Source organism: Alligator mississippiensis, chromosome 1 (assembly GCF_030867095.1).
Source record: "Alligator mississippiensis isolate rAllMis1 chromosome 1, rAllMis1, whole genome shotgun sequence".
Taxonomy (NCBI): Eukaryota; Metazoa; Chordata; order Crocodylia; family Alligatoridae; genus Alligator; species Alligator mississippiensis.
The window spans coordinates 1,939,245-2,007,860 of NC_081824.1; positions in this window are offsets into that span (position 1 = coordinate 1,939,245).

The window sequence follows — 68,616 nt, forward strand, 5'->3', positions numbered from 1 at the left end:
GCTGGATGGCGACTTTTGCGGATATCTTTCCGCGCGCGGCATTTGTTCAGCGATCGCAACAAGGGCCGTCCGGATCCGGCGCCGCCGGGAGCCCAGTCCCGAGCGCAAGCTGTGTGTGTGTGTGTGTGTGTGTGTGTGTGTGTGTGTATCTCCGAGATGCCGGCTCCCGACACGGCGCTCCTGCCCCGGCCCCGGGCTCAGCTCCCGGCGTCGCCGGAGCGGGATGGTGACATTTGCGGCTATCGTTCCGCGCGCGGCATTTGTTCAGCGATCGCAACAAGGGCCGTCCTGATCCGGCGCCGCCGGGAGCCCAGTCCCGAGCGCGAGCTGTGTGTGTGTGTGTGTGTGTGTGTGTGTATCTCCGAGATGCCGGCTCCCGACACGGCGCTCCTGCCCCGGCCCCGGGCTCAGCTCCCGGCGTCGCCGGAGCGGGATGGCGAATTTGCGGATATCTTTCCGCACGCGGCATTTGTTCAGCGATCGCAACAAGGGCCGTCCTGATCCGGCGCCGCCGGGAGCCCAGTCCCGAGCGCAAGCTGTGTGTGTGTGTGTGTGTGTGTATGTGTGTATCTCCGAGATGCCGGCTCCCGACACGGCGCTCCTGCCCCGGCCCCGGGCTCAGGTCCCGGCGTCGCCGGAGCGGGATGGCGACATTTGCGGATATCTTTCCGCGCGCGGCATTTGTTCAGCGATCGCAAGAAGGGCCGTCCTGATCTGGCGCCGCCGGGAGCCCAGTCCCGAGCGCAAGCTGTGTGTGTGTGTGTGTGTGTGTGTGTATCTCCGAGATACCGGCTCCCGACACGGCGCTCCTGCCCCGGCCCCGTGCTCAGCTCCCGGCGTCGCCGGAGCGGGATGGCGACTTTTGCGGATATCTTTCCGCGCGCGGCATTTGTTCAGCGATCGCAACAAGGGCCGTCCTGATCCGGCGCCGCCGGGAGCCCAGTCCCGAGCGCAAGCTGTGTGTGTGTGTGTGTGTGTGTGTGTATCTTCGAGATGCCGGCTCCCGACACGGCGCTCCTGCCCCGGCCCCGGGCTCAGCTACCGGCGTCGCCGGAGCGGGATGGCGACTTTTGCGGATATCTTTCCGCGCGCGGCATTTGTTCAGCGATCGCAACAAGGGCCGTCCTGATCCGGCGCCGCCGGGAGCCCAGTCCCGAGCGCAAGCTGTGTGTGTGTGTGTGTGTGTGTGTGTGTGTATCTCCGAGATGCCGGCTCCCGACACGGTGCTCCTGCTCCGGCCCCGGGCTCAGCTCCCGGCGTCGCCGGAGCGGGATGGCGACATTTGCGGATATCTTTCCGCGCGCGGCATTTGTTCAGCGATCGCAACAAGGGCCGTCCTGATCCGGCGCCGCCGGGAGCCCAGTTCCGAGCGCAAGCTGTGTGTGTGTGTGTGTGTGTGTGTGTATCTCCGAGATGCCGGCTCCCGACACGGCGCTCCTGCCCCGGCCCCGGGCTCAGCTCCCGGCGTCGCCGGAGCGGGATGGCGACTTTTGCGGATATCTTTCCGCGCGCGGCATTTGTTCAGCGATCGCAAAAAGGGCCGTCCTGATCCGGCGCCGCCGGGAGCCCAGTCCCGAGCGCAAGCTGTGTGTGTGTGTGTGTGTGTGTATCTCCGAGATGCCGGCTCCCGACACGGCGCTCCTGCCCCGGCCCCGGGCTCAGCTCCCGGCGTCGCCGGAGCGGGATGGCGACATTTGCGGATATCTTTCCGCGCGCGGCATTTGTTCAGCGATCGCAACAAGGGCCGTCCTGATCCGGCGCCGCCGGGAGCCCAGTCCCGAGCGCAAGCTGTGTGTGTGTGTGTGTGTGTGTGTGTATCTCCGAGATGCCGGCTCCCGACACGGCGCACCTGCCCCGGCCCCGGGCTCAGCTCCCGGCGTCGCCAGAGCGGGATGGCAACTTTTGCGGATATCTTTCCGCGCGCGGCATTTGTTCAGCGATCGCAACAAGGGCAGTCCTGATCCGGCGCCGCCGGGAGCCCAGTCCCGAGCGCAAGCTGTGTGTGTGTGTGTGTGTGTGTGTGTGTGTGTGTGTGTGTGTGTGTATCTCTGAGATGCCGGCTCCCGACACGGTGCTCCTGCTCCGGCCCCGGGCTCAGCTCCCGGCGTCGCCGGAGCGGGATGGCGACATTTGCGGATATCTTTCCGCGCGCGGCATTTGTTCAGCGATCGCAACAAGGGCCGTCCTGATCCGGCGCCGCCGGGAGCCCAGTTCCGAGCGCAAGCTGTGTGTGTGTGTGTGTGTATCTCCGAGATGCCGGCTCCCGACACGGCGCTCCTGCCCCGGCCCCGGGCTCAGCTCCCGGAGTCGCCGGAGCGGGATGGCGACTTTTGCGGATATCTTTCCGCGCGCGGCATTTGTTCAGCGATCGCAAAAAGGGCCGTCCTGATCCGGCGCCGCCGGGAGCCCAGTCCCGAGCGCAAGCTGTGTGTGTGTGTGTGTGTGTGTGTATCTCCGAGATGCCGGCTCCCGACACGGCGCTCCTGCCCCGGCCCCGGGCTCAGCTCCCGGCGTCGCCGGAGCGGGATGGCGACATTTGCGGATATCTTTCCGCGCGCGGCATTTGTTCAGCGATCGCAACAAGGGCCGTCCTGATCCGGCGCCGCCGGGAGCCCAGTCCCGAGCGCAAGCTGTGTGTGTGTGTGTGTGTGTGTGTGTGTGTGTATCTCCGAGATGCCGGCTCCCGACACGGCGCACCTGCCCCGGCCCCGGGCTCAGCTCCCGGCGTCGCCAGAGCGGGATGGCAACTTTTGCGGATATCTTTCCGCGCGCGGCATTTGTTCACCGATCGCAACAAGGGCAGTCCTGATCCGGCGCCGCCGGGAGCCCAGTCCCGAGCGCAAGCTGTGTGTGTGTGTGTGTGTGTGTGTGTGTGTATCTCCGAGATGCCGGCTCCCGACACGGCGCTCCTGCCCCGGCCCCGGGCTCAGCTCCCGGCGTCGCCGGAGCGGGATGGCGACATTTGCGGATATCTTTCCGCGCGCGGCATTTGTTCAGCGATCGCAAGAAGGGCCGTCCTGATCCGGCACCGCCGGGAGCCCAGTCCCGAGCGCAAGCTGTGTGTGTGTGTGTGTAAGTGTGTGTGTATCTCCGAGATGCTGCCTCCCGACACGGCGCTCCTGCCCCGGCCCCAGGCTCAGCTCCCGGCGTCGCCGGAGCGGGATGGCGACTTTTGCGGATATCTTTCCGCGCGCGGCATTTGTTCAGCGATCGCAACAAGGGCCGTCCTGATCCGGCGCCGCCGGGAGCCCAGTCCCGAGCGCAAGCTGTGTGTGTGTGTGTGTGTGTGTGTGTGTGTATCTCCGAGATGCCGGCTCCCGACACGTCGCTCCTGCCCCGGCCCCGGGCTCAGCTCCCGGCGTCGCCGGAGCGGGATGGCGACATTTGCGGATATCTTTCCGCGCGCGGCATTTGTTCAGCGATCGCAACAAGGGCCGTCCTGATCCGGCGCCGCCGGGAGCCCAGTCCCGAGCGCAAGCTGTGTGTGTGTGTGTGTGTGTGTATCTCCGAGATGCCGGCTCCCGACACGGCGCTCCTGCCCCGGCCCCGGGCTCAGCTCCCGGCGTCGCCGGAGCGGGATGGCGACATTTGCGGATATATTTCCGCGCGCGGCATTTGTTCAGCGATCGCAACAAGGGCCGTCCTGATCCGGCGCCGCCGGGAGCCCAGTCCCGAGCGCAAGCTGTGTGTGTGTGTGTGTGTGTGTGTGTATCTCCGAGATGCCGGCTCCCGACACGGCGCACCTGCCCCGGCCCCGGGCTCAGCTCCCGGCGTCGCCAGAGCGGGATGGCAACTTTTGCGGATATCTTTCCGCGCGCGGCATTTGTTCAGCGATCGCAACAAGGGCAGTCCTGATCCGGCGCCGCCGGGAGCCCAGTCCCGAGCGCAAGCTGTGTGTGTGTGTGTGTGTGTGTGTGTGTGTGTATCTCCGAGATGCCGGCTCCCGACACGACGCACCTGCCCCGGCCCCGGGCTCAGCTCCCGGCGTCGCCAGAGCGGGATGGCGACATTTGCGGATATCTTTCCGCGCGCGGCATTTGTTCAGCGATCGCAACAAGGGCCGTCCTGATCCAGCGCCGCCTGGAGCCCAGTCCCGAGGGCAAGCTGTGTGTGTGTGTGTGTATCTCCGAGATGCCGGCTCCCGACACGGCGCTACTGCCCCGGCCCCGGGCTCAGCTCCCGGCGTCGCCGGAGCGGGATGGCGACTTTTGCGGATATCTTTCCGCGCGCGGCATTTGTTCAGCGATCGCAACAAGGGCCGTCCTGATCCGGCGCCGCCGGGAGCTCAGTCCCGAGCGCAAGCTGTGTGTGTGTGTGTGTGTGTGTGTGTGTGTATCTCCGAGATGCCGGCTCCCGACACGGCGCTCCTGCCCCGGTCCCGGGCTCAGCTCCCGGCGTCGCCGGAGCGGGATGGCAACATTTGCGGATATCTTTCCGCGCGCGGCATTTGTTCAGCGATCGCAACAAGGGCCGTCCTGATCCGGCGCCGCCGGGAGCCCAGTCCGGAGCGCAAGCTGTGTGTGTGTGTGTGTGTGTGTGTGTATCTCCGAGATGCCGGCTCCCGACACGGCGCTCCTGCCCCGGCCGCGGGCTCAGCTCCCGGCGTCGCCGGAGCGGGATGGCGACATTTGCGGATATCTTTCCGCGCGCGGCATTTGTTCAGCGATCGCAACAAGGGCCGTCCTGATCCGGCGCCGCCGGGAGCCCACTCCCGAGCGCAAGCTGTGTGTGTGTGTGTGTGTGTGTGTGTGTATCTTCGAGATGCCGGCTCCCGACACGGCGCTCCTGCCCCGGCCCCGGGCTCAGCTACCGGCGTTGCCGGAGCGGGATGGCGACTTTTGCGGATATCTTTCCGCGCGCGGCATTTGTTCAGCGATCGGAACAAGGGCCGTCCTGATCCGGCGCCGCCGGGAGCCCAGTCCCGAGCGCAAGCTGTGTGTGTGTGTGTGTGTGTGTGTGTGTGTATCTCCGAGATGCCGGCTCCCGACACGGTGCTCCTGCTCCGGCCCCGGGCTCAGCTCCCGGCGTCGCCGGAGCGGGATGGCGACATTTGCGGATACCTTTCCGCGCGCGGCATTTGTTCAGCGATCGCAACAAGGGCCGTCCTGATCCGGCGCCGCCGGGAGCCCAGTTCCGAGCGCAAGCTGTGTGTGTGTGTGTGTGTGTGTGTGTATCTCCGAGATGCCGGCTCCCGACACGGCGCTCCTGCCCCGGCCCCGGGCTCAGCTCCCGGCGTCGCCGGAGCGGGATGGCGACTTTTGCGGATATCTTTCCGCGCGCGGCATTTGTTCAGCGATCGCAAAAAGGGCCGTCCTGATCCGGCGCCGCCAGGAGCCCAGTCCCGAGCGCAAGCTGTGTGTGTGTGTGTGTGTGTGTATCTCCGAGATGCCGGCTCCCGACACGGCGCTCCTGCCCCGGCCCCGGGCTCAGCTCCCGGCGTCGCCGGAGCGGGATGGCGACATTTGCGGATATCTTTCCGCGCGCGGCATTTGTTCAGCGATCGCAACAAGGGCCGTCCTGATCCGGCGCCGCCGGGAGCCCAGTCCCGAGCGCAAGCTGTGTGTGTGTGTGTGTGTGTGTGTGTGTGTGTATCTCCGAGATGCCGGCTCCCGACACGGCGCACCTGCCCCGGCCCCGGGCTCAGCTCCCGGCGTCGCCAGAGCGGGATGGCAACTTTTGCGGATATCTTTCCGCGCGCGGCATTTGTTCAGCGATCGCAACAAGGGCAGTCCTGATCCGGCGCCGCCGGGAGCCCAGTCCCGAGCGCAAGCTGTGTGTGTGTGTGTGTGTGTGTGTGTGTGGAAAACTCCGAGATGCCGGCTCCCGACACGACGCTCCTGTCCCGGCCCCGGGCTCAGCTCCCGGCGTCGCCGGAGCGGGATGGCGACATTTGCGGATATCTTTCCGCGCGCGGCATTTGTTCAGCGATCGCAACAAGGGCCGTCCTGATCCGGCGCCGCCGGGAGCCCAGTCCCGAGCGCAAGCTGTGTGTTTGTGTGTGTGTGTGTGTGTGTGGGTGTGTGTGTGTGTGTGTGTGTATCTCCGAGATGCCGGCTCCTGACACGGAGCTCCTGCCCCGGCCCCGGGCTCAGCTCCCGGCGTCGCCGGAGCGGGATGGCGACTTTTGCGGATATCTTTCCGCGCGCGGCATTTGTTCAGCGATCGCAACAAGGGCCGTCCTGATCCGGCGCCGCCGGGAGCCCAGTCCCGAGCGCAAGCTGTGTGTGTGTGTGTGTGTGTGTGTGTGTGTGTGTGTGTGTATCTCCGAGATGCCGGCTCCCGACACGGCGCTCCTGCCCCGGCCCCGGGCTCAGCTCCCGGTGTCCCCGGAGCGGGATGGCGACATTTGCGGATATCTTTCCGCGCGCGGCATTTGTTCAGCGATCGCAACAAGGGCCGTCCTGATCCGGCACCGCCGGGAGCCCAGTCCCGAGCGCAAGCTGTGTGTGTGTGTGTGTGTGTGTGTGTGTGTATCTCCGAGATGCCGGCTCCCGACACGGCGCTCCTGCCCCGGCCCCGGGCTCAGCTCCCGGCGTCGCCGGAGCGGGATGGCGACATTTGCGGATATCTTTCCGCGCGCGGCATTTGTTCAGCGATCGCAAGAAGGGCCGTCCTGATCCGGCACCGCCGGGAGCCCAGTCCCGAGCGCAAGCTGTGTGTGTGTGTGTGTAAGTGTGTGTGTATCTCCGAGATGCTGCCTCCCGACACGGCGCTCCTGCCCCGGCCCCAGGCTCAGCTCCCGGCGTCGCCGGAGCGGGATGGCGACATTTGCGGATATCTTTCCGCGCGCGGCATTTGTTCAGCGATCGCAACAAGGGCCGTCCTGATCCGGCGCCGCCGGGAGCCCAGTCCCGAGCGCAAGCTGTGTGTGTGTGTGTGTGTGTGTATCTCCGAGATGCCGGCTCCCGACACGGCGCTCCTGCCCCGGCCCCGGGCTCAGCTCCCGGCGTCGCCGGAGCGGGATGGCGACATTTGCGGATATCTTTCCGCGCGCGGCATTTGTTCAGCGATCGCAACAAGGGCCGTCCTGATCCGGCGCCGCCGGGAGCCCAGTCCCGAGCGCAAGCTGTGTGTGTGTGTGTGTGTGTGTGTGTATCTCCGAGATGCCGGCTCCCGACACGGCGCACCTGCCCCGGCCCCGGGCTCAGCTCCCGGCGTCGCCAGAGCGGGATGGCAACTTTTGCGGATATCTTTCCGCGCGCGGCATTTGTTCAGCGATCGCAACAAGGGCAGTCCTGATCCGGCGCCGCCGGGAGCCCAGTCCCGAGCGCAAGCTGTGTGTGTGTGTGTGTGTGTGTGTGTGTGTGTATCTCCGAGATGCCGGCTCCCGACACGACGCACCTGCCCCGGCCCCGGGCTCAGCTCCCGGCGTCGCCAGAGCGGGATGGCGACTTTTGCGGATATCTTTCCGCGCGCGGCATTTGTTCAGCGATCGCAACAAGGGCCGTCCTGATCCAGCGCCGCCTGGAGCCCAGTCCCGAGGGCAAGCTGTGTGTGTGTGTGTGTATCTCCGAGATGCCGGCTCCCGACACGGCGCTACTGCCCCGGCCCCGGGCTCAGCTCCCGGCGTCGCCGGAGCGGGATGGCGACTTTTGCGGATATCTTTCCGCGCGCGGCATTTGTTCAGCGATCGCAACAAGGGCCGTCCTGATCCGGCGCCGCCGGGAGCTCAGTCCCGAGCGCAAGCTGTGTGTGTGTGTGTGTGTGTGTGTGTGTGTATCTCCGAGATGCCGGCTCCCGACACGGCGCTCCTGCCCCGGTCCCGGGCTCAGCTCCCGGCGTCGCCGGAGCGGGATGGCAACATTTGCGGATATCTTTCCGCGCGCGGCATTTGTTCAGCGATCGCAACAAGGGCCGTCCTGATCCGGCGCCGCCGGGAGCCCAGTCCGGAGCGCAAGCTGTGTGTGTGTGTGTGTGTGTGTGTGTATCTCCGAGATGCCGGCTCCCGACACGGCGCTCCTGCCCCGGCCGCGGGCTCAGCTCCCGGCGTCGCCGGAGCGGGATGGCGACATTTGCGGATATCTTTCCGCGCGCGGCATTTGTTCAGCGATCGCAACAAGGGCCGTCCTGATCCGGCGCCGCCGGGAGCCCACTCCCGAGCGCAAGCTGTGTGTGTGTGTGTGTGTGTGTGTGTGTATCTTCGAGATGCCGGCTCCCGACACGGCGCTCCTGCCCCGGCCCCGGGCTCAGCTACCGGCGTTGCCGGAGCGGGATGGCGACTTTTGCGGATATCTTTCCGCGCGCGGCATTTGTTCAGCGATCGGAACAAGGGCCGTCCTGATCCGGCGCCGCCGGGAGCCCAGTCCCGAGCGCAAGCTGTGTGTGTGTGTGTGTGTGTGTGTGTGTGTATCTCCGAGATGCCGGCTCCCGACACGGTGCTCCTGCTCCGGCCCCGGGCTCAGCTCCCGGCGTCGCCGGAGCGGGATGGCGACATTTGCGGATACTTTTCCGCGCGCGGCATTTGTTCAGCGATCGCAACAAGGGCCGTCCTGATCCGGCGCCGCCGGGAGCCCAGTTCCGAGCGCAAGCTGTGTGTGTGTGTGTGTGTGTGTGTGTATCTCCGAGATGCCGGCTCCCGACACGGCGCTCCTGCCCCGGCCCCGGGCTCAGCTCCCGGCGTCGCCGGAGCGGGATGGCGACTTTTGCGGATATCTTTCCGCGCGCGGCATTTGTTCAGCGATCGCAAAAAGGGCCGTCCTGATCCGGCGCCGCCAGGAGCCCAGTCCCGAGCGCAAGCTGTGTGTGTGTGTGTGTGTGTGTATCTCCGAGATGCCGGCTCCCGACACGGCGCTCCTGCCCCGGCCCCGGGCTCAGCTCCCGGCGTCGCCGGAGCGGGATGGCGACATTTGCGGATATCTTTCCGCGCGCGGCATTTGTTCAGCGATCGCAACAAGGGCCGTCCTGATCCGGCGCCGCCGGGAGCCCAGTCCCGAGCGCAAGCTGTGTGTGTGTGTGTGTGTGTGTGTGTGTGTGTATCTCCGAGATGCCGGCTCCCGACACGGCGCACCTGCCCCGGCCCCGGGCTCAGCTCCCGGCGTCGCCAGAGCGGGATGGCAACTTTTGCGGATATCTTTCCGCGCGCGGCATTTGTTCAGCGATCGCAACAAGGGCAGTCCTGATCCGGCGCCGCCGGGAGCCCAGTCCCGAGCGCAAGCTGTGTGTGTGTGTGTGTGTGTGTGTGTGTGTGGAAAACTCCGAGATGCCGGCTCCCGACACGACGCTCCTGTCCCGGCCCCGGGCTCAGCTCCCGGCGTCGCCGGAGCGGGATGGCGACATTTGCGGATATCTTTCCGCGCGCGGCATTTGTTCAGCGATCGCAACAAGGGCCGTCCTGATCCGGCGCCGCCGGGAGCCCAGTCCCGAGCGCAAGCTGTGTGTTTGTGTGTGTGTGTGTGTGTGTGTGTGTGTGTGTGTGTGTGTGTGTATCTCCGAGATGCCGGCTCCTGACACGGAGCTCCTGCCCCGGCCCCGGGCTCAGCTCCCGGCGTCGCCGGAGCGGGATGGCGACTTTTGCGGATATCTTTCCGCGCGCGGCATTTGTTCAGCGATCGCAACAAGGGCCGTCCTGATCCGGCGCCGCCGGGAGCCCAGTCCCGAGCGCAAGCTGTGTGTGTGTGTGTGTGTGTGTGTGTGTGTGTGTGTGTGTGTATCTCCGAGATGCCGGCTCCCGACACGGCGCTCCTGCCCCGGCCCCGGGCTCAGCTCCCGGTGTCCCCGGAGCGGGATGGCGACATTTGCGGATATCTTTCCGCGCGCGGCATTTGTTCAGCGATCGCAACAAGGGCCGTCCTGATCCGGCGCCACCGGGAGCCCAGTCCCGAGCGCAAGCTGTGTGTGTGTGTGTGTGTGTGTGTGTGTGTATCTCCGAGATGCCGGCTCCCGACACGACGCTCCTGCCCCGGCCCCGGGCTCTGCTCCCGGCGTCGCCGGAGCGGGATGGCGATTTTTGCGGATATCTTTCCAAGCGCGGCAAATCTTCAGCGATCGCAACAAGGGCCGTCCTGATCCGGAGCCGCCGGGAGCCCAGTCCCGAGCGCAAGCTGTGTGTGTGTGTGTGTGTGTGTGTGTGTGTGTGTGTGTGTGTATCTCCGAGATGCCGGCTCCCGACACGGCGCTCCTGCCCTGGCCCCGGGCTCAGCTCCCGGCATCGCCGGAGCGGGATGGCGATATTTGCGGATATGTTTCCGCGCGCGGCATTTGTTCAGCGATCGCAACAAGGGCCGTCCTGATCCGGCGCCGCCGGGAGCCCAGTCCCGAGCGCAAGCTGTGTGTGTGTGTGTGTGTGTGTGTGTGTATCTCCGAGATGCCGGCTCCCGACACGGCGCTCCTGCCCCGGCCCCGGGCTCAGCTCGCGGCGTTGCCGGAGCGGGATGGAGACATTTGCGGATATCTTTCCGCGCGCGGCATTTGTTCAGCGATCGCAACAAGGGCCGTCCTGATCCGGCGCCGCCGGGAGCCCAGTCCCGAGCGCAAGCTGTGTGTGTGTGTGTGTGTGTGTGTGTGTGTATCTCCGAGATGCCGGCTCCCGACACGGCGCTCCTGCCCCGGCCCCGGGCTCAGCTCCCGGCGTCGCCGGAGCGGGATGGCGACTTTGCGGATATCTTTCCGCGCGCGGCATTTCTTCAGCGATCGCAACAAGGGCCGTCCTGATCCGGCGCCGCCGGGAGCCCAGTCCCGAGCGCAAGCTGTGTGTTTGTGTGTGTGTGTGTGTGTGTGTGTGTGTGTGTGTATCTCCGAGATGCCGGCTCCCGACACGGCGCTCCTGCCCCGGCCCCGGGCTCAGCTCCCGGCGCCGCCGGAGCGGGATGGCGACATTTGCGGATATCTTTCCGCACGCGGCATTTGTTCATTGATCGCAACAAGGGCCGTCCTGATCCGGCGCCGCCGGGAGCCCAGTCCCGAGCGCAAGCTGTGTGTGTGTGTGTGTGTGTGTGTGTATCTCCGAGATGCCGGCTCCCGACACGGCGCTCCTGCCCCGGCCCCGGGCTCAGCTCCCGGCGTCGCCGGAGCGGGATGGCGACATTTGCGGATATCTTTCCGCGCGCGGCATTTGTTCAGCGATCGCAACAAGGGCCGTCCTGATCCGGCGCCGCCGGGAGCCCAGTCCCGAGCGCAAGCTGTGTGTGTGTGTGTGTGTGTGTGTGTGTATCTCCGAGATGCCGGCTCCCGACACGGCGCTCCTGCCCCGGCCCCGGGCTCAGCTCCCGGCGTTGCCGGAGCGGGATGGCGACTTTTGCGGATATCTTTCCGCGCGCGGCATTTGTTCAGCGATCGCAACAAGGGCCGTCCTGATCCGGCGCCGCCGGGAGCCCAGTCCCGAGCGCAAGCTGTGTGTGTGTGTGTGTGTGTGTGTGTGTGTGTGTGTGTGTGTGTGTGTGTATCTCCGAGATGCCAGCTCCCGACACGGCGCTCCTGCCCCGGCCCCGGGCTCAGCTCCCGGCGTCGCCGGAGCGGGATGGCGACTTTTGCGGATATCTTTCCGCGCGCGGCAAATCTTCAGCGATCGCAACAAGGGCCGTCCTGATCCGGAGCCGCCGGGAGCCCAGTCCCGAGCGCAAGCTGTGTGTGTGTGTGTGTGTGTGTGTGTGTGTATCTCCGAGATGCCGGCTCCCGACACGGCGCTCCTGCCCCGGCCCCGGGCTCAGCTCCCGGCGTCGCCGGAGGGGGATGGCGTTATTTGCGGATATCTTTCCGCGCGCGGCATTTGTTCAGCGATCGCAACAAGGGCCGTCCTGATCCGGCGCCGCCGGGAGCCCAGTCCCGAGCGCAAGCTGTGTGTGTGTGTGTGTGTGTGTGTGTGTGTATCTCCGAGATGCCGGCTCCCGACACGACGCTCCTGCCCCGGCCCCGGGCTCAGCTCCCGGCGTCGCCGGAGCGGGATGGCGACATTTGCGGATATCTTTCCGCGCGCGGCATTTGTTCAGCGATCGCAACAAGGGCCGTCCTGATCCGGCGCCGTCGGGAGCCCAGTCCCGAGCGCAAGCTGTGTGTGTGTGTGTGTGTGTGTGTATCTCCGAGATGCCGGCTCCCGACACGGCGCTCCTGCCCCGGCCCCGGGCTCAGCTCCCGGCATCGCCGGAGCGGGATGGCGACATTTGCGGATATGTTTCCGCGCGCGGCATTTGTTCAGCGATCGCAACAAGGGCCGTCCTGATCCGGCTCCGCCGGGAGCCCAGTCCCGAGCGCAAGCTGTGTGTGTGTGTGTGTGTGTGTGTGTGTGTATCTCCGAGATGCCGGCTCCCGACACGGCGCTCCTGCCCCGGCCCCGGGCTCAGCTCCCGGCGTCGCCGGAGCGGGATGGCGACATTTGCGGATATCTTTCCGCGCGCGGCATTTGTTCAGCGATCGCAACAAGGGCCGTCCTGATCCGGCGCCGCCGGGAGCCCAGTCCCGAGCGCAAGCTGTGTGTGTGTGTGTGTGTGTGTGTGTGTGTATCTCCGAGATGCCGGCTCCCGACACGGCGCTCCTGCCCCGGCCCCGGGCTCAGCTCCCGGCGTCGCCGGAGCGGGATGGCGACATTTGCGGATATCTTTCCGCGCGCGGCATTTGTTCATTGATCGCAACAAGGGCCGTCCTGATCCGGCGCCGCCGGGAGCCCAGTCCCGAGCGCAAGCTGTGTGTGTGTGTGTGTGTGTGTGTGTGTGTGTGTGTGTATCTCCGAGATGCCGGCTCCCGACACGGCGCTCCTGCCCCGGCCCCGGGCTCAGCTCCCGGCGTTGCCGGAGCGGGATGGCGACATTTGCGGATATGTTTCCGCGCGCGGCATTTGTTCAGCGATCACAACAAGGGCCGTCCTGATCCGGCGCCGCCGGGAGCCCAGTCCCGAGCGCAAGCTGTGTGTGTGTGTGTGTGTGTGTATCTCCGAGATGCCGGCTCCCGACACGGCGCTCCTGCTCCGGCCCCGGGCTCAGCTCCCGGCGTTGCCGGAGCGGGATGGCGACATTTGCGGATATCTTTCCGCGCGCGGCATTTGTTCAGCGATCGCAACAAGGGCCGTCCTGATCCGGCGCCGCCGGGAGCCCAGTCCCGAGCGCAAGCTGTGTGTGTGTGTGTGTGTGTGTGTGTGTGTGTGTGTATCTCCGAGATGCCGGCTCCCGACACGGCGCTCCTGCCCCGGCCCCGGGCTCAGCTCGCGGCGTTGCCGGAGCGGGATGGCGACATTTGCGGATATCTTTCCGCGCGCGGCATTTGTTCAGCGATCGCAACAAGGGCCGTCCTGATCCGGCGCCGCCGCGAGCCCAGTCCCGAGCGCAAGCTGTGTGTGTGTGTGTGTGTGTGTGTGTGTATCTCCGAGATGCCGGCTCCCGACACGGCGCTCCTGCCCCGGCCCCGGGCTCAGCTCCCGGCGTCGCCTGAGCGGGATGGCGACATTTGCGGATATCTTTCCGCGCGCGGCATTTGTTCAGCGATCGCAACAAGGGCCGTCCTGATCCGGCGCCGCCGGGAGCCCAGTCCCGAGCGCAAGCTGTGTGTGTGTGTGTGTGTGTGTGTGTGTGTGTGTGTGTATCTCCGAGATGCCGGCTCCCGACACGGCGCTCCTGTCCCGGCCCCGGGCTCAGCTCCCGGTGTCCCCGGAGCGGGATGGCGACATTTGCGGATATCTTTCCGCGCGCGGCATTTGTTTAGCGATCGCAACAAGGGCCGTCCTGATCCGGCGCCGCCGGGAGCCCAGTCCCGAGCGCAAGCTGTGTGTGTGTGTGTGTGTGTGTGTGTGTGTGTGTATCTCCGAGATGCCGGCTCCCGACACGGCGCTCCTGCCCCGGCCCCGGGCTCAGCTCCCGGCGTCGCCGGAGCGGGATGGCGACATTTGCGGATATCTTTCCGCGCGCGGCATTTGTTCAGCGATCGCAACAAGGGCCGTCCTGATCCGGCGCCGCTGGGAGCCCAGTCCCGAGCGCAAGCTGTGTGTGTGTGTGTGTGTGTGTGTGTGTGTGTGTATCTCCGAGATGCCGGCTCCCGACACGGCGCTCCTGCCCCGGCCCCGGGCTCAGCTCCCGGCGTCGCCGGAGCGGGATGGCGACATTTGCGGATATCTTTCCGCGCGCGGCATTTGTTCAGCGATCGCAACAAGGGCCGTCCTGATCCGGCGCCGCCGGGAGCCAAGTCCCGAGCGCAAGCTGTGTGTGTGTGTGTGTGTGTGTGTATCTCCGAGATGCCGGCTCCCGACACGGCGCTCCTGCCCAGGCCCCGGGCTCAGCTCCCTGCGTCGCCGGAGCGGGATGGCGAATTTGCGGATATCTTTCCGCGCGCGGCATTTGTTCAGCGATCGCAACAAGGGCCGTCCTGATCCGACGCCGCCGGGAGCCCAGTCCCGAGCGCAAGCTGTGTGTGTGTGTGTGTGTGTGTGTGTATCTCCGAGATGCCGGCTCCCGACACGGCGCTCCTGCCCCGGCCCCAGGCACAGCTCCCGGCGTCGCCGGAGCGGGATGGCGACATTTGCGGATATCTTTCCGCGCGCGGCATTTGTTCAGCGATCGCAACAAGGGCCGTCCTGATCCGGCGCCGCCGGGAGCCCAGTCCCGAGCGCAAGCTGTGTGTGTGTGTGTGTGTGTGTGTGTATCTCCGAGATGCCGGCTCCCGACACGGCGCTCCTGCCCCGGCCCCGGGCTCAGCTCCCGGCGTCGCCGGAGCGGGATGGCGACATTTGCGGATATCTTTCCGCGCGCGGCATTTGTTCAGCGATCGCAACAAGGGCCGTCCTGATCCGGCGCCGCCGGGAGCCCAGTCCCGAGCGCAAGCTGTGTGTGTGTGTGTGTGTGTGTGTGTGTGTGTGTGTGTATCTCCGGGATGCCGGCTCCCGACACGGCGCTCCTGCCCCGGCACCGGACTCAGCTCCCGGGGTCGCCGGAGCGGGATGGCGACATTTGCGGATATCTTTCCGCGCGCGGCATTTGTTCAGCGATCGCAACAAGGGCCGTCCTGATCCGGTGCCGCCGGGAGCCCAGTCCCGAGCGCAAGCTGTGTGTGTGTGTGTGTGTGTGTGTGTGTGAGTGTGTGTGTGTGTGTGTATCTCCGAGATGCCGGCTCCCGACACGGCGCTCCTGCCCCGGCCCCGGGCTCAGCTCCCGGCGTCGCCGTAGCAGGATGGCGACATTTGCGGATATCTTTCCGCGCGCGGCATTTGTTCAGCGATCGCAACAAGGGCCGTTCTGATCCGGCGCCGCCGGGAGCCCAGTCCCGAGCGCAAGCTGTGTGTGTGTGTGTGTGTGTGTGTGTATCTCCTAGATGCCGGCTCCCGACACGGCGCTCCTGCCCCGGCGCCTGGCTCAGCTCCCGGCGTCGCCGGAGCGGGATGGCGACTTTTGCGGATATCTTTCCGCGCGCGGCATTTGTTCAGCGATCGCAACAAGGGCCGTCCTGATCCAGCGCCGCCGGGAGCCCAGTCCCGAGCGCAAGCTGTGTGTGTGTGTGTGTGTGTGTGTGTGTGTGTGTATCTCCGGGATGCCGGCTCCCGACACGGCGCTCCTGCCCCGGCCCCGGGCTCAGCTCCCGGCGTCGCCGGAGCGGGATGGCGACATTTGCGGATATCTTTCCGCGCGCGGCATTTGTTCAGCGATCGCAACAAGGGCCGTTCTGATCCGGCGCCGCCGGGAGCCCAGTCCCGAGCGCAAGCTGTTTGTGTGTGTGTGTGTGTGTGTATCTCCGAGATGCCGGATCCCGACACGGCGCTCCTGCCCCGGCCCCGGGCTCAGCTCCCGGCGTCGCCGGAGCGGGATGGCGATACTTGCGGATATCTTTCCGCGCGCGGCATTTGTTCAGCGATCGCAACAAGGGCCGTCCTGATCCGGCGCCGCCGGGAGCCCAGTCCCGAGCGCAAGCTGTGTGTGTGTGTGTGTGTGTGTGTGTGTGTGTGTGTGTGTGTGTGTGTGTATCTCCGAGATGCCGGCTCCCGACACGGCGCTCCTGCCCCGGCCCCGGGCTCAGCTCCCGGCGTCGCCGGAGCGGGATGGCGACATTTGCGGATATCTTTCCGCGCGCGGCATTTGTTCAGCGATCGCAACAAGGGCCGTCCTGATCCGGCGCCGCCGGGAGCCCAGTCCCGAGCGCAAGCTGTGTGTGTGTGTGTGTGTGTGTGTGTGTGTGTATCTCCGAGATGCCGGCTCCCGACACGGCGCTCCTGCTCCGGCCCCGGGCTCATTTCCCGGCGTCGCCGGAGCGAGATGCCGACATATGCGGATATCTTTCCGCGCGCGTCATTTGTTCAGCGATCGCAACAAGGGCCGTCCTGATCCGGCGCCGCCGGGAGCCCAGTCCCGAGCGCAAGCTGTGTGTGTGTGTGTGTGTGTGTGTGTGTGTATCTCCGAGATGCCGGTTCCCGACACGGCGCTCCTGCCCCGGCCCCGGGCTCAGCTCCCGGCGTCGCCGGAGCGGGATGGCGACTTTTGCGGATATCTTTCCGCGCGCGGCATTTGTTCAGCGATCGCAACAAGGGCCGTCCTGATCCGGCGCCGCCGGGAGCCCAGTCCCGAGCGCAAGCTGTGTGTGTGTGTGTGTGTGTGTGTGTGTGTATCTCCGAGATGCCGGCTCCCGACACGGCGCTCCTGCCCCGGCCCCGGGCTCATTTCCCGGCGTCGCCGGAGCGGGATGGCGACATTTGCGGATATCTTTCCGCGCGCGGCATTTGTTCAGCGATCGCAACAAGGGCCGTCCTGATCCGGCGCCGCCGGGAGCCCAGTCCTGAGCGCAAGCTGTGTGTGTGTGTGTGTGTGTGTGTGTGTGTATCTCCGAGATGCCGGCTCCCGACACGGAGCTCCTGCCCCGGCCCCGGGCTCAGCTCCCGGCGTCGCCGGAGCGGGATGGCGACATTTGCGGATATCTTTCCGCGCGCGGCATTTGTTCAGCGATCGCAACAAGGCCCGTCCTGATCCGGCGCCGCCGGGAGCCCAGTCCCGAGTGCAAGCTGTGTGTGTGTGTGTGTGTGTGTGTGTGTGTGTATCTCCGAGATGCCGGCTCCCGACACGGCGCTCCTGCCCCGGACCCGGGATCAGCTCCCGGCGTTGCCGGAGCTGGATGGCGACTTTTGCGGATATCTTTCCGCGCGCGGCATTTGTTCAGCGATCGCAACAAGGGCCGTCCGGATCCGGCGCCGCCGGGAGCCCAGTCCCGAGCGCAAGCTGTGTGTGTGTGTGTGTGTGTGTGTGTGTGTGTGTGTATCTCCGAGATGCCGGCTCCCGACACGGCGCTCCTGCCCCGGCCCCGGGCTCAGCTCCCGGCGTCGCCGGAGCGGGATGGTGACATTTGCGGCTATCGTTCCGCGCGCGGCATTTGTTCAGCGATCGCAACAAGGGCCGTCCTGATCCGGCGCCGCCGGGAGCCCAGTCCCGAGCGCGAGCTGTGTGTGTGTGTGTGTGTGTGTGTGTGTATCTCCGAGATGCCGGCTCCCGACACGGCGCTCCTGCCCCGGCCCCGGGCTCAGCTCCCGGCGTCGCCGGAGCGGGATGGCGAATTTGCGGATATCTTTCCGCGCGCGGCATTTGTTCAGCGATCGCAACAAGGGCCGTCCTGATCCGGCGCCGCCGGGAGCCCAGTCCCGAGCGCAAGCTGTGTGTGTGTGTGTGTGTGTGTATGTGTGTATCTCCGAGATGCCGGCTCCCGACACGGCGCTCCTGCCCCGGCCCCGGGCTCAGGTCCCGGCGTCGCCGGAGCGGGATGGCGACATTTGCGGATATCTTTCCGCGCGCGGCATTTGTTCAGCGATCGCAACAAGGGCCGTCCTGATCTGGCGCCGCCGGGAGCCCAGTCCCGAGCGCAAGCTGTGTGTGTGTGTGTGTGTGTGTGTGTATCTCCGAGATACCGGCTCCCGACACGGCGCTCCTGCCCCGGCCCCGTGCTCAGCTCCCGGCGTCGCCGGAGCGGGATGGCGACTTTTGCGGATATCTTTCCGCGCGAGGCATTTGTTCAGCGATCGCAACAAGGGCCGTCCTGATCCGGCGCCGCCGGGAGCCCAGTCCCGAGCGCAAGCTGTGTGTGTGTGTGTGTGTGTGTGTGTGTGTATCTCCGAGATGCCGGCTCCCGACACGGTGCTCCTGCTCCGGCCCCGGGCTCAGCTCCCGGCGTCGCCGGAGCGGGATGGCGACATTTGCGGATATCTTTCCGCGCGCGGCATTTGTTCAGCGATCGCAACAAGGGCCGTCCTGATCCGGCGCCGCCGGGAGCCCAGTCCCGAGCGCAAGCTGTGTGTGTGTGTGTGTGTGTGTATCTCCGAGATGCCGGCTCCCGACACGGCGCTCCTGCCCCGGCCCCGGGCTCAGCTCCCGGCGTCGCCGGAGCGGGATGGCGACATTTGCGGATATCTTTCCGCGCGCGGCATTTGTTCAGCGATCGCAACAAGGGCCGTCCTGATCCGGCGCCGCCGGGAGCCCAGTCCCGAGCGCAAGCTGTGTGTTTGTGTGTGTGTGTGTGTGTGTGTGTGTGTGTGTGTGTGTGTATCTCCGAGATGCCGGCTCCTGACACGGAGCTCCTGCCCCGGCCCCGGGCTCAGCTCCCGGCGTCGCCGGAGCGGGATGGCGACTTTTGCGGATATCTTTCCGCGCGCGGCATTTGTTCAGCGATCGCAACAAGGGCCGTCCTGATCCGGCGCCGCCGGGAGCCCAGTCCCGAGCGCAAGCTGTGTGTGTGTGTGTGTGTGTGTGTGTGTGTGTGTGTGTGTGTGTGTGTGTGTATCTCCGAGATGCCGGCTCCCGACACGGCGCTCCTGCCCCGGCCCCGGGCTCAGCTCCCGGTGTCCCCGGAGCGGGATGGCGACATTTGCGGATATCTTTCCGCGCGCGGCATTTGTTCAGCGATCGCAACAAGGGCCGTCCTGATCCGGCGCCACCGGGAGCCCAGTCCCGAGCGCAAGCTGTGTGTGTGTGTGTGTGTGTGTGTGTGTGTATCTCCGAGACGCCGGCTCCCGACACGACGCTCCTGCCCCGGCCCCGGGCTCTGCTCCCGGCGTCGCCGGAGCGGGATGGCGATTTTTGCGGATATCTTTCCGCGCGCGGCAAATCTTCAGCGATCGCAACAAGGGCCGTCCTGATCCGGAGCCGCCGGGAGCCCAGTCCCGAGCGCAAGCTGTGTGTGTGTGTGTGTGTGTGTGTGTGTGTGTGTGTGTATCTCCGAGATGCCGGCTCCCGACACGGCGCTCCTGCCCTGGCCCCGGGCTCAGCTCCCGGCATCGCCGGAGCGGGATGGCGACATTTGCGGATATGTTTCCGCGCGCGGCATTTGTTCAGCGATCGCAACAAGGGCCGTCCTGATCCGGCGCCGCCGGGAGCCCAGTCCCGAGCGCAAGCTGTGTGTGTGTGTGTGTGTGTGTGTGTGTATCTCCGAGATGCCGGCTCCCGACACGGCGCTCCTGCCCCGGCCCCGGGCTCAGCTCGCGGCGTTGCCGGAGCGGGATGGAGACATTTGCGGATATCTTTCCGCGCGCGGCATTTGTTCAGCGATCGCAACAAGGGCCGTCCTGATCCGGCGCCGCCGGGAGCCCAGTCCCGAGCGCAAGCTGTGTGTGTGTGTGTGTGTGTGTGTGTGTGTATCTCCGAGATGCCGGCTCCCGACACGGCGCTCCTGCCCCGGCCCCGGGCTCAGCTCCCGGCGTCGCCGGAGCGGGATGGCGACTTTGCGGATATCTTTCCGCGCGCAGCATTTCTTCAGCGATCGCAACAAGGGCCGTCCTGATCCGGCGCCGCCGGGAGCCCAGTCCCGAGCGCAAGCTGTGTGTTTGTGTGTGTGTGTGTGTGTGTGTGTGTGTGTGTGTGTGTATCTCCGAGATGCCGGCTCCCGACACGGCGCTCCTGCCCCGGCCCCGGGCTCAGCTCCCGGCGTCGCCGGAGCGGGATGGCGAAATTTGCGGATATCTTTCCGCGCGCGGCATTTGTTCATTGATCGCAACAAGGGCCGTCCTGATCCGGCGCCGCCGGGAGCCCAGTCCCGAGCGCAAGCTGTGTGTGTGTGTGTGTGTGTGTGTGTATCTCCGAGATGCCGGCTCCCGACACGGCGCTCCTGCCCCGGCCCCGGGCTCAGCTCCCGGCGTCGCCGGAGCGGGATGGCGACATTTGCGGATATCTTTCCGCGCGCGGCATTTGTTCAGCGATCGCAACAAGGGCCGTCCTGATCCGGCGCCGCCGGGAGCCCAGTCCCGAGCGCAAGCTGTGTGTGTGTGTGTGTGTGTGTGTGTGTGTGTGTGTGTGTGTATCTCCGAGATGCCGGCTCCCGACACGGCGCTCCTGCCCCGGCCCCGGGCTCAGCTCCCGGTGTCCCCGGAGCGGGATGGCGACATTTGCGGATATCTTTCCGCGCGCGAAATTTGTTTAGCGATCGCAACAAGGGCCGTCCTGATCCGGCGCCGCCGGGAGCCCAGTCCCGAGCGCAAGCTGTGTGTGTGTGTGTGTGTGTGTGTGTGTGTGTGTGTGTGTGTGTATCTCCGAGATGCCGGCTCCCGACACGGCGCTCCTGCCCCGGCCCCGGGCTCAGCTCCCGGCGTCGCCGGAGCGGGATGGCGACATTTGCGGATATCTTTCCGCGCGCGGCATTTGTTCAGCGATCGCAACAAGGGCCGTCCTGATCCGGCGCCGCCGGGAGCCCAGTCCCGAGCGCAAGCTGTGTGTGTGTGTGTGTGTGTGTGTGTATCTCCGAGATGCCGGCTCCCGACACGGCGCTCCTGCCCCGGCCCCGGGCTCAGCTCCCGGCGTTGCCGGAGCGGGATGGCGACTTTTGCGGATATCTTTCCGCGCGCGGCATTTGTTCAGCGATCGCAACAAGGGCCGTCCTGATCCGGCGCCGCCGGGAGCCCAGTCCCGAGCGCAAGCTGTGTGTGTGTGTGTGTGTGTGTGTGTGTGTATCTCCGAGATGCCGGCTCCCGACACGGCGCTCCTGCCCCGGCCCCGGGCTCAGCTCCCGGCGTCGCCGGAGCGGGATGGCGACATTTGCGGATATCTTTCCGCGCGCGGCATTTGTTCATTGATCGCAACAAGGGCCGTCCTGATCCGGCGCCGCCGGGAGCCCAGTCCCGAGCGCAAGCTGTGTGTGTGTGTGTGTGTGTGTGTGTGTGTGTGTGTATCTCCGAGATGCCGGCTCCCGACACGGCGCTCCTGCCCCGGCCCCGGGCTCAGCTCCCGGCGTTGCCGGAGCGGGATGGCGACATTTGCGGATATGTTTCCGCGCGCGGCATTTGTTCAGCGATCGCAACAAGGGCCGTCCTGATCCGGCGCCGCCGGGAGCCCAGTCCCGAGCGCAAGCTGTGTGTGTGTGTGTGTGTGTGTGTGTGTATCTCCGAGATGCCGGCTCCCGACACGGCGCTCCTGCCCCGGCCCCGGGCTCAGCTCCCGGCGTCGCCTGAGCGGGATGGCGACATTTGCGGATATCTTTCCGCGCGCGGCATTTGTTCAGCGATCGCAACAAGGGCCGTCCTGATCCGGTGCCGCCGGGAGCCCAGTCCCGAGCGCAAGCTGTGTGTGTGTGTGTGTGTGTGTGTGTGTGTGTGTGTGTATCTCCGAGATGCCGGCTCCCGACACGGCGCTCCTGTCCCGGCCCCGGGCTCAGCTCCCGGTGTCCCCGGAGCGGGATGGCGACATTTGCGGATATCTTTCCGCGCGCGGCATTTGTTTAGCGATCGCAACAAGGGCCGTCCTGATCCGGCGCCGCCGGGAGCCCAGTCCCGAGCGCAAGCTGTGTGTGTGTGTGTGTGTGTGTGTGTGTGTGTGTATCTCCGAGATGCCGGCTCCCGACACGGCGCTCCTGCCCCGGCCCCGGGCTCAGCTCCCGGCGTCGCCGGAGCGGGATGGCGACATTTGCGGATATCTTTCCGCGCGCGGCATTTGTTCAGCGATCGCAACAAGGGCCGTCCTGATCCGTCGCCGCCGGGAGCCCAGTCCCGAGCGCAAGCTTTGTGTGTGTGTGTGTGTGTGTGTGTGTGTGTGTGTATCTCCGAGATGCCGGCTCCCGACACGGCGCTCCTGCCCCGGCCCCGGGCTCAGCTCCCGGCGTCGCCGGAGCGGGATGGCGACATTTGCGGATATCTTTCCTCGCGCGGCATTTGTTCAGCGATCGCAACAAGGGCCGTCCTGATCCGGCGCCGCCGGGAGCCCAGTCCCGAGCGCAAGCTGTGTGTGTGTGTGTGTGTGTGTGTGTGTGTGTGTGTGTGTGTATCTCCGAGATGCCAGCTCCCGACACGGCGCTCCTGCCCCGGCCCCGGGCTCAGCTCCCGGCGTCGCCGGAGCGGGATGGCGACATTTGCGGATATCTTTCCGCGCGCGGCAAATCTTCAGCGATCGCAACAAGGGCCGTCCTGATCCGGAGCCGCCGGGAGCCCAGTCCCGAGCGCAAGCTGTGTGTGTGTGTGTGTGTGTGTGTGTGTGTATCTCCGAGATGCCGGCTCCCGACACGGCGCTCCTGCCCCGGCCCCGGGCTCAGCTCCCGGCGTCGCCGGAGGGGGATGGCGACATTTGCGGATATCTTTCCGCGCGCGGCATTTGTTCAGCGATCGCAACAAGGGCCGTCCTGATCCGGCGCCGCCGGGAGCCCAGTCCCGAGCGCAAGCTGTGTGTGTGTGTGTGTGTGTATCTCCGAGATGCCGGCTCCCGACACGGCGCTCCTGCCCCGGCCCCGGGCTCAGCTCCCGGCGTCGCCGGAGCGGGATGGCGACATTTGCGGATATCTTTCCGCGCGCGGCATTTGTTCAGCGATCGCAACAAGGGCCGTCCTGATCCGGCGCCGCCGGGAGCCCACTCCCGAGCGCAAGCTGTGTGTGTGTGTGTGTGTGTGTGTGTGTGTATCTCCGAGATGCCGGCTCCCGACACGGCGCTCCTGCCCCGGCCCCGGGCTCATCTCCCGGCGTCGCCGGCGCGGGATGGCGACTTTTGCGGATAAATTTCCGCGCGCGGCATTTGTTCAGCGATAGCAACAAGGGCCGTCCTGATCCGTCGCCGCTGGGAGCCCAGTCCCGAGCGCAAGCTGTGTGTGTGTGTGTGTGTGTGTGTGTGTGTGTGTATCTCCGAGATGCCGGCTCCCGACACGGCGCTCCTGCCCCGGCCCCGGGCTCAGCTCCCGGCGTCGCCGGAGCGGGATGGCGAATTTGCGGATATCTTTCCGCGCGCGGCATTTCTTCAGCGATCGCAACAAGGGCCGTCCTGATCCGGCGCCGCCGGGAGCCCAGTCCCGAGCGCAAGCTGTGTGTGTGTGTGTGTGTGTGTGTGTGTGTGTGTGTGTGTATCTCCGAGATGCCAGCTCCCGACACGGCGCTCCTGCCCCGGCCCCGGGCTCAGCTCCCGGCGTCGCCGGAGCGGGATGGCGACATTTGCGGATATCTTTCCGCGCGCGGCAAATCTTCAGCGATCGCAACAAGGGCCGTCCTGATCCGGAGCCGCCGGGAGCCCAGTCCCGAGCGCAAGCTGTGTGTGTGTGTGTGTGTGTGTGTGTGTGTATCTCCGAGATGCCGGCTCCCGACACGGCGCTCCTGCCCCGGCCCCGGGCTCAGCTCCCGGCGTTGCCGGAGCGGGATGGCGACTTTTGCGGATATCTTTCCGCGCGCGGCATTTGTTCAGCGATCGCAACAAGGGCCGTCCTGATCCGGCGCCGCCGGGAGCCCAGTCCCGAGCGCAAGCTGTGTGTGTGTGTGTGTGTGTGTGTGTGTGTGTGTGTGTGTGTATCTCCGAGATGCCAGCTCCCGACACGGCGCTCCGGCCCCGTTCCCGGGCTCAGCTCCCGGCGTCGCCGGAGCGGGATGGCGACATTTGCGGATATCTTTCCGCGCGCGGCAAATCTTCAGCGATCGCAACAAGGGCCGTCCTGATCCGGAGCCGCCGGGAGCCCAGTCCCGAGCGCAAGCTGTGTGTGTGTGTGTGTGTGTGTGTGTGTGTATCTCCGAGATGCCGGCTCCCGACACGGCGCTCCTGCCCCGGCCCCGGGCTCAGCTCCCGGCGTCGCCGGAGCGGGATGGCGACATTTGCGGATATCTTTCCGCGCGCGGCATTTGTTCAGCGATCGCAACAAGGGCCGTCCTGATCCGGCGCCGCCGGGAGCCCAGTCCCGAGCGCAAGCTGTGTGTGTGTGTGTGTGTGTGTGTGTGTGTATCTCCGAGATGCCGGCTCCCGACATGACGCTCCTGCCCCGGCCCCGGGCTCAGCTCCCGGCGTCGCCGGAGCGGGATGGCGACATTTGCGGATATCTTTCCGCGCGCGGCATTTGTTCAGCGATTGCAACAAGGGCCGTCCTGATCCGGCGCCGTCGGGAGCCCAGTCCCGAGCGCAAGCTGTGTGTGTGTGTGTGTGTGTGTGTGTGTGTGTGTGTGTGTGTATCTCCGAGATGCCAGCTCCCGACACGGCGCTCCGGCCCCGTTCCCGGGCTCAGCTCCCGGCGTCGCCGGAGCGGGATGGCGACATTTGCGGATATCTTTCCGCGCGCGGCATTTGTTCAGCGATTGCAACAAGGGCCGTCCTGATCCGGCGCCGTCGGGAGCCCAGTCCCGAGCGCAAGCTGTGTGTGTGTGTGTGTGTGTGTGTATCTCCGAGATGCCGGCTCCCGACACGGCGCTCCTGCCCCGGCCCCGGGCTCAGCTACCGGCGTTGCCGGAGCGGGATGGCGACTTTTGCGGATATCTTTCCGCGCGCGGCATTTGTTCAGCGATCGGAACAAGGGCCGTCCTGATCCGGCGCCGCCGGGAGCCCAGTCCCGAGCGCAAGCTGTGTGTGTGTGTGTGTGTGTGTGTGTGTGTATCTCCGAGATGCCGGCTCCCGACACGGTGCTCCTGCTCCGGCCCCGGGCTCAGCTCCCGGCGTCGCCGGAGCGGGATGGCGACATTTGCGGATACCTTTCCGCGCGCGGCATTTGTTCAGCGATCGCAACAAGGGCCGTCCTGATCCGGCGCCGCCGGGAGCCCAGTTCCGAGCGCAAGCTGTGTGTGTGTGTGTGTGTGTGTGTGTATCTCCGAGATGCCGGCTCCCGACACGGCGCTCCTGCCCCGGCCCCGGGCTCAGCTCCCGGCGTCGCCGGAGCGGGATGGCGACTTTTGCGGATATCTTTCCGCGCGCGGCATTTGTTCAGCGATCGCAAAAAGGGCCGTCCTGATCCGGCGCCGCCAGGAGCCCAGTCCCGAGCGCAAGCTGTGTGTGTGTGTGTGTGTGTGTATCTCCGAGATGCCGGCTCCCGACACGGCGCTCCTGCCCCGGCCCCGGGCTCAGCTCCCGGCGTCGCCGGAGCGGGATGGCGACATTTGCGGATATCTTTCCGCGCGCGGCATTTGTTCAGCGATCGCAACAAGGGCCGTCCTGATCCGGCGCCGCCGGGAGCCCAGTCCCGAGCGCAAGCTGTGTGTGTGTGTGTGTGTGTGTGTGTGTGTGTATCTCCGAGATGCCGGCTCCCGACACGGCGCACCTGCCCCGGCCCCGGGCTCAGCTCCCGGCGTCGCCAGAGCGGGATGGCAACTTTTGCGGATATCTTTCCGCGCGCGGCATTTGTTCAGCGATCGCAACAAGGGCAGTCCTGATCCGGCGCCGCCGGGAGCCGAGTCCCGAGCGCAAGCTGTGTGTGTGTGTGTGTGTGTGTGTGTGTGGAAAACTCCGAGATGCCGGCTCCCGACACGACGCTCCTGTCCCGGCCCCGGGCTCAGCTCCCGGCGTCGCCGGAGCGGGATGGCGACATTTGCGGATATCTTTCCGCGCGCGGCATTTGTTCAGCGATCGCAACAAGGGCCGTCCTGATCCGGCGCCGCCGGGAGCCCAGTCCCGAGCGCAAGCTGTGTGTTTGTGTGTGTGTGTGTGTGTGTGTGTGTGTGTGTGTGTGTGTGTATCTCCGAGATGCCGGCTCCTGACACGGAGCTCCTGCCCCGGCCCCGGGCTCAGCTCCCGGCGTCGCCGGAGCGGGATGGCGACTTTTGCGGATATCTTTCCGCGCGCGGCATTTGTTCAGCGATCGCAACAAGGGCCGTCCTGATCCGGCGCCGCCGGGAGCCCAGTCCCGAGCGCAAGCTGTGTGTGTGTGTGTGTGTGTGTGTGTGTGTGTGTGTGTGTGTGTGTGTGTATCTCCGAGATGCCGGCTCCCGACACGGCGCTCCTGCCCCGGCCCCGGGCTCAGCTCCCGGTGTCCCCGGAGCGGGATGGCGACATTTGCGGATATCTTTCCGCGCGCGGCATTTGTTCAGCGATCGCAACAAGGGCCGTCCTGATCCGGCGCCACCGGGAGCCCAGTCCCGAGCGCAAGCTGTGTGTGTGTGTGTGTGTGTGTGTGTGTGTATCTCCGAGACGCCGGCTCCCGACACGACGCTCCTGCCCCGGCCCCGGGCTCTGCTCCCGGCGTCGCCGGAGCGGGATGGCGATTTTTGCGGATATCTTTCCGCGCGCGGCAAATCTTCAGCGATCGCAACAAGGGCCGTCCTGATCCGGAGCCGCCGGGAGCCCAGTCCCGAGCGCAAGCTGTGTGTGTGTGTGTGTGTGTGTGTGTGTGTGTGTGTGTGTATCTCCGAGATGCCGGCTCCCGACACGGCGCTCCTGCCCTGGCCCCGGGCTCAGCTCCCGGCATCGCCGGAGCGGGATGGCGACATTTGCGGATATGTTTCCGCGCGCGGCATTTGTTCAGCGATCGCAACAAGGGCCGTCCTGATCCGGCGCCGCCGGGAGCCCAGTCCCGAGCGCAAGCTGTGTGTGTGTGTGTGTGTGTGTGTGTGTATCTCCGAGATGCCGGCTCCCGACACGGCGCTCCTGCCCCGGCCCCGGGCTCAGCTCGCGGCGTTGCCGGAGCGGGATGGAGACATTTGCGGATATCTTTCCGCGCGCGGCATTTGTTCAGCGATCGCAACAAGGGCCGTCCTGATCCGGCGCCGCCGGGAGCCCAGTCCCGAGCGCAAGCTGTGTGTGTGTGTGTGTGTGTGTGTGTGTGTATCTCCGAGATGCCGGCTCCCGACACGGCGCTCCTGCCCCGGCCCCGGGCTCAGCTCCCGGCGTCGCCGGAGCGGGATGGCGACTTTGCGGATATCTTTCCGCGCGCGGCATTTCTTCAGCGATCGCAACAAGGGCCGTCCTGATCCGGCGCCGCCGGGAGCCCAGTCCCGAGCGCAAGCTGTGTGTTTGTGTGTGTGTGTGTGTGTGTGTGTGTGTGTGTGTGTGTATCTCCGAGATGCCGGCTCCCGACACGGCGCTCCTGCCCCGGCCCCGGGCTCAGCTCCCGGCGTCGCCGGAGCGGGATGGCGAAATTTGCGGATATCTTTCCGCGCGCGGCATTTGTTCATTGATCGCAACAAGGGCCGTCCTGATCCGGCGCCGCCGGGAGCCCAGTCCCGAGCGCAAGCTGTGTGTGTGTGTGTGTGTGTGTGTGTATCTCCGAGATGCCGGCTCCCGACACGGCGCTCCTGCCCCGGCCCCGGGCTCAGCTCCCGGCGTCGCCGGAGCGGGATGGCGACATTTGCGGATATCTTTCCGCGCGCGGCATTTGTTCAGCGATCGCAACAAGGGCCGTCCTGATCCGGCGCCGCCGGGAGCCCAGTCCCGAGCGCAAGCTGTGTGTGTGTGTGTGTGTGTGTGTGTGTGTGTGTGTGTGTATCTCCGAGATGCCGGCTCCCGACACGGCGCTCCTGCCCCGGCCCCGGGCTCAGCTCCCGGTGTCCCCGGAGCGGGATGGCGACATTTGCGGATATCTTTCCGCGCGCGAAATTTGTTTAGCGATCGCAACAAGGGCCGTCCTGATCCGGCGCCGCCGGGAGCCCAGTCCCGAGCGCAAGCTGTGTGTGTGTGTGTGTGTGTGTGTGTGTGTGTGTGTGTGTGTGTATCTCCGAGATGCCGGCTCCCGACACGGCGCTCCTGCCCCGGCCCCGGGCTCAGCTCCCGGCGTCGCCGGAGCGGGATGGCGACATTTGCGGATATCTTTCCGCGCGCGGCATTTGTTCAGCGATCGCAACAAGGGCCGTCCTGATCCGGCGCCGCCGGGAGCCCAGTCCCGAGCGCAAGCTGTGTGTGTGTGTGTGTGTGTGTGTGTATCTCCGAGATGCCGGCTCCCGACACGGCGCTCCTGCCCCGGCCCCGGGCTCAGCTCCCGGCGTTGCCGGAGCGGGATGGCGACTTTGCGGATATCTTTCCGCGCGCGGCATTTGTTCAGCGATCGCAACAAGGGCCGTCCTGATCCGGCGCCGCCGGGAGCCCAGTCCCGAGCGCAAGCTGTGTGTGTGTGTGTGTGTGTGTGTGTGTGTATCTCCGAGATGCCGGCTCCCGACACGGCGCTCCTGCCCCGGCCCCGGGCTCAGCTCCCGGCGTCGCCGGAGCGGGATGGCGACATTTGCGGATATCTTTCCGCGCGCGGCATTTGTTCATTGATCGCAACAAGGGCCGTCCTGATCCGGCGCCGCCGGGAGCCCAGTCCCGAGCGCAAGCTGTGTGTGTGTGTGTGTGTGTGTGTGTGTGTGTGTGTGTATCTCCGAGATGCCGGCTCCCGACACGGCGCTCCTGCCCCGGCCCCGGGCTCAGCTCCCGGCGTTGCCGGAGCGGGATGGCGACATTTGCGGATATGTTTCCGCGCGCGGCATTTGTTCAGCGATCGCAACAAGGGCCGTCCTGATCCGGCGCCGCCGGGAGCCCAGTCCCGAGCGCAAGCTGTGTGTGTGTGTGTGTGTGTGTGTGTGTATCTCCGAGATGCCGGCTCCCGACACGGCGCTCCTGCCCCGGCCCCGGGCTCAGCTCCCGGCGTCGCCTGAGCGGGATGGCGACATTTGCGGATATCTTTCCGCGCGCGGCATTTGTTCAGCGATCGCAACAAGGGCCGTCCTGATCCGGTGCCGCCGGGAGCCCAGTCCCGAGCGCAAGCTGTGTGTGTGTGTGTGTGTGTGTGTGTGTGTGTGTGTGTATCTCCGAGATGCCGGCTCCCGACACGGCGCTCCTGTCCCGGCCCCGGGCTCAGCTCCCGGTGTCCCCGGAGCGGGATGGCGACATTTGCGGATATCTTTCCGCGCGCGGCATTTGTTTAGCGATCGCAACAAGGGCCGTCCTGATCCGGCGCCGCCGGGAGCCCAGTCCCGAGCGCAAGCTGTGTGTGTGTGTGTGTGTGTGTGTGTGTGTGTGTATCTCCGAGATGCCGGCTCCCGACACGGCGCTCCTGCCCCGGCCCCGGGCTCAGCTCCCGGCGTCGCCGGAGCGGGATGGCGACATTTGCGGATATCTTTCCGCGCGCGGCATTTGTTCAGCGATCGCAACAAGGGCCGTCCTGATCCGTCGCCGCCGGGAGCCCAGTCCCGAGCGCAAGCTTTGTGTGTGTGTGTGTGTGTGTGTGTGTGTGTGTGTATCTCCGAGATGCCGGCTCCCGACACGGCGCTCCTGCCCCGGCCCCGGGCTCAGCTCCCGGCGTCGCCGGAGCGGGATGGCGACATTTGCGGATATCTTTCCTCGCGCGGCATTTGTTCAGCGATCGCAACAAGGGCCGTCCTGATCCGGCGCCGCCGGGAGCCCAGTCCCGAGCGCAAGCTGTGTGTGTGTGTGTGTGTGTGTGTGTGTGTGTGTGTGTGTGTATCTCCGAGATGCCAGCTCCCGACACGGCGCTCCTGCCCCGGCCCCGGGCTCAGCTCCCGGCGTCGCCGGAGCGGGATGGCGACATTTGCGGATATCTTTCCGCGCGCGGCAAATCTTCAGCGATCGCAACAAGGGCCGTCCTGATCCGGAGCCGCCGGGAGCCCAGTCCCGAGCGCAAGCTGTGTGTGTGTGTGTGTGTGTGTGTGTGTGTATCTCCGAGATGCCGGCTCCCGACACGGCGCTCCTGCCCCGGCCCCGGGCTCAGCTCCCGGCGTCGCCGGAGGGGGATGGCGACATTTGCGGATATCTTTCCGCGCGCGGCATTTGTTCAGCGATCGCAACAAGGGCCGTCCTGATCCGGCGCCGCCGGGAGCCCAGTCCCGAGCGCAAGCTGTGTGTGTGTGTGTGTGTGTATCTCCGAGATGCCGGCTCCCGACACGGCGCTCCTGCCCCGGCCCCGGGCTCAGCTCCCGGCGTCGCCGGAGCGGGATGGCGACATTTGCGGATATCTTTCCGCGCGCGGCATTTGTTCAGCGATCGCAACAAGGGCCGTCCTGATCCGGCGCCGCCGGGAGCCCACTCCCGAGCGCAAGCTGTGTGTGTGTGTGTGTGTGTGTGTGTGTGTATCTCCGAGATGCCGGCTCCCGACACGGCGCTCCTGCCCCGGCCCCGGGCTCATCTCCCGGCGTCGCCGGCGCGGGATGGCGACTTTTGCGGATAAATTTCCGCGCGCGGCATTTGTTCAGCGATAGCAACAAGGGCCGTCCTGATCCGTCGCCGCTGGGAGCCCAGTCCCGAGCGCAAGCTGTGTGTGTGTGTGTGTGTGTGTGTGTGTGTGTGTATCTCCGAGATGCCGGCTCCCGACACGGCGCTCCTGCCCCGGCCCCGGGCTCAGCTCCCGGCGTCGCCGGAGCGGGATGGCGAATTTGCGGATATCTTTCCGCGCGCGGCATTTCTTCAGCGATCGCAACAAGGGCCGTCCTGATCCGGCGCCGCCGGGAGCCCAGTCCCGAGCGCAAGCTGTGTGTGTGTGTGTGTGTGTGTGTGTGTGTGTGTGTGTGTATCTCCGAGATGCCAGCTCCCGACACGGCGCTCCTGCCCCGGCCCCGGGCTCAGCTCCCGGCGTCGCCGGAGCGGGATGGCGACATTTGCGGATATCTTTCCGCGCGCGGCAAATCTTCAGCGATCGCAACAAGGGCCGTCCTGATCCGGAGCCGCCGGGAGCCCAGTCCCGAGCGCAAGCTGTGTGTGTGTGTGTGTGTGTGTGTGTGTGTATCTCCGAGATGCCGGCTCCCGACACGGCGCTCCTGCCCCGGCCCCGGGCTCAGCTCCCGGCGTTGCCGGAGCGGGATGGCGACTTTTGCGGATATCTTTCCGCGCGCGGCATTTGTTCAGCGATCGCAACAAGGGCCGTCCTGATCCGGCGCCGCCGGGAGCCCAGTCCCGAGCGCAAGCTGTGTGTGTGTGTGTGTGTGTGTGTGTGTGTGTGTGTGTGTGTATCTCCGAGATGCCAGCTCCCGACACGGCGCTCCGGCCCCGTTCCCGGGCTCAGCTCCCGGCGTCGCCGGAGCGGGATGGCGACATTTGCGGATATCTTTCCGCGCGCGGCAAATCTTCAGCGATCGCAACAAGGGCCGTCCTGATCCGGAGCCGCCGGGAGCCCAGTCCCGAGCGCAAGCTGTGTGTGTGTGTGTGTGTGTGTGTGTGTGTATCTCCGAGATGCCGGCTCCCGACACGGCGCTCCTGCCCCGGCCCCGGGCTCAGCTCCCGGCGTCGCCGGAGCGGGATGGCGACATTTGCGGATATCTTTCCGCGCGCGGCATTTGTTCAGCGATCGCAACAAGGGCCGTCCTGATCCGGCGCCGCCGGGAGCCCAGTCCCGAGCGCAAGCTGTGTGTGTGTGTGTGTGTGTGTGTGTGTATCTCCGAGATGCCGGCTCCCGACATGACGCTCCTGCCCCGGCCCCGGGCTCAGCTCCCGGCGTCGCCGGAGCGGGATGGCGACATTTGCGGATATCTTTCCGCGCGCGGCATTTGTTCAGCGATTGCAACAAGGGCCGTCCTGATCCGGCGCCGTCGGGAGCCCAGTCCCGAGCGCAAGCTGTGTGTGTGTGTGTGTGTGTGTGTATCTCCGAGATGCCGGCTCCCGACACGGCGCTCCTGTCCCGGCCCCGGGCTCAGCTCCCGGCATCGCCGGAGCGGGATGGCGACATTTGCGGATATGTTTCCGCGCGCGGCATTTGTTCAGCGATCGCAACAAGGGCCGTCCTGATCCGGCTCCGCCGGGAGCCCAGTCCCGAGCGCAAGCTGTGTGTGTGTGTGTGTGTGTGTGTGTGTGTATCTCCGAGATGCCGGCTCCCGACACGGCGCTCCTGCCCCGGCCCCGGGCTCAGCTCCCGGCGTCGCCGGAGCGGGATGGCGACATCTGCGGATATCTTTCCGCGCGCGGCATTTGTTCAGCGATCGCAACAAGGGCCGTCCTGATCCGGCGCCGCCGGGAGCCCAGTCCCGAGCGTAAGCTGTGTGTGTGTGTGTGTGTGTGTGTGTGTATCTCCGAGATGCCGGCTCCCGACACTGCGCTCCTGCCCCGGCCCCGGGCTCAGCTCCCGGCATCGCCGGAGCGGGATGGCGACATTTGCGGATATGTTTCCGCGCGCGGCATTTGTTCAGCGATCGCAACAAGGGCCGTCCTGATCCGGCTCCGCCGGGAGCCCAGTCCCGAGCGCAAGCTGTGTGTGTGTGTGTGTGTGTGTGTGTGTGTATCTCCGAGATGCCGGCTCCCGACACGGCGCTCCTGCCCCGGCCCCGGGCTCAGCTCCCGGCGTCGCCGGAGCGGGATGGCGACATCTGCGGATATCTTTCTGCGCGCGGCATTTGTTCAGCGATCGCAACAAGGGCCGTCCTGATCCGGCGCCGCCGGGAGCCCAGTCCCGAGCGTAAGCTGTGTGTGTGTGTGTGTGTGTGTGTGTATCTCCGAGATGCCGGCTCCCGACACGGCGCTCCTGCCCCGGCCCCGGGCTCAGCTCCCGGCATCGCCGGAGCGGGATGGCGACATTTGCGGATATGTTTCCGCGCGCGGCATTTGTTCAGCGATCGCAACAAGGGCCGTCCTGATCCGGCGCCGCCGGGAGCCCAGTCCCGAGCGCAAGCTGTGTGTGTGTGTGTGTGTGTGTGTATCTCCGAGATGCCGGCTCCCGACACGGCGCTCCTGCCCCGGCCCCGGGCTCAGCTCCCGGCGTTGCCGGAGCGGGATGGCGACATTTGCGGATATCTTTCCGCGCGCGGCATTTGTTCAGCGATCGCAACAAGGGCCGTCCTGATCCGGCGCCGCCGGGAGCCCAGTCCCGAGCGCAAGCTGTGTGTGTGTGTGTGTGTGTGTGTGTGTGTATCTCCGAGATGCCGGCTCCCGACACGGCGCTCCTGCCCCGGCCCCGGGCTCAGCTCCCGGCGTCGCCGGAGCGGGATGGCGACATTTGCGGATATCTTTCCGCGCGCGGCATTTGTTCATTGATCGCAACAAGGGCCGTCCTGATCCGGCGCCGCCGGGAGCCCAGTCCCGAGCGCAAGCTGTGTGTGTGTGTGTGTGTGTGTGTGTGTGTATCTCCGAAATGCCGGCTCCCGACACGGCGCTCCTGCCCCGGCCCCGGGCTCAGCTCCCGGTGTCCCCGGAGCGGGATGGCGACATTTGCGGATATCTTTCCTCGCGCGGCATTTGTTCAGCGATCGCAACAAGGGCCGTCCTGATCCGGCGCCGCCGGGAGCCCAGTCCCGAGCGTAAGCTGTGTGTGTGTGTGTGTGTGTGTGTGTATCTCCGAGATGCCGGCTCCCGACACTGCGCTCCTGCCCCGGCCCCGGGCTCAGCTCCCGGCATCGCCGGAGCGGGATGGCGACATTTGCGGATATGTTTCCGCGCGCGGCATTTGTTCAGCGATCGCAACAAGGGCCGTCCTGATCCGGCTCCGCCGGGAGCCCAGTCCCGAGCGCAAGCTGTGTGTGTGTGTGTGTGTGTGTGTGTGTGTGTATCTCCGAGATGCCGGCTCCCGACACGGCGCTCCTGCCCCGGCCCCGGGCTCAGCTCCCGGCGTCGCCGGAGCGGGATGGCGACATCTGCGGATATCTTTCCGCGCGCGGCATTTGTTCAGCGATCGCAACAAGGGCCGTCCTGATCCGGCGCCGCCGGGAGCCCAGTCCCGAGCGTAAGCTGTGTGTGTGTGTGTGTGTGTGTGTGTATCTCCGAGATGCCGGCTCCCGACACGGCGCTCCTGCCCCGGCCCCGGGCTCAGCTCCCGGCATCGCCGGAGCGGGATGGCGACATTTGCGGATATGTTTCCGCGCGCGGCATTTGTTCAGCGATCGCAACAAGGGCCGTCCTGATCCGGCGCCGCCGGGAGCCCAGTCCCGAGCGCAAGCTGTGTGTGTGTGTGTGTGTGTGTGTGTGTGTATCTCCGAGATGCCGGCTCCCGACACGGCGCTCCTGCCCCGGCCCCGGGCTCAGCTCCCGGCGTTGCCGGAGCGGGATGGCGACATTTGCGGATATCTTTCCGCGCGCGGCATTTGTTCAGCGATCGCAACAAGGGCCGTCCTGATCCGGCGCCGCCGGGAGCCCAGTCCCGAGCGCAAGCTGTGTGTGTGTGTGTGTGTGTGTGTGTGTGTATCTCCGAGATGCCGGCTCCCGACACGGCGCTCCTGCCCCGGCCCCGGGCTCAGCTCCCGGCGTCGCCGGAGCGGGATGGCGACATTTGCGGATATCTTTCCGCGCGCGGCATTTGTTCATTGATCGCAACAAGGGCCGTCCTGATCCGGCGCCGCCGGGAGCCCAGTCCCGAGCGCAAGCTGTGTGTGTGTGTGTGTGTGTGTGTGTGTGTGTATCTCCGAGATGCCGGCTCCCGACACGGCGCTCCTGCCCCGGCCCCGGGCTCAGCTCCCGGCGTTGCCGGAGCGGGATGGCGACATTTGCGGATATCTTTCCGCGCGCGGCATTTGTTCAGCGATCGCAACAAGGGCCGTCCTGATCCGGCGCCGCCGGGAGCCCAGTCCCGAGCGCAAGCTGTGTGTGTGTGTGTGTGTGTGTGTGTGTGTATCTCCGAAATGCCGGCTCCCGACACGGCGCTCCTGCCCCGGCCCCGGGCTCAGCTCCCGGTGTCCCCGGAGCGGGATGGCGACATTTGCGGATATCTTTCCTCGCGCGGCATTTGTTCAGCGATCGCAACAAGGGCCGTCCTGATCCGGCGCCGCCGGGAGCCCAGTCCCGAGCGCAAGCTGTGTGTGTGTGTGTGTGTGTGTGTGTGTGTATCTCCGAGATGCCGGCTCCCGACACGGCGCTCCTGCCCCGGCCCCGGGCTCAGCTCCCGGCGTCGCCGGAGCGGGATGGCGACATTTGCGGATATCTTTCCTCGCGCGGCATTTGTTCAGCGATCGCAACAAGGGCCGTCCTGATCCGGCGCCGCCGGGAGCCCAGTCCCGAGCGCAAGCTGTGTGTGTGTGTGTGTGTGTGTGTGTGTGTATCTCCGAGATGCCGGCTCCCGACACGGCGCTCCTGCCCCGGCCCCGGGCTCAGCTCCCGGCGTCGCCGGAGGGGGATGGCGACATTTGCGGATATCTTTCCGCGCGCGGCATTTGTTCAGCGATCGCAACAAGGGCCGTCCTGATCCGGCGCCGCCGGGAGCCCAGTCCCGAGCGCAAGCTGTGTGTGTGTGTGTGTGTGTATCTCCGAGATGCCGGCTCCCGACACGGCGCTCCTGCCCCGGCCCCGGGCTCATCTCCCGGCGTCGCCGGCGCGGGATGGCGACTTTTGCGGATAAATTTCCGCGCGCGGCATTTGTTCAGCGATAGCAACAAGGGCCGTCCTGATCCGTCGCCGCTGGGAGCCCAGTCCCGAGCGCAAGCTGTGTGTGTGTGTGTGTGTGTGTGTGTGTGTGTGTGTATCTCCGAGATGCCGGCTCCCGACACGGCGCTCCTGCCCCGGCCCCGGGCTCAGCTCCCGGCGTCGCCGGAGCGGGATGGCGAATTTGCGGATATCTTTCCGCGCGCGGCATTTCTTCAGCGATCGCAACAAGGGCCGTCCTGATCCGGCGCCGCCGGGAGCCCAGTCCCGAGCGCAAGCTGTGTGTGTGTGTGTGTGTGTGTGTGTGTGTGTGTGTGTGTATCTCCGAGATGCCAGCTCCCGACACGGCGCTCCTGCCCCGGCCCCGGGCTCAGCTCCCGGCGTCGCCGGAGCGGGATGGCGACATTTGCGGATATCTTTCCGCGCGCGGCAAATCTTCAGCGATCGCAACAAGGGCCGTCCTGATCCGGAGCCGCCGGGAGCCCAGTCCCGAGCGCAAGCTGTGTGTGTGTGTGTGTGTGTGTGTGTGTGTATCTCCGAGATGCCGGCTCCCGACACGGCGCTCCTGCCCCGGCCCCGGGCTCAGCTCCCGGCGTTGCCGGAGCGGGATGGCGACTTTTGCGGATATCTTTCCGCGCGCGGCATTTGTTCAGCGATCGCAACAAGGGCCGTCCTGATCCGGCGCCGCCGGGAGCCCAGTCCCGAGCGCAAGCTGTGTGTGTGTGTGTGTGTGTGTGTGTGTGTGTGTGTGTGTATCTCCGAGATGCCAGCTCCCGACACGGCGCTCCGGCCCCGTTCCCGGGCTCAGCTCCCGGCGTCGCCGGAGCGGGATGGCGACATTTGCGGATATCTTTCCGCGCGCGGCAAATCTTCAGCGATCGCAACAAGGGCCGTCCTGATCCGGAGCCGCCGGGAGCCCAGTCCCGAGCGCAAGCTGTGTGTGTGTGTGTGTGTGTGTGTGTGTGTATCTCCGAGATGCCGGCTCCCGACACGGCGCTCCTGCCCCGGCCCCGGGCTCAGCTCCTGGCGTCGCCGGAGCGGGATGGCGACATTTGCGGATATCTTTCCGCGCGCGGCATTTGTTCAGCGATCGCAACAAGGGCCGTCCTGATCCGGCGCCGCCGGGAGCCCAGTCCTGAGCGCAAGCTGTGTGTGTGTGTGTGTGTGTGTGTGTGTATCTCCGAGATGCCGGCTCCCGACATGACGCTCCTGCCCCGGCCCCGGGCTCAGCTCCCGGCGTCGCCGGAGCGGGATGGCGACATTTGCGGATATCTTTCCGCGCGCGGCATTTGTTCAGCGATTGCAACAAGGGCCGTCCTGATCCGGCGCCGTCGGGAGCCCAGTCCCGAGCGCAAGCTGTGTGTGTGTGTGTGTGTGTGTGTATCTCCGAGATGCCGGCTCCCGACACGGCGCTCCTGTCCCGGCCCCGGGCTCAGCTCCCGGCATCGCCGGAGCGGGATGGCGACATTTGCGGATATGTTTCCGCGCGCGGCATTTGTTCAGCGATCGCAACAAGGGCCGTCCTGATCCGGCTCCGCCGGGAGCCCAGTCCCGAGCGCAAGCTGTGTGTGTGTGTGTGTGTGTGTGTGTGTGTATCTCCGAGATGCCGGCTCCCGACACGGCGCTCCTGCCCCGGCCCCGGGCTCAGCTCCCGGCGTCGCCGGAGCGGGATGGCGACATCTGCGGATATCTTTCCGCGCGCGGCATTTGTTCAGCGATCGCAACAAGGGCCGTCCTGATCCGGCGCCGCCGGGAGCCCAGTCCCGAGCGTAAGCTGTGTGTGTGTGTGTGTGTGTGTGTGTGTATCTCCGAGATGCCGGCTCCCGACACTGCGCTCCTGCCCCGGCCCCGGGCTCAGCTCCCGGCATCGCCGGAGCGGGATGGCGACATTTGCGGATATGTTTCCGCGCGCGGCATTTGTTCAGCGATCGCAACAAGGGCCGTCCTGATCCGGCTCCGCCGGGAGCCCAGTCCCGAGCGCAAGCTGTGTGTGTGTGTGTGTGTGTGTGTGTGTGTATCTCCGAGATGCCGGCTCCCGACACGGCGCTCCTGCCCCGGCCCCGGGCTCAGCTCCCGGCGTCGCCGGAGCGGGATGGCGACATCTGCGGATATCTTTCTGCGCGCGGCATTTGTTCAGCGATCGCAACAAGGGCCGTCCTGATCCGGCGCCGCCGGGAGCCCAGTCCCGAGCGTAAGCTGTGTGTGTGTGTGTGTGTGTGTGTGTATCTCCGAGATGCCGGCTCCCGACACGGCGCTCCTGCCCCGGCCCCGGGCTCAGCTCCCGGCATCGCCGGAGCGGGATGGCGACATTTGCGGATATGTTTCCGCGCGCGGCATTTGTTCAGCGATCGCAACAAGGGCCGTCCTGATCCGGCGCCGCCGGGAGCCCAGTCCCGAGCGCAAGCTGTGTGTGTGTGTGTGTGTGTGTGTATCTCCGAGATGCCGGCTCCCGACACGGCGCTCCTGCCCCGGCCCCGGGCTCAGCTCCCGGCGTTGCCGGAGCGGGATGGCGACATTTGCGGATATCTTTCCGCGCGCGGCATTTGTTCAGCGATCGCAACAAGGGCCGTCCTGATCCGGCGCCGCCGGGAGCCCAGTCCCGAGCGCAAGCTGTGTGTGTGTGTGTGTGTGTGTGTGTGTGTATCTCCGAGATGCCGGCTCCCGACACGGCGCTCCTGCCCCGGCCCCGGGCTCAGCTCCCGGCGTCGCCGGAGCGGGATGGCGACATTTGCGGATATCTTTCCGCGCGCGGCATTTGTTCATTGATCGCAACAAGGGCCGTCCTGATCCGGCGCCGCCGGGAGCCCAGTCCCGAGCGCAAGCTGTGTGTGTGTGTGTGTGTGTGTGTGTGTGTATCTCCGAAATGCCGGCTCCCGACACGGCGCTCCTGCCCCGGCCCCGGGCTCAGCTCCCGGTGTCCCCGGAGCGGGATGGCGACATTTGCGGATATCTTTCCTCGCGCGGCATTTGTTCAGCGATCGCAACAAGGGCCGTCCTGATCCGGCGCCGCCGGGAGCCCAGTCCCGAGCGTAAGCTGTGTGTGTGTGTGTGTGTGTGTGTGTATCTCCGAGATGCCGGCTCCCGACACTGCGCTCCTGCCCCGGCCCCGGGCTCAGCTCCCGGCATCGCCGGAGCGGGATGGCGACATTTGCGGATATGTTTCCGCGCGCGGCATTTGTTCAGCGATCGCAACAAGGGCCGTCCTGATCCGGCTCCGCCGGGAGCCCAGTCCCGAGCGCAAGCTGTGTGTGTGTGTGTGTGTGTGTGTGTGTGTATCTCCGAGATGCCGGCTCCCGACACGGCGCTCCTGCCCCGGCCCCGGGCTCAGCTCCCGGCGTCGCCGGAGCGGGATGGCGACATCTGCGGATATCTTTCCGCGCGCGGCATTTGTTCAGCGATCGCAACAAGGGCCGTCCTGATCCGGCGCCGCCGGGAGCCCAGTCCCGAGCGTAAGCTGTGTGTGTGTGTGTGTGTGTGTGTGTATCTCCGAGATGCCGGCTCCCGACACGGCGCTCCTGCCCCGGCCCCGGGCTCAGCTCCCGGCATCGCCGGAGCGGGATGGCGACATTTGCGGATATGTTTCCGCGCGCGGCATTTGTTCAGCGATCGCAACAAGGGCCGTCCTGATCCGGCGCCGCCGGGAGCCCAGTCCCGAGCGCAAGCTGTGTGTGTGTGTGTGTGTGTGTGTGTGTGTATCTCCGAGATGCCGGCTCCCGACACGGCGCTCCTGCCCCGGCCCCGGGCTCAGCTCCCGGCGTCGCCGGAGCGGGATGGCGACATTTGCGGATATCTTTCCGCGCGCGGCATTTGTTCATTGATCGCAACAAGGGCCGTCCTGATCCGGCGCCGCCGGGAGCCCAGTCCCGAGCGCAAGCTGTGTGTGTGTGTGTGTGTGTGTGTGTGTGTGTGTGTATCTCCGAGATGCCGGCTCCCGACACGGCGCTCCTGCCCCGGCCCCGGGCTCAGCTCCCGGCGTTGCCGGAGCGGGATGGCGACATTTGCGGATATCTTTCCGCGCGCGGCATTTGTTCAGCGATCGCAACAAGGGCCGTCCTGATCCGGCGCCGCCGGGAGCCCAGTCCCGAGCGCAAGCTGTGTGTGTGTGTGTGTGTGTGTGTGTGTGTATCTCCGAAATGCCGGCTCCCGACACGGCGCTCCTGCCCCGGCCCCGGGCTCAGCTCCCGGTGTCCCCGGAGCGGGATGGCGACATTTGCGGATATCTTTCCTCGCGCGGCATTTGTTCAGCGATCGCAACAAGGGCCGTCCTGATCCGGCGCCGCCGGGAGCCCAGTCCCGAGCGCAAGCTGTGTGTGTGTGTGTGTGTGTGTGTGTGTGTATCTCCGAGATGCCGGCTCCCGACACGGCGCTCCTGCCCCGGCCCCGGGCTCAGCTCCCGGCGTCGCCGGAGCGGGATGGCGACATCTGCGGATATCTTTCCGCGCGCGGCATTTGTTCAGCGATCGCAACAAGGGCCGTCCTGATCCGGCGCCGCCGGGAGCCCAGTCCCGAGCGTAAGCTGTGTGTGTGTGTGTGTGTGTGTGTGTATCTCCGAGATGCCGGCTCCCGACACGGCGCTCCTGCCCCGGCCCCGGGCTCAGCTCCCGGCGTCGCCGGAGCGGGATGGCGACATTTGCGGATATCTTTCCGCGCGCGGCATTTGTTCAGCGATTCGCAACAAGGGCCGTCCTGATCCGGCGCCGCCGGGAGCCCAGTCCCGAGCGCAAGCTGTGTGTGTGTGTGTGTGTGTGTGTGTGTAAATCCGAGATGCCGGCTCCCGACTCGGCGCTCCTGCCCCGGCCCCGGGCTCAGCTCCCGGCGTTGCCGGAGCGGGATGGCGACTTTTGCGGATATCTTTCCGCGCGCGGCATTTGTTCAGCGATCGCAAAAAGGGCCGTCCTGATGCGGCGCCGCCGGGAGCCCAGTCCCGAGCGCAAGCTGTGTGTGTGTGTGTGTGTGTGTGTATGTGTATCTCCGAGATGCCGGCTCCCGACACGGCGCTCCTGCCCCGGCCCCGGGCTCAGCTCCCGGCGTCGCCGGAGCGGGATGGCGACATTTGCGGATATCTTTCCGCGCGCGGCATTTGTTCAGCGATCGCAAGAAGGGCCGTCCTGATCCGGCGCCGCCGGGAGCCCAGTCCCGAGCGCAAGCTGTGTGTGTGTGTGTGTGTATCTCCGAGATGCCGGCTCCCGACACGGCGCTCCTGCCCCGGTCCCGGGCTCAGCTCCCGGCGTCGCCGGAGCGGGATGGCGACATTTGCGGATATCTTTCCGTGCGCGGCATTTGTTCAGCGATCGCAACAAGGGCCGTCCTGATCCGGCGCCGCCGGGAGCCCAGTCCCGAGCGCAAGCTGTGTGTGTGTGTTTGTGTGTGTGTGTATCTCCTAGATGCCGGCTCCCGACACGGCGCTCCTGCACCGGCCCCGGGCTCAGCTCCCGGCGTCGCCGGAGCGGGATGGCGACTTTTGCGGATATCTTTCCGCGCGCGGCATTTGTTCAGCGATCGCAAAAAGGTCCGTCCTGATCCGGCGCCGCCGGGAGCCCAGTCCCGAGCGCAAGCTGTGTGTGTGTGTGTGTGTGTGTGTGTGTGTATCTCCGAGATGCCGGCTCCCGACACGGCGCTCCTGCCCCGGCGCCTGGCTCAGCTCCCGGCGTCGCCGGAGCGGGATGGCGACATTTGCGGATATCTTTCCGCGCGCGGCATTTGTTCAGCGATCGCAACAAGGGCCGTCCTGATCCAGCGCCGCCGGGAGCCCAGTCCCGAGCGCAAGCTGTGTGTGTGTGTGTGTGTGTGTGTGTGTGTGTGTATCTCCGAGATGCCGGCTCCCGACACGGCGCTCCTGCCCCGGCCCCGGGCTCAGCTCCCGGCGTCGCCGGAGCGGGATGGCGAATTTGCGGATATCTTTCCGCGCGCGGCATTTGTTCAGCGATCGCAACAAGGGCCGTCCTGATCCGGCGCCGCCGGGAGCCCAGTCCCGAGCGCAAGCTGTGTGTGTGTGTGTGTGTGTGTGTGTGTGTGTGTGTGTGTGTGTGTGTGTATCTCCAAGATGCCGGCTCCCGACACGGCGCTCCTGCCCCGGCCCCGGGCTCAGCTCCCGGCGTCGCCGGAGCGGGATGGCGACATTTGCGGATATCTTTCCGCGCGCGGCATTTGTTCAGCGATCGCAATAAGGGCCGTCCTGATCCGGCGCCGCCGGGAGCCCAGTCCCGAGCGCAAGCTGTGTGTGTGTGTGTGTGTGTGTGTGTATCTCCGAGATGCCGGCTCCCGACACGGCGCTCCTGGCCCGGCCCCGGGCTCAGCTCCCGGCGTCGCCGGAGCGGGATGGCGACATTTGCGGATATCTTTCCGCGCGCGGCATTTGTTCAGCGATCGCAACAAGGGCCGTCCTGATCCGGCGCCGCCAGGAGCCCAGTCCCGAGCGCAAGCTGTGTGTGTGTGTGTGTGTGTGTGTGTGTGTGTGTGGGTGTGTGTGTATCTCCGAGATGCCGGCTCCCGACACGGCGCTCCTGCCCCAGCCCCGGGCTCAGCTCCCGGCGTCGCCGGAGCAGGATGGCAACATTTGCGGATATCTTTCCGCGCGCGGCATTTGTTCAGCGATCGCAACAAGGGCCGTCCTGATCCGGCGCCGCCGGGAGCCCAGTCCCGAGCGCAAGCTGTGTGTGTGTGTGTGTGTGTGTGTGTGTGTGTGTGTATCTCCGAGATGCCGGCTCCCGACACGGCGCTCCTGCCCCGGCCCCGGGCTCAGCTCCCGGCGTCGCCGGAGCGGGATGGCGAATTTGCGGATATCTTTCCGCGCGCGGCATGTGTTCAGCGATCGCAACAAGGGCCGTCCTGATCCGGCGCCGCCGGGAGCCCAGTCCCGAGCGCAAGCTGTGTGTGTGTGTGTGTGTGTGTGTGTGTGTGTGTGTGTGTGTATCTCCGAGATGCCGGCTCCCGACACGGCGCTCCTGCCCCGGCCCCGGGCTCAGCTCCCGGCGTCGCCGGAGCGGGATGGAGACATTTGCGGATATCTTTCCGTGCGCGGCATTTGTTCAGCGATCGCAACAAGGGACGTCCTGATCCGGCGCCGCCGGGAGCCCAGTCCCGAGCGCAAGCTGTGTGTGTGTGTGTGTGTGTGTGTGTGTGTGTGTGTGTGTATCTCCGAGATGCCGGCTCCCGACACGGCGCTCCTGCCCCGGCCCCGGGCTCAGCTCCCGGCGTCGCCGGAGCGGGATGGCGATTTTTGCGGATATCTTTCCGCGCGCGGCATTTGTTCAGCTATCGCAACAAGGGCCGCCCTGATCCGGCGCCGCCGGGAGCCCAGTCCCGAGCGCAAGCTGTGTGTGTGTGTGTGTGTGTGTGTGTGTGTATCTCCGAGATGCCGGCTCCCGACACGGCGCTCCTGCCCCGGCCCCGGGCTCAGCTCCCGGCGTCTCCGGAGCGGGATGGCGACTTTTGCGGATATCTTTCCGCGCGCGGCATTTGGTCAGCGATCGCAACAAGGGCCGTCCTGATCCGGCGCCGCCGGGAGCCCAGTCCCGAGCGCAAGCTGTGTGTGTGTGTGTGTGTGTGTGTGTGTGTATCTCCGAGATGCCGGCTCCCGACACGGCGCTCCTGCCCCGGCCCCGGGCTCAGCTCCCGGCGTCGCCGGAGCGGGATGGCGACATTTGCGGATATCTTTCCGCGCGCGGCATTTGTTCAGCGATCGCAACAAGGGCCGTCCTGATCCGGCGCCGCTGGGAGCCCAGTCCCGAGCGCAAGCTGTGTGTGTGTGTGTGTGTGTGTGTGTGTGTGTGTATCTCCGAGATGCCGGCTCCCGACACGGCGCTCCTGCCCCGGCCCCGGGCTCAGCTCCCGGCGTCGCCGGAGCGGGATGGCGACATTTGCGGATATCTTTCCGCGCGCGGCATTTGTTCAGCGATCGCAACAAGGGCCGTCCTGATCCGGCGCCGCCGGGAGCCCAGTCCCGAGCGCAAGCTGTGTGTGTGTGTGTGTGTGTGTGTGTATCTCCGAGATGCCGGCTCCCGACACGGCGCTCCTGCCCCGGCCCCGGGCTCAGCTCCCGGCGTCGCCGGAGCGGGATGGAGACATTTGCGGATATCTTTCCGCGCGCGGCATTTGTTCAGCGATCGCAACAAGGGCCGTCCTGATCCGGCGCCGCCGGGAGCCCAGTCCCGAGCGCAAGCTGTGTGTGTGTGTGTGTGTGTGTGTGTGTGTGTGTGTGTGTATCTCCGAGATGCCGGCTCCCGACACGGCGCTCCTGCCCCGGCCCCGGGCTCAGCTCCCGGCGTCGCCGGAGCGGGATGGCGATTTTTGCGGATATCTTTCCGCGCGCGGCATTTGTTCAGCGATCGCAACAAGGGCCGCCCTGATCCGGCGCCGCCGGGAGCCCAGTCCCGAGCGCAAGCTGTGTGTGTGTGTGTGTGTGTGTGTGTGTGTATCTCCGAGATGCCGGCTCCCGACACGGCGCTCCTGCCCCGGCCCCGGGCTCAGCTCCCGGCGTCTCCGGAGCGGGATGGCGACTTTTGCGGATATCTTTCCGCGCGCGGCATTTGGTCAGCGATCGCAACAAGGGCCGTCCTGATCCGGCGCCGCCGGGAGCCCAGTCCCGAGCGCAAGCTGTGTGTGTGTGTGTGTGTGTGTGTGTGTGTATCTCCGAGATGCCGGCTCCCGACACGGCGCTCCTGCCCCGGCCCCGGGCTCAGCTCCCGGCGTCGCCGGAGCGGGATGGCGACATTTGCGGATATCTTTCCGCGCGCGGCATTTGTTCAGCGATCGCAACAAGGGCCGTCCTGATCCGGCGCCGCTGGGAGCCCAGTCCCGAGCGCAAGCTGTGTGTGTGTGTGTGTGTGTGTGTGTGTGTGTGTATCTCCGAGATGCCGGCTCCCGACACGGCGCTCCTGCCCCGGCCCCGGGCTCAGCTCCCGGCGTCGCCGGAGCGGGATGGCGACATTTGCGGATATCTTTCCGCGCGCGGCATTTGTTCAGCGATCGCAACAAGGGCCGTCCTGATCCGGCGCCGCCGGGAGCCAAGTCCCGAGCGCAAGCTGTGTGTGTGTGTGTGTGTGTGTATCTCCGAGATGCCGGCTCCCGACACGGCGCTCCTGCCCCGGCCCCGGGCTCAGCTCCCGGCGTCGCCGGAGCGGGATGGCGACATTTGCGGATATCTTTCCGCGCGCGGCATTTGTTCAGCGATCGCAACAAGGGCCGTCCTGATCCGGCGCCGCCGGGAGCCAAGTCCCGAGCGCAAGCTGTGTGTGTGTGTGTGTGTATCTCCGAGATGCCGGCTCCCGACACGGCGCACCTGCCCCGGCCCCGGGCTCAGCTCCCTGCGTCGCCGGAGCGGGATGGCGAATTTGCGGATATCTTTCCGCGCGCGGCATTTGTTCAGCGATCGCAACAAGGGCCGTCCTGATCCGACGCCGCCGGGAGCCCAGTCCCGAGCGCAAGCTGTGTGTGTGTGTGTGTGTGTGTGTGTATCTCCGAGATGCCGGCTCCCGACACGGCGCTCCTGCCCCGGCCCCAGGCACAGCTCCCGGCGTCGCCGGAGCGGGATGGCGACATTTGCGGATATCTTTCCGCGCGCGGCATTTGTTCAGCGATCGCAACAAGGGCCGTCCTGATCCGGCGCCGCCGGGAGCCCAGTCCCGAGCGCAAGCTGTGTGTGTGTGTGTGTGTGTGTGTGTATCTCCGAGATGCCGGCTCCCGACACGGCGCTCCTGCCCCGGCCCCGGGCTCAGCTCCCGGCGTCGCCGGAGCGGGATGGCGACATTTGCGGATATCTTTCCGCGCGCGGCATTTGTTCAGCGATCGCAACAAGGGCCGTCCTGATCCGGCGCCGCCGGGAGCCCAGTCCCGAGCGCAAGCTGTGTGTGTGTGTGTGTGTGTGTGTGTGTGTGTGTGTGTATCTCCGGGATGCCGGCTCCCGACACGGCGCTCCTGCCCCGGCACCGGACTCAGCTCCCGGGGTCGCCGGAGCGGGATGGCGACATTTGCGGATATCTTTCCGCGCGCGGCATTTGTTCAGCGATCGCAACAAGGGCCGTCCTGATCCGGTGCCGCCGGGAGCCCAGTCCCGAGCGCAAGCTGTGTGTGTGTGTGTGTGTGTGTGTGTGTGAGTGTGTGTGTGTGTGTGTATCTCCGAGATGCCGGCTCCCGACACGGCGCTCCTGCCCCGGCCCCGGGCTCAGCTCCCGGCGTCGCCGTAGCAGGATGGCGACATTTGCGGATATCTTTCCGCGCGCGGCATTTGTTCAGCGATCGCAACAAGGGCCGTTCTGATCCGGCGCCGCCGGGAGCCCAGTCCCGAGCGCAAGCTGTTTGTGTGTGTGTGTGTGTGTGTATCTCCGAGATGCCGGATCCCGACACGGCGCTCCTGCCCCGGCCCCGGGCTCAGCTCCCGGCGTCGCCGGAGCGGGATGGCGATACTTGCGGATATCTTTCCGCGCGCGGCATTTGTTCAGCGATCGCAACAAGGGCCGTCCTGATCCGGCGCCGCCGGGAGCCCAGTCCCGAGCGCAAGCTGTGTGTGTGTGTGTGTGTGTGTGTGTGTGTGTGTGTGTGTGTGTGTATCTCCGAGATGCCGGCTCCCGACACGGCGCTCCTGCCCGGCCCCGGGCTCAGCTCCCGGCGTCGCCGGAGCGGGATGGCGACATTTGCGGATATCTTTCCGCGCGCGGCATTTGTTCAGCGATCGCAACAAGGGCCGTCCTGATCCGGCGCCGCCGGGAGCCCAGTCCCGAGCGCAAGCTGTGTGTGTGTGTGTGTGTGTGTGTGTATCTCCGAGATGCCGGCTCCCGACACGGCGCTCCTGCTCCGGCCCCGGGCTCATTTCCCGGCGTCGCCGGAGCGAGATGCCGACATATGCGGATATCTTTCCGCGCGCGTCATTTGTTCAGCGATCGCAACAAGGGCCGTCCTGATCCGGCGCCGCCGGGAGCCCAGTCCCGAGCGCAAGCTGTGTGTGTGTGTGTGTGTGTGTGTGTGTGTATCTCCGAGATGCCGGTTCCCGACACGGCGCTCCTGCCCCGGCCCCGGGCTCAGCTCCCGGCGTCGCCGGAGCGGGATGGCGACTTTTGCGGATATCTTTCCGCGCGCGGCATTTGTTCAGCGATCGCAACAAGGGCCGTCCTGATCCGGCGCCGCCGGGAGCCCAGTCCCGAGCGCAAGCTGTGTGTGTGTGTGTGTGTGTGTGTGTGTGTGTGTATCTCCGAGATGCCGGCTCCCGACACGGCGCTCCTGCCCCGGCCCCGGGCTCATTTCCCGGCGTCGCCGGAGCGGGATGGCGACATTTGCGGATATCTTTCCGCGCGCGGCATTTGTTCAGCGATCGCAACAAGGGCCGTCCTGATCCGGCGCCGCCGGGAGCCCAGTCCCGAGCGCAAGCTGTGTGTGTGTGTGTGTGTGTGTGTGTGTGTATCTCCGAGATGCCGGCTCCCGACACGGAGCTCCTGCCCCGGCCCCGGGCTCAGCTCCCGGCGTCGCCGGAGCGGGATGGCGACATTTGCGGATATCTTTCCGCGCGCGGCATTTGTTCAGCGATCGCAACAAGGCCCGTCCTGATCCGGCGCCGCCGGGAGCCCAGTCCCGAGTGCAAGCTGTGTGTGTGTGTGTGTGTATCTCCGAGATGCCGGCTCCCGACACGGCGCTCCTGCCCCGGCCCCGGGCTCAGCTCCCGGCGTCGCCGGAGCGGGATGGCGACATTTGCGGATATCTTTCCGTGCGCGGCATTTGTTCAGCGATCGCAACAAGGGCCGTCCTGATCCGGCGCCGCCGGGAGCCCAGTCCCGAGCGCAAGCTGTGTGTGTGTGTGTGTGTGTGTGTGTGTGTGTGTGTGTGTATCTCCGAGATGCCGGCTCCCGACACGGCGCTCCTGCCCCGGCCCCGGGCTCAGCTCCCGGCGTCGCCGGAGCGGGATGGCGAATTTGCGGATATCTTTCCGCGCGCGGCATTTGTTCAGCGATCGCAACAAGGGCCGTCCTGATCCGGCGCCGCCGGGAGCCCAGTCCCGAGCGCAAGCTGTGTGTGTGTGTGTGTGTGTGTGTGTGTATCTCCGAGATGCCGGCTCCCGACACGGCGCTCCTGCCCCGGCCCCGGGCTCAGCTCCCGGCGTCGCCGGAGCGGGATGGCGACATTTGCGGATATCTTTCCGCGCGCGGCATTTGTTCAGCGAACGCAACAAGGGCCGTCCTGATCCGGCGCCGCCGGGAGCCCAGTCCCGAGCGCAAGCTGTGTGTGTGTGTGTGTGTGTGTGTGTGTATCTCCGAGATGCCGGCTCCCGAACGGCGCTCCTGCCCCGGCCTCGGGCTCAGCTCCCGGCGTCGCCGGAGCGGGATGGCGACATTTGCGGATATCTTTCCGCGCGCGGCATTTGTTCAGCGATCGCAACAAGGGCCGTCCTGATCCGGCGCCGCCGGGAGCTCAGTCCCGAGCGCAAGCTGTGTGTGTGTGTGTGTGTGTGTGTATCTCCGAGATGCCGACACCCGACACGGCGCTCCTGCCCCGGTCCCGGTCTCAGCTCCCGGCGTCGCCGGAGCGGGATGGCATTATTTGCGGATATCTTTCCGCGCGCCATTTGTTCAGCGATCGCAACAAGGGCCGTCTTGATCCGGCGTCGCCGGGAGCCCAGTCTCGAGCGCAAGCTGTGTGTGTGTGTGTGTGTGTGTGTGTGTGTATCTCCGAGATGCCGGCTCCCGACACAGCGCTCCTGCCCCGGCCCCGGGCTCAGCTCCCGGCGTCGCCGGAGCGGGATGGCGACATTTGCGGATATCTTTCCGCGCGTGGCATTTGTTCAGCGATCGCAACAAGGGCCGTCCTGATCCGGCGCCGCCGGGAGCCCATTCCCGAGCGCAAGCTGTGTGTGTGTGTGTGTGTGTGTGTGTGTGTGTGTATCTCCGAGATGCCGGCTCCCGACACGGCGCTCCTGCCCCGGCCCCGGGCTCAGCTCCCGGCGTCGCCGGAGCGGGATGGCGACATTTGCGGCTATCTTTCCGCGCGCGGCATTTGTTCAGCGATCGCAACAAGGGCCGTCCTGATCCGGCGCCGCCAGGAGCCCAGTCCCGAGCGCAAGCTGTGTGTGTGTGTGTGTGTGTGTGTGTGTGTGTGTGTGTGTGTGTATCTCCGAGATGCCGGCTCCCGACACGGCGCTCCTGCCCCAGCCCCGGGCTCAGCTCCCGGCGTCGCCGGAGCGGGATGGCAACATTTGCGGATATCTTTCCGCGCGCGGCATTTGTTCAGCGATCGCAACAAGGGCCGTCCTGATCCGGCGCCGCCGGGAGCCCAGTCCCGAGCGCAAGCTGTGTGTGTGTGTGTGTGTGTGTGTGTGTGTGTGTATCTCCGAGATGCCGGCTCCCGACACGGCGCTCCTGCCCCGGCCCCGGGCTCAGCTCCCGGCGTCGCCGGAGCGGGATGGCGAATTTGCGGATATCTTTCCGCGCGCGGCATTTGTTCAGCGATCGCAACAAGGGCCGTCCTGATCCGGCGCCGCCGGGAGCCCAGTCCCGAGCGCAAGCTGTGTGTGTGTGTGTGTGTGTGTGTGTGTATCTCCGAGATGCCGGCTCCCGACACGGCGCTCCTGCCCCGGCCCCGGGCTCAGCTCCCGGCGTCGCCGGAGCGGGATGGAGACATTTGCGGATATCTTTCCGCGCGCGGCATTTGTTCAGCGATCGCAACAAGGGCCGTCCTGATCCGGCGCCGCCGGGAGCCCAGTCCCGAGCGCAAGCTGTGTGTGTGTGTGTGTGTGTGTGTGTATCTCCGAGATGCCGGCTCCCGACACGGCGCTCCTGCCCCGGCCCCAGGCACAGCTCCCGGCGTCGCCGGAGCGGGATGGCGACATTTGCGGATATCTTTCCGCGCGCGGCATTTGTTCAGCGATCGCAACAAGGGCCGTCCTGATCCGGCGCCGCCGGGAGCCCAGTCCCGAGCGCAAGCTGTGTGTGTGTGTGTGTGTGTGTGTGTATCTCCGAGATGCCGGCTTCCGACACGGCGCTCCTGCCCCGGCCCCGGGCTCAGCTCCCGGCGTCGCCGGAGCGGGATGGCGACATTTGCGGATATCTTTCCGTGCGCGGCATTTGTTCAGCGATCGCAACAAGGGCCGTCCTGATCCGGCCCCGCCGGGAGCCCAGTCCCGAGCGCAAGCTGTGTGTGTGTGTGTGTGTGTGTGTGTGTGTGTGTGTATCTCCGGGATGCCGGCTCCCGACACGGCGCTCCTGCCCCGGCACCGGACTCAGCTCCCGGGGTCGCCGGAGCGGGATGGCGACATTTGCGGATATCTTTCCGCGCGCGGCATTTGTTCAGCGATCGCAACAAGGGCCGTCCTGATCCGGTGCCGCCGGGAGCCCAGTCCCGAGCGCAAGCTGTGTGTGTGTGTGTGTGTGTGTGTGTGTGAGTGTGTGTGTGTGTGTGTATCTCCGAGATGCCGGCTCCCGACACGGCGCTCCTGCCCCGGCCCCGGGCTCAGCTCCCGGCGTCGCCGTAGCAGGATGGCGACATTTGCGGATATCTTTCCGCGCGCGGCATTTGTTCAGTGATCGCAACAAGGGCCGTTCTGATCCGGCGCCGCCGGGAGCCCAGTCCCGAGCGCAAGCTGTGTGTGTGTGTGTGTGTGTGTGTGTATCTCCGAGATGCCGGCTCTCGACACGGCGCTCCTGCCCTGGCCCCGGTCTCAGCTCCCGGCGTCGCCGGAGCGGGATGGCGATTTTTGCGGATATCTTTCCGCGCGCGGCATTTGTTCAGCGATCGCAACAAGGGCCGTCCTGATCCGGCGCCGCCGGGAGCCCAGTCCCGAGCGCAAGCTGTGTGTGTGTGTGTGTGTGTGTGTGTGTGTGTGTATCTCTGGGATGCCGGCTCCCGACACGGCGCTCCTGCCCCGGCCCCGGGCTCAGCTCCCGGCGTCGCCGGAGCGGGATGGCGACATTTGCGGATATCTTTCCGCGCGCGGCATTTGTTCAGCGATCGCAACAAGGGCCGTCCTGATCCGGCGCCGCCAGGAGCCCAGTCCCGAGCGCAAGCTGTGTGTGTGTTTGTGTGTGTGTGTGTGTGTATCTCCGAGATGCCGGCTCCCGACACGGCGCTCCTGCCCCAGCCCCGGGCTCAGCTCCCGGCGTCGCCGGAGCGGGATGGCGACATTTGCGGATATCTTTCCGCGCGCGGCATTTGTTCAGCGATCGCAACAAGGGCCGTACTGATCCGGCGCCGCCGGGAGCCCATTCCCGAGCGCAAGCTGTGTGTGTGTGTGTGTGTGTGTGTGTGTGTATCTCCGAGATGCCGGCTCCCGACACGGCGCTCCTGCCCCGGCCCCGGGCTCAGCTCCCGGCGTCGCCGGAGCGGGATGGCGACATTTGCGGCTATCTTTCCGCGCGCGGCATTTGTTCAGCGATCGCAACAAGGGCCGTCCTGATCCGGCGCCGCCAGGAGCCCAGTCCCGAGCGCAAGCTGTGTGTGTGTGTGTGTGTGTGTGTGTGTGTGTGTGTGTGTATCTCCGAGATGCCGGCTCCCGACACGGCGCTCCTGCCCCAGCCCCGGGCTCAGCTCCCGGCGTCGCCGGAGCGGGATGGCAACATTTGCGGATATCTTTCCGCGCGCGGCATTTGTTCAGCGATCGCAACAAGGGCCGTCCTGATCCGGCGCCGCCGGGAGCCCAGTCCCGAGCGCAAGCTGTGTGTGTGTGTGTGTGTGTGTGTGTGTGTGTGTGTGTGTGTGTATCTCCGAGATGCCGGCTCCCGACACGGCGCTCCTGCCCCGGCCCCGGGCTCAGCTCCCGGCGTCGCCGGAGCGGGATGGCGAATTTGCGGATATCTTTCCGCGCGCGGCATTTGTTCAGCGATCGCAACAAGGGCCGTCCTGATCCGGCGCCGCCGGGAGCCCAGTCCCGAGCGCAAGCTGTGTGTGTGTGTGTGTGTGTGTGTGTGTATCTCCGAGATGCCGGCTCCCGACACGGCGCTCCTGCCCCGGCCCCGGGCTCAGCTCCCGGCGTCGCCGGAGCGGGATGGAGACATTTGCGGATATCTTTCCGCGCGCGGCATTTGTTCAGCGATCGCAACAAGGGCCGTCCTGATCCGGCGCCGCCGGGAGCCCAGTCCCGAGCGCAAGCTGTGTGTGTGTGTGTGTGTGTGTGTGTGTATCTCCGAGATGCCGGCTCCCGACACGGCGCTCCTGCCCCGGCCCCAGGCACAGCTCCCGGCGTCGCCGGAGCGGGATGGCGACATTTGCGGATATCTTTCCGCGCGCGGCATTTGTTCAGCGATCGCAACAAGGGCCGTCCTGATCCGGCGCCGCCGGGAGCCCAGTCCCGAGCGCAAGCTGTGTGTGTGTGTGTGTGTGTGTATCTCCGAGATGCCGGCTTCCGACACGACGCTCCTGCCCCGGCCCCGGGCTCATCTCCCGGCGTCGCCGGAGCGGGATGGCGACATTTGCGGATATCTTTCCGTGCGCGGCATTTGTTCAGCGATCGCAACAAGGGCCGTCCTGATCCGGCCCCGCCGGGAGCCCAGTCCCGAGCGCAAGCTGTGTGTGTGTGTGTGTGTGTGTGTGTGTGTGTGTATCTCCGGGATGCCGGCTCCCGACACGGCGCTCCTGCCCCGGCACCGGACTCAGCTCCCGGGGTCGCCGGAGCGGGATGGCGACATTTGCGGATATCTTTCCGCGCGCGGCATTTGTTCAGCGATCGCAACAAGGGCCGTCCTGATCCGGTGCCGCCGGGAGCCCAGTCCCGAGCGCAAGCTGTGTGTGTGTGTGTGTGTGTGTGTGTGTGAGTGTGTGTGTGTGTGTGTATCTCCGAGATGCCGGCTCCCGACACGGCGCTCCTGCCCCGGCCCCGGGCTCAGCTCCCGGCGTCGCCGTAGCAGGATGGCGACATTTGCGGATATCTTTCCGCGCGCGGCATTTGTTCAGTGATCGCAACAAGGGCCGTTCTGATCCGGCGCCGCCGGGAGCCCAGTCCCGAGCGCAAGCTGTGTGTGTGTGTGTGTGTGTGTGTGTATCTCCGAGATGCCGGCTCTCGACACGGCGCTCCTGCCCTGGCCCCGGTCTCAGCTCCCGGCGTCGCCGGAGCGGGATGGCGACTTTTGCGGATATATTTCCGCGCGCGGCATTTGTTCAGCGATCGCAACAAGGGCCGTCCTGATCCGGCGCCGCCGGGAGCCCAGTCCCGAGCGCAAGCTGTGTGTGTGTGTGTGTGTGTGTGTGTGTGTGTGTGTATCTCCGAGATGCCGGCTCCCGACACGGCGCTCCTGCCCCGGCCCCGGGCTCAGCTCCCGGCGTCGCCGGAGCGGGATGGCGACATTTGCGGATATCTTTCCGCGCGCGGCATTTGTTCAGCGATCGCAACAAGGGCCGTCCTGATCCGGCGCCGCCAGGAGCCCAGTCCCGAGCGCAAGCTGTGTGTGTGTTTGTGTGTGTGTGTGTGTGTATCTCAGAGATGCCGGCTCCCGACACGGCGCTCCTGCCCCAGCCCCGGGCTCAGCTCCCGGCGTCGCCGGAGCGGGATGGCAACATTTGCGGATATCTTTCCGCGCGCGGCATTTGTTCAGCGATCGCAACAAGGGCCGTCCTGATCCGGCGCCGCCGGGAGCCCAGTCCCGAGCGCAAGCTGTGTGTGTGTGTGTGTGTGTGTGTGTGTGTGTGTGTGTGTGTGTATCTCCGAGATGCCGGCTCCCGACACGGCGCTCCTGCCCCGGCCCCGGGCTCAGCTCCCGGCGTCGCCGGAGCGGGATGGCGATTTTTGCGGATATCTTTCCGCGCGCGGCATTTGTTCAGCGATCGCAACAAGGGCCGCCCTGATCCGGCGCCGCCGGGAGCCCAGTCCCGAGCGCAAGCTGTGTGTGTGTGTGTGTGTGTGCGTGTGTATCTCCGAGATGCCGGCTCCCGACACGGCGCTCCTGCCCCGGCCCCGGGCTCAGCTCCCGGCGTCTCCGGAGCGGGATGGCGACTTTTGCGGATATCTTTCCGCGCGCGGCATTTGGTCAGCGATCGCAACAAGGGCCGTCCTGATCCGGCGCCGCCGGGAGCCCAGTCCCGAGCGCAAGCTGTGTGTGTGTGTGTGTGTGTGTGTGTGTGTATCTCCGAGATGCCGGCTCCCGACACGGCGCTCCTGCCCCGGCCCCGGCTCAGCTCCCGGCGTCGCCGGAGCGGGATGGCGACATTAGCGGATATCTTTCCGCGCGCGGCATTTGTTCAGCGATCGCAACAAGGGCCGTCCTGATCCGGCGCCGCTGGGAGCCCAGTCCCGAGCGCAAGCTGTGTGTGTGTGTGTGTGTGTGTGTGTGTGTGTGTGTGTGTATCTCCGAGATGCCGGCTCCCGACACGGCGCTCCTGCCCCGGCCCCGGGCTCAGCTCCCGGCGTCGCCGGAGCGGGATGGCGACATTTGCGGATATTTTTCCGCGCGCGGCATTTGTTCAGCGATCGCAACAAGGGCTGTCCTGATCCGGCGCCGCCGGGAGCCCAGTCCCGAGCGCAAGCTGTGTGTGTGTGTGTGTGTGTGTGTGTGTGTGTGTATCTCCGAGATGCCGGCTCCCGACACGGCGCTCCTGCCCTGGCCCCGGGCTCAGCTCCCGGCGTCGCCGGAGCGGGATGGCTTTATTTGCGGATATCTTTCCGCGCGCGGCATTTGTTCAGCGATCGCAACAAGGGCCGTCCTGATCCGGCGCCGCTGGGAGCCCAGTCCCGAGCGCAAGCTGTGTGTGTGTGTGTGTGTGTGTGTGTGTGAGTGTGTGTGTGTGTGTGTATCTCCGAGATGCCGGCTCCCGACACGGCGCTCCTGCCCCGGCCCCGGGCTCAGCTCCCGGCGTCGCCGTAGCAGGATGGCGACATTTGCGGATATCTTTCCGCGCGCGGCATTTGTTCAGTGATCGCAACAAGGGCCGTTCTGATCCGGCGCCGCCGGGAGCCCAGTCCCGAGCGCAAGCTGTGTGTGTGTGTGTGTGTGTGTGTGTATCTCCGAGATGCCGGCTCTCGACACGGCGCTCCTGCCCTGGCCCCGGTCTCAGCTCCCGGCGTCGCCGGAGCGGGATGGCGAATTTGCGGATATATTTCCGCGCGCGGCATTTGTTCAGCGATCGCAACAAGGGCCGTCCTGATCCGGCGCCGCCGGGAGCCCAGTCCCGAGCGCAAGCTGTGTGTGTGTGTGTGTGTGTGTGTGTGTGTGTGTATCTCCGAGATGCCGGCTCCCGACACGGAGCTCCTGCCCCGGCCCCGGGCTCAGCTCCCGGCGTCGCCGGAGCGGGATGGAGACATTTGCGGATATCTTTCCGCGCGCGGCATTTGTTCAGCGATCGCAACAAGGGCCGTCCTGATCCGGCGCCGCCGGGAGCCCAGTCCCGAGCGCAAGCTGTGTGTGTGTGTGTGTGTGTGTGTGTGTGTGTGTGTATCTCCGAGATGCCGGCTCCCGACACGGCGCTCCTGCCCCGGCCCCGGGCTCAGCTCCCGGCGTCGCCGGAGCGGGATGGCGATTTTTGCGGATATCTTTCCGCGCGCGGCATTTGTTCAGCGATCGCAACAAGGGCCGCCCTGATCCGGCGCCGCCGGGAGCCCAGTCCCGAGCGCAAGCTGTGTGTGTGTGTGTGTGTGTGCGTGTGTATCTCCGAGATGCCGGCTCCCGACACGGCGCTCCTGCCCCGGCCCCGGGCTCAGCTCCCGGCGTCTCCGGAGCGGGATGGCGACTTTTGCGGATATCTTTCCGCGCGCGGCATTTGGTCAGCGATCGCAACAAGGGCCGTCCTGATCCGGCGCCGCCGGGAGCCCAGTCCCGAGCGCAAGCTGTGTGTGTGTGTGTGTGTGTGTGTATCTCCGAGATGCCGGCTCCCGACACGGCGCTCCTGCCCCGGCCCCGGCTCAGCTCCCGGCGTCGCCGGAGCGGGATGGCGACATTTGCGGATATCTTTCCGCGCGCGGCATTTGTTCAGCGATCGCAACAAGGGCCGTCCTGATCCGGCGCCGCTGGGAGCCCAGTCCCGAGCGCAAGCTGTGTGTGTGTGTGTGTGTGTGTGTGTGTGTGTGTGTGTGTGTATCTCCGAGATGCCGGCTCCCGACACGGCGCTCCTGCCCTGGCCCCGGTCTCAGCTCCCGGCGTCGCCGGAGCGGGATGGCGACTTTTGCGGATATATTTCCGCGCGCGGCATTTGTTCAGCGATCGCAACAAGGGCCGTCCTGATCCGGCGCCGCCGGGAGCCCAGTCCCGAGCGCAAGCTGTGTGTGTGTGTGTGTGTGTGTGTGTGTGTGTGTATCTCCGAGATGCCGGCTCCCGACACGGCGCTCCTGCCCCGGCCCCGGGCTCAGCTCCCGGCGTCGCCGGAGCGGGATGGCTTTATTTGCGGATATCTTTCCGCGCGCGGCATTTGTTCAGCGATCGCAACAAGGGCCGTCCTGATCCGGCGCCGCTGGGAGCCCAGTCCCGAGCGCAAGCTGTGTGTGTGTGTGTGTGTGTGTGTGTGTGAGTGTGTGTGTGTGTGTGTATCTCCGAGATGCCGGCTCCCGACACGGCGCTCCTGCCCCGGCCCCGGGCTCAGCTCCCGGCGTCGCCGTAGCAGGATGGCGACATTTGCGGATATCTTTCCGCGCGCGGCATTTGTTCAGTGATCGCAACAAGGGCCGTTCTGATCCGGCGCCGCCGGGAGCCCAGTCCCGAGCGCAAGCTGTGTGTGTGTGTGTGTGTGTGTGTGTATCTCCGAGATGCCGGCTCTCGACACGGCGCTCCTGCCCTGGCCCCGGTCCAAGCTCCCGGCGTCGCCGGAGCGGGATGGCGACTTTTGCGGATATATTTCCGCGCGCGGCATTTGTTCAGCGATCGCAACAAGGGCCGTCCTGATCCGGCGCCGCCGGGAGCCCAGTCCCGAGCGCAAGCTGTGTGTGTGTTTGTGTGTGTGTGTGTGTGTATCTCCGAGATGCCGGCTCCCGACACGGCGCTCCTGCCCCGGCCCCGGGCTCAGCTCCCGGCGTCGCCGGAGTGGGATGGCGATACTTGCGGATATCTTTCCGCGCGCGGCATTTGTTCAGCGATCGCAACAAGGGCCGTCCTGATCCGGCGCCGCCGGGAGCCCAGTCCCGAGCGCAAGCTGTGTGTGTGTGTGTGTGTGTGTGTGTGTGTGTGTGTGTGTGTGTATCTCCGGGATGCCGGCTCCCGACACGGCGCTCCTGCCCCGGCCCCGGGCTCAGCTCCCGGCGTCGCCGGAGCGGGATGGCGACATTTGCGGATACCTTTCCGCGCGCGGCATTTGTTCAGCGATCGGAACAAGGGCCGTCCTGATCCGGCGCCGCCGGGAGCCCAGTCCCGAGCGCAAGCTGTGTGTGTGTGTGTGTGTGTGTGTGTGTATCTCCGAGATGCCGGCTCCCGACACGGCGCTCCTGCCCCGGCCCCGGGCTCAGCTCCCGGCGTCGCCGGAGCGGGATGGCGATTTTTGCGGATATCTTTCCGCGCGCGGCATTTGTTCAGCGATCGCAACAAGGGCCGCCCTGATCCGGCGCCGCCGGGAGCCCAGTCCCGAGCGCAAGCTGTGTATGTGTGTGTGTGTGTGTGTGTGTATCTCCGAGATGCTGGCTCCCGACACGGCGCTCCTGCCCCGGCCCCGGGCTCAGCTCCCGGCGTCTCCGGAGCGGGATGGCGACTTTTGCGGATATCTTTCCGCGCGCGGCATTTGGTCAGCGATCGCAACAAGGGCCGTCCTGATCCGGCGCCGCCGGGAGCCCAGTCCCGAGCGCAAGCTGTGTGTGTGTGTGTGTGTGTGTGTGTGTATCTCCGAGATGCCGGCTCCCGAACGGCGCTCCTGCCCCGGCCTCGGGCTCAGCTCCCGGCGTCGCCGGAGCGGGATGGCGACATTTGCGGATATCTTTCCGCGCGCGGCATTTGTTCAGCGATCGCAACAAGGGCCGTCCTGATCCGGCGCCGCCGGGAGCTCAGTCCCGAGCGCAAGCTGTGTGTGTGTGTGTGTGTGTGTGTATCTCCGAGATGCCGGCACCCGACACGGCGCTCCTGCCCCGGTCCCGGTCTCAGCTCCCGGCGTCGCCGGAGCGGGATGGCATTATTTGCGGATATCTTTCCGCGCGCGGCATTTGTTCAGCGATCGCAACAAGGGCCGTCCTGATCCGGTGCCGCCGGGAGCCCAGTCCCGAGCGCAAGCTGTGTGTGTGTGTGTGTGTGTGTGTGTGTGTGTATCTCCGAGATGCCGGCTCCCGACACGGCGCTCCTGCTCAGGTCCCGGGCTCAGCTCCCGGCGTCGCCGGAGCGGGATGGCAACATTTGCGGATATCTTTCCGCGCGCGGCATTTGTTCAGCGATCGCAACAAGGGCCGTCCTGATCCGGCGCCGCCGGGAGCCCAGTCCCGAGCGCAAGCTGTGTGTGTGTGTGTGTGTGTGTGTGTGTGTATCTCCGAGATGCTGGCTCCCGACACAGCGCTCCTGCCCCGGCCCCGGGCTCAGCTCCCGGCGTCGCCGGAGCGGGATGGCGAGATTTGCGGATATCTTTCCGCGCGCCATTTGTTCAGCGATCGCAACAAGGGCCGTCTTGATCCGGCGCCGCCGGGAGCCCAGTCCCGAGCGCAAGCTGTGTGTGTGTGTGTGTGTGTGTGTGTGTGTGTATCTCCGAGATGCCGGCTCCCGACACAGCGCTCCTGCCCCGGCCCCGGGCTCAGCTCCCGGCGTCGCCGGAGCGGGATGGCGACATTTGCGGATATCTTTCCGCGCGCGGCATTTGTTCAGCGATCGCAACAAGGGCCGTCCTGATCCGGCGCCGCCGGGAGCCCAGTCCCGAGCGCAAGCTGTGTGTGTGTGTGTGTGTGTGTGTGTGTATCTCCGAGATGCCGGCTCCCGACACGGCGCTCCTGCCCCGGCCCCGGGCTCAGCTCCCGGCGTCGCCGGAGCGGGATGGAGACATTTGCGGATATCTTTCCGCGCGCGGCATTTGTTCAGCGATCGCAACAAGGGCCGTCCTGATCCGGCGCCGCCGGGAGCCCAGTCCCGAGCGCAAGCTGTGTGTGTGTGTGTGTGTGTGTGTGTATCTCCGAGATGCCGGCTCCCGACACGGCGCTCCTGCCCCGGCCCCAGGCACAGCTCCCGGCGTCGCCGGAGCGGGATGGCGATATTTGCGGATATCTTTCCGCGCGCGGCATTTGTTCAGCGATCGCAACAAGGGCCGTCCTGATCCGGCGCCGCCGGGAGCCCAGTCCCGAGCGCAAGCTGTGTGTGTGTGTGTGTGTGTGTGTATCTCCGAGATGCCGGCTTCCGACACGGCGCTCCTGCCCCGGCCCCGGGCTCATCTCCCGGCGTCGCCGGAGCGGGATGGCGACATTTGCGGATATCTTTCCGTGCGCGGCATTTGTTCAGCGATCGCAACAAGGGCCGTCCTGATCCGGCCCCGCCGGGAGCCCAGTCCCGAGCGCAAGCTGTGTGTGTGTGTGTGTGTGTGTGTGTGTGTGTATCTCCGGGATGCCGGCTCCCGACACGGCGCTCCTGCCCCGGCACCGGACTCAGCTCCCGGGGTCGCCGGAGCGGGATGGCGACATTTGCGGATATCTTTCCGCGCGCGGCATTTGTTCAGCGATCGCAACAAGGGCCGTCCTGATCCGGTGCCGCCGGAAGCCCAGTCCCGAGCGCAAGCTGTGTGTGTGTGTGTGTGTGTGTGTGTGTGTGTGAGTGTGTGTGTGTGTGTGTATCTCCGAGATGCCGGCTCCCGACACGGCGCTCCTGCCCCGGCCCCGGGCTCAGCTCCCGGCGTCGACGTAGCAGGATGGCGACATTTGCGGATATCTTTCCGCGCGCGGCATTTGTTCAGTGATCGCAACAAGGGCCGTTCTGATCCGGCGCCGCCGGGAGCCCAGTCCCGAGCGCAAGCTGTGTGTGTGTGGGTGTGTGTGTGTGTATCTCCGAGATGCCGGCTCTCGACACGGCGCTCCTGCCCTGGCCCCGGTCTCAGCTCCCGGCGTCGCCGGAGCGGGATGGCGACTTTTGCGGATATATTTCCGCGCGCGGCATTTGTTCAGCGATCGCAACAAGGGCCGTCCTGATCCGGCGCCGCCGGGAGCCCAGTCCCGAGCGCAAGCTGTGTGTGTGTGTGTGTGTGTGTGTGTGTGTGTGTGTATCTCCGAGATGCCGGCTCCCGACACGGCGCTCCTGCCCCGGCCCCGGGCTCAGCTCCCGGCGTCGCCGGAGCGGGATGGCGACATTTGCGGATATCTTTCCGCGCGCGGCATTTGTTCAGCGATCGCAACAAGGGCCGTCCTGATCCGGCGCCGCCAGGAGCCCAGTCCCGAGCGCAAGCTGTGTGTGTGTTTGTGTGTGTGTGTGTGTGTATCTCAGAGATGCCGGCTCCCGACACGGCGCTCCTGCCCCAGCCCCGGGCTCAGCTCCCGGCGTCGCCGGAGCGGGATGGCAACATTTGCGGATATCTTTCCGCGCGCGGCATTTGTTCAGCGATCGCAACAAGGGCCGTCCTGATCCGGCGCCGCCGGGAGCCCAGTCCCGAGCGCAAGCTGTGTGTGTGTGTGTGTGTGTGTGTGTGTGTGTGTGTGTGTGTATCTCCGAGATGCCGGCTCCCGACACGGCGCTCCTGCCCCGGCCCCGGGCTCAGCTCCCGGCGTCGCCGGAGCGGGATGGCGAATTTGCGGATATCTTTCCGCGCGCGGCATTTGTTCAGCGATCGCAACAAGGGCCGTCCTGATCCGGCGCCGCCGGGAGCCCAGTCCCGAGCGCAAGCTGTGTGTGTGTGTGTGTGTGTGTGTGTGTGTATCTCCAAGATGCCGGCTCCCGACACGGCGCTCCTGCCCCGGCCCCGGGCTCAGCTCCCGGCGTCGCCGGAGCGGGATGGAGACATTTGCGGATATCTTTCCGCGCGCGGCATTTGTTCAGCGATCGCAACAAGGGCCGTCCTGATCCGGCGCCGCCGGGAGCCCAGTCACGAGCGCAAGCTGTGTGTGTGTGTGTGTGTGTGTGTGTGTGTGTGTATCTCCGAGATGCCGGCTCCCGACACGGCGCTCCTGCCCCGGCCCCGGGCTCAGCTCCCGGCGTCGCCGGAGCGGGATGGCGATTTTTGCGGATATCTTTCCGCGCGCGGCATTTGTTCAGCGATCGCAACAAGGGCCGCCCTGATCCGGCGCCGCCGGGAGCCCAGTCCCGAGCGCAAGCTGTGTGTGTGTGTGTGTGTGTGCGTGTGTATCTCCGAGATGCCGGCTCCCGACACGGCGCTCCTGCCCCGGCCCCGGGCTCAGCTCCCGGCGTCTCCGGAGCGGGATGGCGACTTTTGCGGATATCTTTCCGCGCGCGGCATTTGGTCAGCGATCGCAACAAGGGCCGTCCTGATCCGGCGCCGCCGGGAGCCCAGTCCCGAGCGCAAGCTGTGTGTGTGTGTGTGTGTGTGTGTGTGTGTATCTCCGAGATGCCGGCTCCCGACACGGCGCTCCTGCCCCGGCCCCGGCTCAGCTCCCGGCGTCGCCGGAGCGGGATGGCGACATTAGCGGATATCTTTCCGCGCGCGGCATTTGTTCAGCGATCGCAACAAGGGCCGTCCTGATCCGGCGCCGCTGGGAGCCCAGTCCCGAGCGCAAGCTGTGTGTGTGTGTGTGTGTGTGTGTGTGTGTATCTCCGAGATGCCGGCTCCCGACACGGCGCTCCTGCCCCGGCCCCGGGCTCAGCTCCCGGCGTCGCCGGAGCGGGATGGCGACATTTGCGGATATTTTTCCGCGCGCGGCATTTGTTCAGCGATCGCAACAAGGTCTGTCCTGATCCGGCGCCGCCGGGAGCCCAGTCCCGAGCGCAAGCTGTGTGTGTGTGTGTGTGTGTGTGTGTGTGTGTGTGTGTATCTCCGAGATGCCGGCTCCCGACACGGCGCTCCTGCCCTGGCCCCGGGCTCAGCTCCCGGCGTCGCCGGAGCGGGATGGCTTTATTTGCGGATATCTTTCCGCGCGCGGCATTTGTTCAGCGATCGCAACAAGGGCCGTCCTGATCCGGCGCCGCTGGGAGCCCAGTCCCGAGCGCAAGCTGTGTGTGTGTGTGTGTGTGTGTGTGTGTGAGTGTGTGTGTGTGTGTGTATCTCCGAGATGCCGGCTCCCGACACGGCGCTCCTGCCCCGGCCCCGGGCTCAGCTCCCGGCGTCGCCGTAGCAGGATGGCGACATTTGCGGATATCTTTCCGCGCGCGGCATTTGTTCAGTGATCGCAACAAGGGCCGTTCTGATCCGGCGCCGCCGGGAGCCCAGTCCCGAGCGCAAGCTGTGTGTGTGTGTGTGTGTGTGTGTGTATCTCCGAGATGCCGGCTCTCGACACGGCGCTCCTGCCCTGGCCCCGGTCTCAGCTCCCGGCGTCGCCGGAGCGGGATGGCGACTTTTGCGGATATATTTCCGCGCGCGGCATTTGTTCAGCGATCGCAACAAGGGCCGTCCTGATCCGGCGCCGCCGGGAGCCCAGTCCCGAGCGCAAGCTGTGTGTGTGTGTGTGTGTGTGTGTGTGTGTGTATCTCCGAGATGCCGGCTCCCGACACGGAGCTCCTGCCCCGGCCCCGGGCTCAGCTCCCGGCGTCGCCGGAGCGGGATGGAGACATTTGCGGATATCTTTCCGCGCGCGGCATTTGTTCAGCGATCGCAACAAGGGCCGTCCTGATCCGGCGCCGCCGGGAGCCCAGTCCCGAGCGCAAGCTGTGTGTGTGTGTGTGTGTGTGTGTGTGTGTGTGTATCTCCGAGATGCCGGCTCCCGACACGGCGCTCCTGCCCCGGCCCCGGGCTCAGCTCCCGGCGTCGCCGGAGCGGGATGGCGATTTTTGCGGATATCTTTCCGCGCGCGGCATTTGTTCAGCGATCGCAACAAGGGCCGCCCTGATCCGGCGCCGCCGGGAGCCCAGTCCCGAGCGCAAGCTGTGTGTGTGTGTGTGTGTGTGCGTGTGTATCTCCGAGATGCCGGCTCCCGACACGGCGCTCCTGCCCCGGCCCCGGGCTCAGCTCCCGGCGTCTCCGGAGCGGGATGGCGACTTTTGCCGATATCTTTCCGCGCGCGGCATTTGGTCAGCGATCGCAACAAGGGCCGTCCTGATCCGGCGCCGCCGGGAGCCCAGTCCCGAGCGCAAGCTGTGTGTGTGTGTGTGTGTGTGTGTGTGTGTATCTCCGAGATGCCGGCTCCCGACACGGCGCTCCTGCCCCGGCCCCGGCTCAGCTCCCGGCGTCGCCGGAGCGGGATGGCGACATTTGCGGATATCTTTCCGCGCGCGGCATTTGTTCAGCGATCGCAACAAGGGCCGTCCTGATCCGGCGCCGCTGGGAGCCCAGTCCCGAGCGCAAGCTGTGTGTGTGTGTGTGTGTGTGTGTGTGTGTGTGTGTGTGTGTATCTCCGAGATGCCGGCTCCCGACACGGCGCTCCTGCCCCGGCCCCGGGCTCAGCTCCCGGCGTCGCCGGAGCGGGATGGCGACATTTGCGGATATTTTTCCGCGCGCGGCATTTGTTCAGCGATCGCAACAAGGGCTGTCCTGATCCGGCGCCGCCGGGAGCCCAGTCCCGAGCGCAAGCTGTGTGTGTGTGTGTGTGTGTGTGTGTGTGTGTGTATCTCCGAGATGCCGGCTCCCGACACGGCGCTCCTGCCCCGGCCCCGGGCTCAGCTCCCGGCGTCGCCGGAGCGGGATGGCTTTATTTGCGGATATCTTTCCGCGCGCGGCATTTGTTCAGCGATCGCAACAAGGGCCGTCCTGATCCGGCGCCGCTGGGAGCCCAGTCCCGAGCGCAAGCTGTGTGTGTGTGTGTGTGTGTGTGTGAGTGTGTGTGTGTGTGTGTATCTCCGAGATGCCGGCTCCCGACACGGCGCTCCTGCCCCGGCCCCGGGCTCAGCTCCCGGCGTCGCCGTAGCAGGATGGCGACATTTGCGGATATCTTTCCGCGCGCGGCATTTGTTCAGTGATCGCAACAAGGGCCGTTCTGATCCGGCGCCGCCGGGAGCCCAGTCCCGAGCGCAAGCTGTGTGTGTGTTTGTGTGTGTGTGTGTGTGTATCTCCGAGATGCCGGCTCCCGACACGGCGCTCCTGCCCCGGCCCCGGGCTCAGCTCCCGGCGTCGCCGGAGTGGGATGGCGATACTTGCGGATATCTTTCCGCGCGCGGCATTTGTTCAGCGATCGCAACAAGGGCCGTCCTGATCCGGCGCCGCCGGGAGCCCAGTCCCGAGCGCAAGCTGTGTGTGTGTGTGTGTGTGTGTGTGTGTGTGTGTGTGTGTGTATCTCCGGGATGCCGGCTCCCGACACGGCGCTCCTGCCCCGGCCCCGGGCTCAGCTCCCGGCGTCGCCGGAGCGGGATGGCGACATTTGCGGATATCTTTCCGCGCGCGGCATTTGTTCAGCGATCGGAACAAGGGCCGTCCTGATCCGGCGCCGCCGGGAGCCCAGTCCCGAGCGCAAGCTGTGTGTGTGTGTGTGTGTGTGTGTGTGTGTATCTCCGAGATGCCGGCTCCCGACACGGCGCTCCTGCCCCGGCCCCGGGCTCAGCTCCCGGCGTCGCCGGAGCGGGATGGCGATTTTTGCGGATATCTTTCCGCGCGCGGCATTTGTTCAGCGATCGCAACAAGGGCCGCCCTGATCCGGCGCCGCCGGGAGCCCAGTCCCGAGCGCAAGCTGTGTATGTGTGTGTGTGTGTGTGTGTGTATCTCCGAGATGCCGGCTCCCGACACGGCGCTCCTGCCCCGGCCCCGGCTCAGCTCCCGGCGTCGCCGGAGCGGGATGGCGACATTAGCGGATATCTTTCCGCGCGCGGCATTTGTTCAGCGATCGCAACAAGGGCCGTCCTGATCCGGCGCCGCTGGGAGCCCAGTCCCGAGCGCAAGCTGTGTGTGTGTGTGTGTGTGTGTGTGTGTGTGTGTGTGTGTATCTCCGAGATGCCGGCTCCCGACACGGCGCTCCTGCCCCGGCCCCGGGCTCAGCTCCCGGCGTCGCCGGAGCGGGATGGCGACATTTGCGGATATTTTTCCGCGCGCGGCATTTGTTCAGCGATCGCAACAAGGGCTGTCCTGATCCGGCGCCGCCGGGAGCCCAGTCCCGAGCGCAAGCTGTGTGTGTGTGTGTGTGTGTGTGTGTGTGTGTGTATCTCCGAGATGCCGGCTCCCGACACGGCGCTCCTGCCCTGGCCCCGGGCTCAGCTCCCGGCGTCGCCGGAGCGGGATGGCTTTATTTGCGGATATCTTTCCGCGCGCGGCATTTGTTCAGCGATCGCAACAAGGGCCGTCCTGATCCGGAGCCGCTGGGAGCCCAGTCCCGAGCGCAAGCTGTGTGTGTGTGTGTGTGTGTGTGTGTGTGAGTGTGTGTGTGTGTGTGTATCTCCGAGATGCCGGCTCCCGACACGGCGCTCCTGCCCCGGCCCCGGGCTCAGCTCCCGGCGTCGCCGTAGCAGGATGGCGACATTTGCGGATATCTTTCCGCGCGCGGCATTTGTTCAGTGATCGCAACAAGGGCCGTTCTGATCCGGCGCCGCCGGGAGCCCAGTCCCGAGCGCAAGCTGTGTGTGTGTGTGTGTGTGTGTGTGTATCTCCGAGATGCCGGCTCTCGACACGGCGCTCCTGCCCTGGCCCCGGTCTCAGCTCCCGGCGTCGCCGGAGCGGGATGGCGACTTTTGCGGATATATTTCCGCGCGCGGCATTTGTTCAGCGATCGCAACAAGGGCCGTCCTGATCCGGCGCCGCCGGGAGCCCAGTCCCGAGCGCAAGCTGTGTGTGTGTGTGTGTGTGTGTGTGTGTGTGTATCTCCGAGATGCCGGCTCCCGACACGGAGCTCCTGCCCCGGCCCCGGGCTCAGCTCCCGGCGTCGCCGGAGCGGGATGGAGACATTTGCGGATATCTTTCCGCGCGCGGCATTTGTTCAGCGATCGCAACAAGGGCCGTCCTGATCCGGCGCCGCCGGGAGCCCAGTCCCGAGCGCAAGCTGTGTGTGTGTGTGTGTGTGTGTGTGTGTGTGTGTATCTCCGAGATGCCGGCTCCCGACACGGCGCTCCTGCCCCGGCCCCGGGCTCAGCTCCCGGCGTCGCCGGAGCGGGATGGCGATTTTTGCGGATATCTTTCCGCGCGCGGCATTTGTTCAGCGATCGCAACAAGGGCCGCCCTGATCCGGCGCCGCCGGGAGCCCAGTCCCGAGCGCAAGCTGTGTGTGTGTGTGTGTGTGTGCGTGTGTATCTCCGAGATGCCGGCTCCCGACACGGCGCTCCTGCCCCGGCCCCGGGCTCAGCTCCCGGCGTCTCCGGAGCGGGATGGCGACTTTTGCGGATATCTTTCCGCGCGCGCCATTTGGTCAGCGATCGCAACAAGGGCCGTCCTGATCCGGCGCCGCTGGGAGCCCAGTCCCGAGCGCAAGCTGTGTGTGTGTGTGTGTGTGTGTGTGTGTGTGTGTGTGTGTATCTCCGAGATGCCGGCTCCCGACACGGCGCTCCTGCCCCGGCCCCGGGCTCAGCTCCCGGCGTCGCCGGAGCGGGATGGCGACATTTGCGGATATTTTTCCGCGCGCGGCATTTGTTCAGCGATCGCAACAAGGGCTGTCCTGATCCGGCGCCGCCGGGAGCCCAGTCCCGAGCGCAAGCTGTGTGTGTGTGTGTGTGTGTGTGTGTGTGTGTGTATCTCCGAGATGCCGGCTCCCGACACGGCGCTCCTGCCCTGGCCCCGGGCTCAGCTCCCGGCGTCGCCGGAGCGGGATGGCTTTATTTGCGGATATCTTTCCGCGCGCGGCATTTGTTCAGCGATCGCAACAAGGGCCGTCCTGATCCGGCGCCGCTGGGAGCCCAGTCCCGAGCGCAAGCTGTGTGTGTGTGTGTGTGTGTGTGTGTGTGAGTGTGTGTGTGTGTGTGTATCTCCGAGATGCCGGCTCCCGACACGGCGCTCCTGCCCCGGCCCCGGGCTCAGCTCCCGGCGTCGCCGTAGCAGGATGGCGACATTTGCGGATATCTTTCCGCGCGCGGCATTTGTTCAGTGATCGCAACAAGGGCCGTTCTGATCCGGCGCCGCCGGGAGCCCAGTCCCGAGCGCAAGCTGTGTGTGTGTGTGTGTGTGTGTGTGTATCTCCGAGATGCCGGCTCTCGACACGGCGCTCCTGCCCTGGCCCCGGTCTCAGCTCCCGGCGTCGCCGGAGCGGGATGGCGACTTTTGCGGATATATTTCCGCGCGTGGCATTTGTTCAGCGATCGCAACAAGGGCCGTCCTGATCCGGCGCCGCCGGGAGCCCAGTCCCGAGCGCAAGCTGTGTGTGTGTGTGTGTGTGTGTGTGTGTGTGTATCTCCGAGATGCCGGCTCCCGACACGGAGCTCCTGCCCCGGCCCCGGGCTCAGCTCCCGGCGTCGCCGGAGCGGGATGGAGACATTTGCGGATATCTTTCCGCGCGCGGCATTTGTTCAGCGATCGCAACAAGGGCCGTCCTGATCCGGCGCCGCTGGGAGCCCAGTCCCGAGCGCAAGCTGTGTGTGTGTGTGTGTGTGTGTGTGTGTGTGTGTATCTCCGAGATGCCGGCTCCCGACACGGCGCTCCTGCCCCGGCCCCGGGCTCAGCTCCCGGCGTCGCCGGAGCGGGATGGCGATTTTTGCGGATATCTTTCCGCGCGCGGCATTTGTTCAGCGATCGCAACAAGGGCCGCCCTGATCCGGCGCCGCCGGGAGCCCAGTCCCGAGCGCAAGCTGTGTGTGTGTGTGTGTGTGTGCGTGTGTATCTCCGAGATGCCGGCTCCCGACACGGCGCTCCTGCCCCGGCCCCGGGCTCAGCTCCCGGCGTCTCCGGAGCGGGATGGCGACTTTTGCGGATATCTTTCCGCGCGCGGCATTTGGTCAGCGATCGCAACAAGGGCCGTCCTGATCCGGCGCCGCCGGGAGCCCAGTCCCGAGCGCAAGCTGTGTGTGTGTGTGTGTGTGTGTGTGTGTGTATCTCCGAGATGCCGGCTCCCGACACGGCGCTCCTGCCCCGGCCCCGGCTCAGCTCCCGGCGTCGCCGGAGCGGGATGGCGACATTTGCGGATATCTTTCCGCGCGCGGCATTTGTTCAGCGATCGCAACAAGGGCCGTCCTGATCCGGCGACGCTGGGAGCCCAGTCCCGAGCGCAAGCTGTGTGTGTGTGTGTGTGTGTGTGTGTGTGTGTGTGTGTGTGTATCTCCGAGATGCCGGCTCCCGACACGGCGCTCCTGCCCCGGCCCCGGGCTCAGCTCCCGGCGTCGCCGGAGCGGGATGGCGACATTTGCGGATATTTTTCCGCGCGCGGCATTTGTTCAGCGATCGCAACAAGGGCTGTCCTGATCCGGCGCCGCCGGGAGCCCAGTCCCGAGCGCAAGCTGTGTGTGTGTGTGTGTGTGTGTGTGTGTGTATCTCCGAGATGCCGGCTCCCGACACGGCGCTCCTGCCCCGGCCCCGGGCTCAGCTCCCGGCGTCGCCGGAGCGGGATGGCTTTATTTGCGGATATCTTTCCGCGCGCGGCATTTGTTCAGCGATCGCAACAAGGGCCGTCCTGATCCGGCGCCGCTGGGAGCCCAGTCCCGAGCGCAAGCTGTGTGTGTGTGTGTGTGTGTGTGTGTGTGAGTGTGTGTGTGTGTGTGTATCTCCGAGATGCCGGCTCCCGACACGGCGCTCCTGCCCCGGCCCCGGGCTCAGCTCCCGGCGTCGCCGTAGCAGGATGGCGACATTTGCGGATATCTTTCCGCGCGCGGCATTTGTTCAGCGATCGCAACAAGGGCCGTCCTGATCCGGCGCCGCCGGGAGCCCAGTCCCGAGCGCAAGCTGTGTGTGTGTGTGTGTGTGTGTGTGTGTATCTCCGAGATGCCGGCTCCCGAACGGCGCTCCTGCCCCGGCCTCGGGCTCAGCTCCCGGCGTCGCCGGAGCGGGATGGCGACATTTGCGGATATCTTTCCGCGCGCGGCATTTGTTCAGCGATCGCAACAAGGGCCGTCCTGATCCGGCGCCGCCGGGAGCTCAGTCCCGAGCGCAAGCTGTGTGTGTGTGTGTGTGTGTGTGTGTATCTCCGAGATGCCGGCACCCGACACGGCGCTCCTGCCCCGGTCCCGGTCTCAGCTCCCGGCGTCGCCGGAGCGGGATGGCATTATTTGCGGATATCTTTCCGCGCGCGGCATTTGTTCAGCGATCGCAACAAGGGCCGTCCTGATCCGGTGCCGCCGGGAGCCCAGTCCCGAGCGCAAGCTGTGTGTGTGTGTGTGTGTGTGTGTGTGTATCTCCGAGATGCCGGCTCCCGACACGGCGCTCCTGCTCAGGTCCCGGGCTCAGCTCCCGGCGTCGCCGGAGCGGGATGGCAACATTTGCGGATATCTTTCCGCGCGCGGCATTTGTTCAGCGATCGCAACAAGGGCCGTCCTGATCCGGCGCCGCCGGGAGCCCAGTCCCGAGCGCAAGCTGTGTCTGTGTGCGTGTGTGTGTGTGTGTATCTCCGAGATGCTGG